The 60,948-nt window shown below is 42.5% G+C and overlaps 1 protein-coding gene across 1 annotated transcript; it reads right to left on the minus strand.

Annotated features, from left to right (window-relative positions):
* Positions 1-32,354: 32,354 nt before the first annotated feature.
* On the minus strand, positions 32,355-58,467 carry LOC115206656 (cytochrome P450 2K1). The gene is made up of 8 exons (XM_029773839.1): positions 58,193-58,467; positions 50,613-50,775; positions 50,292-50,441; positions 50,033-50,193; positions 49,697-49,876; positions 40,890-41,031; positions 32,834-33,160; positions 32,355-32,634 (listed from the first exon to the last, which is right to left on the minus strand). Exons 1-8 carry the CDS (start codon positions 58,394-58,396, stop codon positions 32,447-32,449), a joined length of 1,515 nt encoding a protein of 504 aa, XP_029629699.1. The 5' UTR covers positions 58,397-58,467; the 3' UTR covers positions 32,355-32,446.
* Between the last annotated feature and the right edge of the window lie 2,481 nt (positions 58,468-60,948).

Here is a 60,948-nt window from a genome sequence, read left to right on the forward strand (position 1 = left end):
CCAGTTCGCCAGCACAAACCTGTGCGACCTGTTACAACGCCCCATGCTTGCCAGGCTTCGGGGGTTATCCAGCCAGGACGGGTTGTGCCAGCCATAAGCTCCAGACCTCCAGTGCGCCTCCACGGCCCAGTATACCCTGTGCCTGCTCTGCGCACCCGGCCTCCAGCGACGTTCCCTAGTCCAGAACTCTCAGCGACGTTTCCCATTCCAGAGCCTCCAGCGACGTTCCCTAGTCCGGTGAGACCTATTCCAGCTCCAGGAAAGAAGCCTCCAGTGATGATCTATGGTCCGAAGCCTGTAGAGATGATCCATGGCACGAAGCCTCCAGTGATGATCCATGGCCCGGAGCCTGTAGGGATGATCCATGGCACGAAGCCTCCAGAGATAATCCATGGCCCGGAGCCTGTAGGGATAATCCATGGCAAGAAGCCTGTAGGGATGATCCATGGCCCGGAGCCTGTAGAGATGATCCATGGCATAAAGCCTCCAGTGATAATCCATGGCCCGGAGCCTCCAGTGATGATCCATGGCACAAAGCCTCCAGTGATGATCCATGGCACGGAGCCTGCAGCGACGGTCCCCGGTCCGGAACCTGCAGCAACGTTCCCCAGTCCGGAGCCTCCAGCAACGCTCCCCAGTCCAGAGCCTCCAGCGACGCTCCCCAGTCCGGAGCCTCCAGAGACGGCCTGCAGCCCGGAACCTCCTGAGACGGCCTGCAGCCCGGAACCTCCTGAGACGGCCTGCAGCCCGGAACCTCCTGAGACGGCCTGCAGCCCGGAACCTCCTGAGACGGCCTGCAGCCCGGAACCTCTTGAGACGGCCTGCAGCCCGGAACCTCCAGCGCTGATCTACAGTCCGGTTCCTTCGACGATGATACACGGTCCGGTGGTACTAAAGCAGAGGGAACAGCGGGTGGAGCGGGGGTTATGCCCCAAACCGGAGCCGCCTCCTCTGCTGGAGGATCCACTGGAGGATAAGGTTATGTGGACTGCACTAGAGCTGCCATAGACAGGAGTTACCCACCCTACCCTACCCTCCCTTTTTTGTTTTTGTTTTTGAGTGGCATTCGGAGTCTGCACCTTTGGGGGGGGGGGGGTACTGTCACGTCCTGACCATAGTAAGATGTTATTTTCTATGGTAGAGTAGGTCAGGGCGTGACAGGGGGTGATTGTGTTTTTCTATGTTTTGTATATCTATGTTTAGGTTCTAGTTTTTCTATTTCTATGTTGTTGTTTTTTGGGATGATCTCCAATTAGAGGCAGCTGGTCCTCGTTGTCTCTAATTGGAGATCATACTTAAGTAGGGTTTTTTTTCCACCTGTGTTTGTGGGTAGTTGTCTTCTGTTTAGTTTATGTTCCTGACAGAACTGTGCGCTTTCGTTTTCACTTTATTTTTTCTTTAGTGTTCTGAGTAAATAAATAAATATTCATCATGAGCAATCAGCACGCTGCGCTTTGGTCTACTCCTTACGACGAGCGTTACACTTTTAAGGGTTATTTACAGTCATCTGTGATATAATAGACAGAGCCAAGATGTATGTATGCGCCAGGCACCTTTTATTTTGTATAGTAGAAAATATAGTGTTCCATAGTAGGAAAATACAAAAAAGTGTTAGTGCAAAAGTGTAAACATAAACACGTATACTAGGTAATAACACATCATACGGTATAACACGCCAATATATCCTGCACTCGCTCTCTCTGATAGCTGTTCAGAAAGGTAGACCTCAAGCAACACTATACAATATATACACAGCGCTACTACCATTTAAACTAAACTGTAATACTCTGTGGTAGTGCAAAGACGTGTGAGACCAATATAATAATCCCCACTATTGTTGTAGTAGTTAAACTCATCAACAATGTTGATGTGATTCCCTCCTGCATTGTCATCAGAGGGGCAAGAGAACATAGTATTGGCATGCCTGAGGCTAAAAGTGTAATTGGTATCATCTTTTGCCTGCTGTTGGGACGGTTGTGGGGTTACGGTTTCCATCCCATTCCTAGAGGCCAACAGAGCTATGATATGGACCAAACTAGAACCCTCACTAGGTTTGCAATCCAATACCACTTTAAGCTGCCTGTCTGTTGGTGACACGTACTGAGCTGTAAACCACCTCGAGAGATAGAACACCATCCTTTTAAACTCTATGCTTGTGGTAAAGTGCTTCAGGGCGCTATCAACAAGTGTGAACACCCTAGGCTGAGACACGATTCAATTGTAATCTCTTTAGGCTGGGATATAAAATTGGAGATGGTGCCTGGAGTGGCTATGATACTGGGACCAGACTCGGTAGCAAGGGGGGTGTTTAGAAGAGTCGCCGTTCCAATTTGACTTCGTGAAATGTCGCTCAGAGACATAGAACGGAGACACATCGCAATCTCGGAAAGTGTTTGCATATTCTACATCGTTCAGCATATCTTCCGGAGCGCTGTAACAACAAAGAAAGAAGGAAAGAGGTCACAACGTTAAACAAATGAAACACAGTACAATTCGTTTGAGAGTAAGAAAGGGGTAATAGATACACATACGTGTCACATGTGATACTATCCACAGCTGCAGCAGACTCCTCTGAGGTATCAACCCTAGACCCAGTCAGGACCTCTGTGACAGATGTTGCAGAGGCAGCCTCTTCATCTGTACAGTGATACCCGGGTGCAGCAGATACAACCTCAGGTTCAGCTGTAGATTCAGGCACAGTGTTAGACATTCCACCCTCTGTTTCAACTGTAGGTATGGACTCTGGCTCAGGTGTAGACTGCGACTTGAGTACAGCAGACACGGCCTCCTGGGTCTCGGTCTCAGCAGAGGCAGCCTCTTCATCTGTACAGTGATACCCGGGTGCAGCAGATACAATCTCAGGTTCAGCTAGGGACTCGGACTCAGGTGTAGACTGCGACTTGAGTACAGCAGACACTGCCTACTGGGTCTTGGTCTCAGCAGAGGCAGCCTCTGTATCATCTGTACATTGATACTGTATCTACTGTGCCTAAGTCCCAATCTCAGAAGACGCAGCCTCCTCTCTACGCTGAGATTCAGGCTCAGCAGATAGACATGTTTCAGTGTCAGCGTCTTCTTTGGCTCCAGGCACTGTGGTACTCTTTGGCTTAGAGGTGACACTTTGTTTATTTGGAGAGGATAACGTTTCCCCCAACTTCGTGGTAACAGCACTGTGACAATCATTGTTGTCATCAATGCTATCTGAGTCACTGGAGCTGCTTGAACTGCTGGAGCTGTCGCCGTCATCGCCGCTATCATCTTCACCAGTTCCTTTAGGCACTTCCACCTCCTCATTGTTATCATTGACACATTGTAGACTCTGGGGTGTGCTCTCGTCTACATCTTCACGGTTGTTCGGTCTCCTGTCGCTCATCCAGGATCTCTTTCTGTAATTTCCTTTAAGGGTCAAGTGAGATCCACACTGCTTGCAGGACTTGTCGACTGACACGTTCTTGAAATGGTCCTCCGCCAGACTTTCCTTATGCGTACCAGTGGAAGACCTGTGCGATCTAGACTTAATGTGACTTTGTGAAGCACCCTTGTTGTCATATCTGCCAACCTTTGATGGTGGGACGCTGCTGTAAACACCACGCTTGCGGCTGCTGCTACCGGAGAAGTTGGGACTCACCTTGAGGACTTTAGGTGCTATTGTGGATTCATCTCTTCTCCTATGGTTTACGCAACTCTCGTTCTTGTCTCGGTGACCAAGACAAGTGGTCTGTGATCAGCTGCTGCAGCTGGTGGTCTGGGATCGGCTGCTGCCGCGGTTGGTCTGGGATCGGCTGCTACCGCTGTCATGATGTCTGTGGCTCTCACCAGTCCTGCGTTGCTTGTTGACAGGTTGACTGTTGGATGGTAGTAGTATCCATTCTTGAGGTATACGACGTTTCACTTTTGCTGCAGAAGAAGCAGCAGAAACGGTTGGCCTTCTGTAGTAACGCTTTGACGGTCTTGTGTAACCGTGTGTCTTGCGTGACAGCCGTATTGCATGCCTACTTTGTTGAGACCTGTCTCTGTCAGATATGGATCGAGATCTTACATCAAAGGCTTGGATGTGTCTCGGGTACCCAGGTGCATTGTATGCACCCAGAGAGTCTCGTCCAAACATGTTGTATTCATCTGCTTGGTACAGCCTGTCATTAGCGCCTCTTTCATGCCACTTTCTCTGTTGTATGTTGCGCAAGGGAGAGGGTGTGGACCTTCTCAACTCTGTATATTCCTGAACTCTTAGGTCCATATCGTGACGGTGGTAGTATACTTCGTCTTCCTTGTTGTATGTAGAATAATATCCGGGTGACATGGTATCGTGTTTATTCTTTCTCATTCTTGTTATTGTTAAAGTCATTGACACTGTCAGTGGACCATCTTCACGGTTCGGTTGCAATGTGTACACTGAGATATGCACAGTCTGTGTAACTAATCTTATATACGGCAGATGCTCCTCCTAGAAACCTCAAGGTCTTTTGAACTAATCCCCATATTTGTCATCAAACAGACTACATGTATCTTGAAGTCTTCAGCACGTAAGAGTTGACCTGACATAACCTACTTTAAATGGCTAAATGTGGCTCATCTATCCAACCAACATCCAACCACCCCTGAATAATCCAGCCGCCGATGGACCGTCCAACCACTGCTGTATCGTCCAACCAGTCTTACGCCTATGGGAACTCAAAACATCCGACCATGGATGAATCGTCCAGCTGCTGATGACTCGTTCGACCACTGCTGAATTGTCCGACCACTGCCGAATCGTCTGACCAGTGTTATGTCTATGGGAGCTCAAAACATGGGAGATGTTCAGCTTAGCTTGGTCAGTGACAGAATGAGAAACCTTTAGGTTTGGGAGTCTAGAGTGGGCAGAGCCATCTCCTCCCAGGGCTGGATCCTCCATCCACATCTGTACTGTCCAACCACTGTCATATGTCTACTGGAGCTAAACATCCAACCACTGCTAGATCCTCCAACCACGGTTGAATCGTCCTACCGGCGTTATGTCTATGGGAGTTCAAAACACGGGAGGTGTTCAGCTTAGCTTGGTCAGTGACAGAATGAGACAGTTTTAGGTTTGGGAGTCTAGAGTGGACGGAGCCATCAGCACCCAGGGCTGGATCCTCCATCCACGGCTGTAATATCCAACCACTGATGAATTGTCCAACCACTGTCATATGTCTATTGGAGCTAAACATCAAACCACTGCTAGATCCTCCAACCACGGCTGAATCGTCCTACTGGTGTTATGTCTATGGGAGCTCAAAACATGGGAGATGTTCAGCTTAGCTTGGTCAGTGACAGAATGAGAAGCTTTTAGGTTTGGGAGTCTAGAGTGGGCGGAACCTCCACCCACGGCTGTAATATCCAACCAACCACGGCTAAACAAAGGACAACTTAACCTTATAACAAGAGCTCATTGTTCAACCAGCAGCCCTTTCAGGACCATAGACACAATATAGGCAACCTGGAATGTGGACATTCGAAAGGTGGCATGTCATGTCTACCAGTTAGACTGTTTATGGATCTAATGTATATGACGGTGACAGATAATGAAGACCTAGCCGAAGAGATGGTTGCCGATATATTCAAAGAGATGCAAAAGAGAGAGTATGGTAAATAGACCACCTACATCACCATACTGATCAATAGACACTGGGATGAACTATGCCCGGTGCCCGGTGAATGTTAAAATAAGGGGCTAGTCACGTCACTCACACAACATGGATTGGTAAAGTAATTGTCCCATCGAAGTCTATGTGTGTATCCAGTGTCATGACGTTGGCCTGTGGGTAAGGTTTATGACCCCCCCCCATAAATACCTTTCTCCCTTCCCCTCTCTGACCCTACTGAAGGACTGCTGTCCTGAAGGACTGCTGTCCTGTTAAATATAGAGAGTCTGGGAACATCAAACAAATGGGGAAAGGAACCATATTTTGGTAATAAAACCAGTTGGAAATATGCTTTGGAACGTAATGAGTATGGATGTCAGTTCGGTTGTCATCTGAGACATTATGACTGATGGCAGGACGACATAAACTGTACCTGGGAAAGTATACACCCTCTAGTTATCAGAGTCACATGGAATTGTTATGCAATTGAAATGTTTGATATTGAAATTGTTTGTTAGGAGATTAAATGTAATTTTAGCTTCCAAATGAGAGAATTGGGTTTTCATAAGGAAAGTGCCCTGCTTGATCAGTGGCCCAACCCTGTAAAGAGACAGGGGTTATAAACGATGAAACATCTCCTTCCCCCTCTCCACTATATAAGCCTTTGATGAAAAGATAACCACATGTTCCAGTATGTGAGGTCTGCAGCCTCTACGTTAGAAGTACACACGTCAAGTACAGAACTAAGCCAACCTCGGCGTGAGCTTTGGTGGCGAATGGTATGAACTTTGAGCTTAATCACTACAGAAGTGATACTTCCTAGCCGTTGAGTTAGCAGCGGCCGCTGTAGACGTGGGCTAGGAAAGGACGGACGACGGATCCAGTCTAACAAACAGACGAAGATACCACCACGTATCCAATTTACCACCAGAGACATTCTTCCGAGGACAGGAAGATCTGTTGGCCAACCCGGCCAACATCTACGACCAATCTACCGAAGCGCAGCTCAGAGTAAATATTTATTGCATTTTCCTTTTCCAAATGGGCGGTAATTTAGAATGCATAAGATAATGTATTTACGATAGCATAACTGCTTCCCGCTCTTTCATTCAAGCCCAACCCCCTTTCCTTTGTGTAACCAGCCGTCATATCTGTTCCGTCCACCGGGACGTTTCTGTATGACATCATTTGTATTCTGTGTATTTGTAATTCTGTGTGATTAGTTTAGGTATTTAGTAAATAAATAATTAAACCCAATTTTGTATTGCTGATTCAACTTGTTAGCCAGGGTTCGTGAAGATAGCCAAGAATTTACAACTTTCATTATGAGACTGAAAATAGGATAAGGGTTAATATTGACTGCTATCGATGTAAAATATTACTAAGTATTTTAAGAGTTTATTCGGAAGATAACAGCTCTATAAACGTTCTTCCGTAGTGCCCCGACTTTCTAGTTAATTACATTTACATGTTTAGCTTTCTCTGTAATTAATATTAAGGTAATATTAATTACAGAGAAAGAATTTTATAGGTTAGCATGTCATATCACTTAATCCGGCATAGCCAAAGACACGACACCAGGTTGTGGTAACCTCTGAATAGGTGGACATTTAGGATGTTGTCATGTATGAGACTTGACAAAGTGTGACAGTGAAGGAATCGGTCAGAGTCTTTTTTATTGGCAAGTATATCAGCAAAACATACAATTGGTAGAAATCAGTATACATAGAAGGGGTAGACATCAGCAATCTAGAGCGTAATAGCAAATGTGTCAATGCCAAATTGGTACGAATCCTAATTTTCAGTGTAGGGAACAGACATTAACCTCGAAAGTAAGTCATGCACTGAGCCCAATTATGTACATGTTCAACTGGTTGGCCAAGTTGTTGTGTTAGATCGCACGTAGTGTCTTGTAGACTGTTTCCAGGTAAATGAGCGGGTCATGTTCCACATGCTCCATGAGTACTTTGACGAGGTCAGTGGCAGTCTTGATACTTTCACACATGCTGCTTGGTAAGTGCAATGTCCATATGAAGCTTTTCAACTGTTCTTTGGTGAGGTCCCAGAGTACATGCAACACCTTCTCCATCACAGCCGGTTTATGTGCATTGATAGCTTTGCGGTATCCAGCGAAGGTCACAGATTCTGACTGGCTTTAGGTGTGGTTACGGTGACTGCCGTCAATCTTCTTCACCAGATCAGTATGTTGGACTTTCTTTAGCAGGATGGTGAACACTGTTTGGGCTTCATCTCTGTGGCGCAACGCGATGGCTTCTGCTATCTGGGTGCTATCATTCATATAATCGAAGGCAGCCTTACTGATGGGTTGTTGATCCTTGACCTGTATCTCACTCATGAACAACTTGAGCGTCTCAATATCATCACGGGTCAGATTGTCCAAGATGTCAAGTATGTCCTCTGGTGACATACCATTATCATCGGGTGCTGTGGAGGATCCATGTCTGGCTCTTTGTCCAGCTTGGTACTTCTCCCAGGTTGTCATCAACAGATTACTGGTAGCATCTCCCTTCCTCCTAGGAGAATCAATCAACGCCTGGGCCTTGTCATGAGTGCCTTGTATACACTGGATACTATCCAACTCTTCAGCTTGTATCATCCCATGGCTAAAGAGAACATCTGCAACATGGTTCAATCGGTTCATGTTGCCAGAGGCCTCCTCTATGTAGTTGCGTCTTCTTCGGGATAGGATATTCATGTTATAGGGTATTCGGTGTGCGGCAAAGGTTCAGGTAGGTGAAATATGTGACTCAAGGGGACTCTTGTAGGTCTCTGTTTATATTGATAGAATATCAAGATGTCCTTTGTATAAGTGATTCCGGTTGGATGAATGCTTAACAGTTGAATATATGGTCTAAGGTTGGATGAAGGGGGTTACCGCCATAGACCAACCATCAGTCGGATAAATGCTCTACGGTTGGACAAGTGAGCCCTGGTTGGACAATTGGGTTATTGTTGCCAGAATGACTCATGGGCTGATGACTAAGCCCCGGTTGTGTATAACAGCACTGGTTGGATGAAACGACGGTGGTTGGAGTTTGAGCTCCCATGGACTTAACATTGTCTGGATATACGTGACCTGGTCGGGTAACTGCTCCACGGTTGGTCTTTCACAGTGTAATCGCCTCAACACACAGTATACTCTACTCTGATCAGAGGTCCGTAACATGTAACCTGTAGGATCACAGAGCAGTGGAGTTATCATTGTAAAGGTAAGAAGGTTATTGTCCCACTGTCGTCTCTGTGTAACACCTTAAGCATGTCTCTCCAATTGTAGTAGAACGTGGGCTTGTAGCTACCCACTGAGCCTTGAAATTTGACAAGGTAGCCTTGATACTCATCTATGCACACCTCCGACACCCCCACGTCAGGGGAAAGTTTAACATTGAAATAATAGACGGGCCCGCTCGGATGAGGCTCTAGGTGTAGACTGTTGATGCTGACCATCTGTGCGACGGCAGCGGAATGGTTGAACAGGAGACATGGGATACAGCTAGACGGGTTGATCTGCTGAACCTCTCCGCCTTTGGCTCTGCTCGAGACAAAGCGGTTGTAAGACTCTGGTGAGATTAGTGAGGGTAGCGGCTTGGGAGTGTTCTGAATGGTCACCAGCATACCCTTACACGAGTGTCCGTTGGTGCACAAGGGCAGGTCCTGATCGTTTAGCATGCTAAACAGCAGGGCTCTGTCATAGACGTTGCGAGCCAGAGCCCTGCCTGGTATAGCTCGCTCGGCGAGGGAGGCTACCAGAGGACGCGGGTTTTTGGCCAGCAGCTGCATCACGGTTAGCACGGGGGTGCAACTGGCGCACATGGGGTTTCGGTCGCCGTCGGACTTGCACGTGCACACTTGAGGGGCGAAACACTCATGGAACAGGGTTCTGATATCTAAAGCGGACAAGTGTCTAGTCTGCGAAACCTTGTCAAAAGCCCGCGATCTGATCAGATCCCTGTAATCCGCAATCTTCTCCTCGGCATACGTGATGATGGTGCTGTTGTCTGTTTCCTCGGACGAACCAGTGGACCTGCGTCAAAAGGTAGGGGTCTCACGCCGTGGGCACCTATCCATGCTCCCGGAACACTTTGAACACGAGGAGCCCTGAGTTTGGCGTTCAGAGGAGCACCTAGAGCACATCCAAACGCAGCACACTTTCTCCTTGAAGCCTTCGAAGCAGGCGCAGACTGCGCAGATAAAGCTTTGTACGGTTGGGCACTTTCTGAAGTGAGGCTTGGTCAAGTACCATTCCGGGTTGTTCTTGAAGCAGGTTGTGCATACCCTGACGTTACACTGACAGCGGAGTTTAATGCCTGCCCTTTGCCTGTCTTTGCTTCATGTAAATGTATGTAAGGGGTGCGTACTGGCGGCAGAGAAGTCAGGCGCAGGAGAGCAAAAACTGTGTTTACAACGGAGCAGTTTAATAATGAAAACCACTGGAATCGGAACAAATAATCAATGGGTACAAAACCCGTCGCACACCAGATAAACGTGCACATGCACTTATAATAAACAATTCCGGACAAGGACATGGGGGGAACAGAGGGTTAAATACACAACATGTAATGATGGAATTGAAACCAGGTGTGTGGGAAGACAAGACAAAACAAATGGAAAATTAAAAGTGGATCGATGATGGCTAGAAGACTGGCGACGCCGACCGCCGAACGCTGCCCGAACAAGGAGATGAACCAACTTCGGCGGAAGTCGTGACACTTAAAGACCCAAAGTCCCAAAAAGTCCTGATGTTACAATTAACCCCAAAAGCAGGTTTAGTTGTAACGGTATATGGGACAGTTGAAACAACAAAAAATAACTTAATTTTTTTTTTAAAATCGTTAATCTTTATATATTGTATGTATCCATATTGTCTATGAGTTTCTAGCGGATAGACCATATGTTTCAAGAGAAAATAGGCTGAATAATGAAAAAGAATCTAATCAACAATTACATAATACGCAATTAACTGACTATTTTCTTTCATTTGTAAATCATTATTAGGACACAAATAAAATATAAAGTTCAGTTTATATAGCAATGGGGTGAATGAAAAAAGTATATGTATTAGGTTGTTAAGATCCTAGATTACATGTAAAAAAAACAACTAAATTCTGAACTAAATCAAAATATGTACTTGTATTATAACCTCTGAAGAACATCTCTACAACTCACAAGTATTATTAAAAATGTGTAAGAAATTGAAATACATAATATATGTAACACATCTCAATATTCTCAAGAGACATATTCTAAACAAAATTGTAAACTCTTTACACATATGTCGTGTCTTTGGCTATGCCGGATTAAGTGATATGACATGCTAACTTATAAAATTATTTCTCTGTAATTAATATTACCTGATTAAGCTAATCATGTAAATGTAATTAACTAGAAAGTCGGGGCACCACAGAAGAACGTTTATAGAGCTGTTATCTTCCGAATAAACTCTTAAAATACTTATATTAACCCTTATCTTATTTTCAGTCTCATCATGAAAGTTGTAAATTCTTGGTTATCTTCACGAACCCTGGCTAACAAGTTGAATCAGCAATACAAAATTGGGTTTAATTATTTATTTACTAAATACCTAACTAATCACACAGAATTACAAATACACAGAATACAAATGATGTCATACAGAAACGTTCCTAGCCCACGTTAGCAGCGGCTAACTCAACGGCTAGGAAGTATCACTTCTGTAGCGAATAAGCTCAAAGTTCATACCATGCTCCATCAAAGCTCACGCCGAGGTTGGCTTAGTTCTGTCCTTGATATGTGTCTGTCCTTCTAACGTGGAGGCTGCAGACCTCACGTACTGGAACACGTGAATGTCTTTTCGTCAAAGACTTATATAGTGGAGAGGAGGGAAGGAGGTGTTTCATCGTTTATAACCCCATGTCTCTTCACAGGGTTGGCCACTGATCGGGCAGGGCCCTTTCCTTATGAAAACCCAATTCTCTCATTTAGAAGCTAAAATTACATTTAATCTCCTAACAAACAATTTCAATATCAAACATTTCAATTGCATAACAATTCCATGTGACTCTGATAACTAGAGGGTGTATACTTTCTCAGGTACAGTTTATGTCGTCCTGTCATCAATCATAATGTCTCAGATAACAATGAACTGACATACATACTCATTACGTTATCAAGCATATTTCCAACTGGTTTTATTATCAAAAGATGGTTCCTTTTCTCCATTTGTTTGATGTTCCCAGACTCTCTATATTTAACACAGGCTATTCAAGTCCTTCAGTAGGGTCAGAGAGAGAGGGGAAGGGAGAAGGGTATTTATGGGGGGGTCATAAACCTTACCCACAGGCCAACGTCATGACACATACTTATGCTACTTTCACATAACAAAATACAAATGTCAGTGTCAATATGCTGTGGGGAATGTGTTATATTGTGTATATGTTCCCCCTATAGATATTCCTTAACATCTTATATACTAGTACATTAGTAGTACATAACAGTGTAATAGTGTAGTACTATAGTACGTACCTGTCTTGACATCCGCGTTTGAAACTTTAAAGCTTCTTGTTTATTGTCAGAACGAGCCTTCTGGATATGTGTAGTACTGTATATAAAACATCAGTGACTCTTTGATTCCCCAAAGGTTCTTGTTCTCTACAGTTTAACATAAAGAATATTTAAATATAATTTTGGATTATAAACATGTAAATAAAAAATAAAAAAGGAATACTAAAATAGCCAATGTATCGTCATGTCATATACATCATAACCCGATGGGGGTCGAAATTGTTGTTCAAATGTAACAAATACATTTTTTTGTACCTAGATATTGTGTTACATGTCAGAATGTCTAATAAACAACTATACCTATTGTTTTGTCAGAACAATATAAATATACATTTTTACCTGCACCTGAATGCAGACGATACGGTCGTGTACTCTATTACCCACCCTGCTGATCATGCTCTATCTGAACTACAGTATATTTTCATTATTTTGCAGAAAACCTTTATTGCCCTTAAATAATTATTAAATACGTGTAAAACTAAGCCAGGGTACTCGTCGTACTCTGGCTTTCCTCCGTCAACGCTTCTGGTGGCACACCATGGTTCCTGATATATCGGCCTTCGTCGCCGCATGCATGGTGTGTGCTCAAAGCAAGACTCTACGTCAAGCTCCGTCTGGCCTCCTATAGCCACTCCCTGTCCCTCATTGTCACTGGTCCCGTATTTCCCTGGATTTTGTCACTGGGCTTCCTCCGTCAGATGGCAACACCACCATCCTGACGTGGTTGACATTCTCAGAGGCCGCCCATTTCATCCCTCTTCCTAAGTGACCTTGAGCCAAGGAGACGGCCCAGCTAATGGTGCAGCACGTCTTCCGAATCCATGGACTCCCGGTTGACATTGTCTCAGACCGGGGTCCTCAGTTTTCGTCCTGATTTTGGAAGGAGTTCTGCACCCTTATCGGGTCGTCAGCCAGTCTGTCCTCTGGGTTTCATCCCCAATCCAACGGCCAGTCGGAGCGAGCCAATGGAGACGGCACTCCGGTGTCTTGTTGCCAGTAACCCCACCACCTGGAGTCAGCAACTGGTCTGGGTGGAATATGCCAGGAACACTCTCCCCTGCTCGGCTACTGGACTATCCCTCTTCGAATGCTCCATGGGGTATCAGCCCCGCTCTTCCCAGAGCAAGAAGTTGAGGTCAACATACCTTCAGCCCAGATGTTTGTCTGTCGCTGTCGGCGTACCTGGAAAAGAGCCCAACGTACACAATGTTGGAGATTACATTGGAGACAGCATAATTCATTGGCTGGGATGTGTCAAATGCTTTACCTCTCACAAAGCCCAACAGAAACAGAATTAGCAAAACTAAGAAAATGTATATATTTGTTATCTTATTTGGGGTTTTCAAAAATCGGAACTTCAAATTTTTACCCTCATGTTTTTTCAAACAATTGAATAAGGTAGCGAATTTTCTCCTCACTTCCTTTCTTGCCTATGCTTAAGTCTAAGGTTCGCCACGGCAAAGCATCTCATCTCTTTACATGAGTCTCCATTGGCAAACAGAAAACCTGTAGAAAAGTCACATTGTGCAGGTGTCAGGAATTAATCATATGAGAGAATGCTATCTTTGTCAAATATTTGGCGCTGGAGTTACAGCACTAAGTATGCCTGCTCGACAGACCATTGTGTAGAATGCAACAGTTAACCGGATTACAAGTTTGACTTATCCAACATTACCATGTCCATCGGTGAAATCTTAGAACACAGGCGGCATTTCCCGGTCCCCAAACTCCTGCTTGACCGTCTTTTATCCTGCCAAAACAACCACTTTCTTGGGTCCAAAGTGAACCATAGATGGAGCCATATTTCTTGGATAGGTGGAGGGATAACGCATACAGATAAAGTCTACCTATAGATACTGGTGTACCGGACAGCCGCACAATAAAAATCACAGTAAATTGAACTCTTACTGAAGAAAATGTAACTCTGCCACAGATAACATTTGGTCCCAGTCTAAAAGAGAGTAAAACCTACTCTGGCAACAGAGTAATATTTTTCAGAGTTGTATATGCTCTATTTATTGTTGATATTTAACTCTGCATCATTGTATTTCACTCTGTACACTATTAAATGAAAATATCTCTGTTACTTTGTTGTTCAGTATTCTAAAGTTTATTATTTATAGTAATGTTGACTCAGTGTAAGACAGAGTAAAGTTCACTCTGTAAAATCACAACAGTTAATTAAACTTCTATTTAGTCAAACAACACTATTTTGGGGTTTATAGGCCCCATTTGAGTTGTAAAATCAAATTTACGTATTTCTTAATGTGTTGTATTATGGTGGCTTGATTGTGAAATCCAATCTCTATTGGTGTCCATTTAAGAGAAATCATTTCCAGCAGTTTTACATTACCCACAACTTACATTCTGAATGCAAGTCAGCCTTCTCCGTAAAGGTTGCAATAAATCCAACCACTTACAGATTAGATTAGTTTAGGAAAATGTTACATATCATTGTGTAGCATAAGATAAAAAACAATCAACGTACAGAACCAGTCAAAAGTTTGGACACACCTACTCATGCAAGGGTTTTTCCTTATTTTTACATTGTAGAATAACAGTGAAGACATCAATACTATAAAATAGCACATATGGAATCATGTAGTAACCAAAAAAGTGTTAACCAGCATGGCTACCACAGCATTCTGCAGCGATACACCATCCCATCTGGTTTGCGCTTAGTGGGACTATCATTTGTTTTTCAACAGGACAATGACCAAGCACACCTCCAGGCTGTGTACGAGCTATTTGACCAAGAAGGAGTGATGGAGTGCTGCATCAGATGACCTGGCCTCCACAGTTACCCAACCTCTACCCAATTGAGATGGTTTGGGATGAGTTGGACCGCAGAGTGAAGGAAAAGTAGCCAACAAGTGCTCAGCATATGTGGGTACTCCTTCAAGACTGTTGGAAAAGCATTCCAGTTGAAGCTGGTTGAGAGAATGCCAAGAGTGTGCTAAGTCATCATCAAGGCAAAGAGTGGCTACTTTGAAGAATCTAAAATCTAAAATATATTTTGATTTGTTAAGTGTGCCTTGAGCACCCCCACACCATCACACCTCCTCCTCGCTTCACGGTGGGAACTACACATGAGGCGATCATCCATTCGCCTACTCTGCATCTCACAAAGACACAGTGGTTGGAACCAAAAATCTCACATTTGGACTCATCAGACCAAAGGACAGATTTCCACCGGTCTAATGTCCATTGCTCGTGTTTCTTGGCCCAAGCAAGTCTCTTCTTCTTATTGGTGTCCTTTAGTAGTGGTTTCTTTGCAGCAATTCAATCATGAAGGCCTGATTCATGCAGTCTACTCTGAACAGTTGATCTTGAAATGTATCTATTATTTGAACTCTGAAGCATTTATTTTGGCTGCAATTTCTGAGGCTAGTAACTCCAATGAACTTATCCTCTGCAGCAGAGGTAACTCTGGGTCTTCCTTTCCTGTGGTGGTCCTCATGAGAGTCAGTTTCATCATAGCACTGGATGGTTTTTGCGACAGCACACAAAGACATTTTCTAAGTTCTTGAAATGTCCCAGATTGACTGGCCATGTCATAAAGTAATGATGGACTGTCCTTTCTCTTTGCTCATTTGAGCTGTTCTTCCCATAATATGGACTTGATCTTTTACCAAATAGGACTATCTTCTGTATACCACCCCTACCTTGTCACAACACAACTGATTGGCTGAAACACATTAACCTGTTTGGGAAAGGGGGCAGTATTGTCACCTCCGGATGAGAAGCATGTCCAAAGTAAACTGCCTGTTACTCAGGCCCAGAAGCTAGGATATGCATTTAAATGGTAGATTTGGATAGAAAACACTCTAAAGTTTCCAAAACTGTTAAAATAATGTATGTGAGTATAACAGAACTGATATGGCAGGCGAAAACCTGAGGAACATCCATCCAGGAAGTGCCATTATTTTGAAATGTGTGTTTTTCCATTGAAAGCCTATCCACCATATAAAGGGATTTGACCCAGATTGCGTCCCCTATGGCTTCCACTAGCTGTGAACAGTCTTTAGACATTGTTTCAGGCTTTTATTCTGAAAAATTAGGGAGAATGACCACTTTGAATGAGTGGACAGTGGAAAGTCCCAGAGCTGTTTGGTGCGCACGACAAAGAGCGTGCCTTTCGTTGTTTACTTTTATATTGACGACGCTATTGTCCGGTTGAAATATTATTGATTATTTAGACAAAAAAACAACCCGAGGATTGATTATAAACATCGTTTGACATGTTTCTATGAACTTTACAGGTACTATTTTGATTTTTCGTCTGCCTGTTGTGACCGCCTTTGAGCGAATGGATTACTGAACAAAACGCGGCAACAAAACTGAGGTTTTGGACATAAAGAGGGACTTTATCGAACAAAATGAACATGTATTGTGTAACATGAAGTCTTGTGAGTGCAACCATATGAAGATCATCAAAGGTAAGTGGTTAATTTTTGTGTGTCACGTCCTGACCATAGAAAGCTTTTATTTTCTATGGTAGAGTAGGTCAGGGCGTGACTGGGGGGTTAGTGTAGTTTATATTTTCTATGTGGAGTTCTAGGTTTGTTTTTCTATGTTGGTGATTGTGTATGATTCCCAATTAGAGGCAGCTGGTAATCGTTGTCTCTAATTGGGGATCATACTTAAGTAGCATGTTTTCCACCTGTGGGTTATGGGATATTGTTTATGTTTAGTTGCTTGTTTGCTTTACATTGTAGTCACGGTTCGTTTATTCTTTTTTTGTTTTGTATTTGCATAAAGTTTCACTTTATAATGAATTATGTGGAACGCTATTCACGCTGCGCCTTGGTCCGACCATCATTGTTATGACGAACGTGACATCGTGACTAATCTACTCGGCTGGAAAATGTTTGTATGGTTTTGTGTGCTGGGCGCTGTCCTCAGATAATCGCATGGTTTGCTTTCGCCGTAAAGTCTTTTTGAAATCTGACACAGCGGCTGGATTAACCTGTTTGGTATAGGGGGCAGTATTGAGAATTTTGGAAAAAATATGTTCCCATTTTTAACTGCCTCCTACACCAACTCAGAAGCTAGAATATGCATATTATTGTTCAGGTTTGGATAGAAAACACTCTGAATTTTCTAAAACTGTTTGAATGGTGTCTGTGAGTATAACAGAACTCCTATGGCAGGCAAAAACCTGACAAGGCTTCAAGCAGGAAGTACCCTGTCTGACAAGGAGTCGTGCGTCTTACCTCTTTTTATTGAAAAGTAAGGATCTTAGCTGTAACGTGACAATTCCCAGGGCTCCAATAGGCTCTCAGAGCCCGCGAAATAACTGAAGGTTTACGAGGGAACCTCAGGTTGAAACATATTATCGCCTTTTGTAAGTGGCTGCTCGGAGGACCTTTCAATGATGCGCGTGCATGAGTCGCTTCTGAGGAGAAATTTTATTCGGCTGTTTAGGCTCAATGCATACTCCCGGTCGGAATATTATCACTTCTCTACGACATAAATGGCATAAAAATTGGTTTTAAACAGCGGTTGACATGCTTCGAAGTACGGTAATGGAATATTTAGACATTTTTGACACGCCAATGCGCCATGCGCGGGACCGCGAAGAAGCATTCTAGAACTCACGAACAAAACGTCGCTGTTTGGATATAACGATGGATTATTTGGGACCAAACCAACATTTGTTATTGAAGTAGAAGTCCTGGCAGTGTATTCTGATGAAGAACAAGCAAGGTAAGAACATTTTTCTTATAGGAAATGTGATTTTGGTGGAGGCTGAACTGGGTGGGTATCTAAATAGCTAGCCCTGTAATGCCGGGCTATGTACTTAGATTATTGCAAAATGTGCTTCATCCGAAAAGCTATTTTAAAATCGGACATATCGAGTGCATAGAGGGGTAATGTATCTATAATTCTTAAAATAATTGTTATGCTTTTTGTGAACGTTTATCGTGAGTAATTTAGCAAACTGTTAGTAAATTCACCGGAAGTTTGCGGTGGTTATGCGTTTTCTGAACGTCACATGCTAATGCAAAAAGCTGTTTTTTGATATAAATATGAACTTGATTGAACAGACATGCATGTATTGTATAACACAATGTCCTAGGTGTGTCATCTGATGAAGATCATCAAAGGTTAGTGCTGCATTTAGCTGTGGTTTGGGTTTATGTGACATGATATGCTAGCTTGAAAAATGGCTGTCTGATTTTTTCTGGCTGGGCACTCTGCTGACATAATCTAATGTTTTGCTTTCGTTGTAAAGCCTTTTTGAAATCGGACAGTGGGGTTAGATTAACGAGATTCTTGTCTTTAAATAGCTGTGAAATAGTCATATGTTTGAGAAATTGAAGTTATAGCATTTCTAACGATTCAAAAATCGCGCCACTGGATTGAAGTGGCTGTTACGTAGGTGGGACGAAATCGTCCCACATACCCCAGAGAGGTTAAGTTAAGCTTTATATTGATGTATTACACTTGTGATTTTATGAAAGTTAAATATTTATAATTTAATTTGAATTTGGCGCTCTGCAATTTCACTGGATGTTGTTGAGGTGTCCCGCTAGCGGCACGCCTTTCCCTAACAGGTGTGCCTTAAAGTTAAGGAATTTCTTTCCTTCTTAATTGAAATGCATTCCAGGTGACTACCTCATGAAGCTGATTGAGAGAATGCCAAGCGTGTGCAAAGCTGTCATCAAGGCAAAGGGTGGCTACTTTGAAGAATCTCAAATATAAATATATTTTGATTTGTTTGACATGTTTTTGGTTAATACATGATTCCATGTGTTATTTCATAGTTTTGATGTCTTCACTATTATTCAACAATGTAGAACACAGAACAAGTAAAGAAAAACCCTTGAATGGGTAGGTGTGTCTAAACTTTTGACTGGTACAATACATGCAAAAACACAGACATTGAAACAAACAATTCAAAAACAATCTACCTGCAACAGAGCATGCTGGGATATATGACAATAAGGCCCCTCCCACATCTGTGGATACTCCATAGTTTTAACTCCCTGTCTCTAGTTACTCTTAAAGACAGGAAGCAAACCAAAAAGGTGGAGCAAAATTAAGAATCAGGGAAATCAGACAAAATAATGTTTTTCTAGAAATCAACTACGGAATGCCAACTAAAGGTGTTGACCCTCCACAGCTTTCAAGACATCTGGAGCACTGTAACAGCCAGTCTTAAATTGCACCTGGCCGCACAGGTGATATACCTTCCTACTAAGAGCATAGCAACCAACACAGGTGTTAACACATACTGACTAACGAGGTGTCACCAATTGGTGCGCCCTACATGCTGAAATCCAACCTCAAAACATAAATGGAAAAACCAAAAACTGTAACATGACCTATTTTGGGGTGGTGTGTAGGTGTGGAGTGAGTACAATATTACTGTAGTACTATATATTAAAAACAAACATGTTTTAAGTCCAATTTGTAAGTCGCTCTGGATAAGAGCGTCTGCTAAATGACTTAAATGTAAATGTAAGTGAGAAATAGGTATTGGTCTGAAGCCAAAAAAGAAAGGAAATTCACAAGCACCAACGTTTTCCAGCCCATAGTTTTGGTATATTGTACTGTAAACAATGTGTATGCAGGTTACTCAGGATTCAAACCTCCTAAAAAAATATATATTTTTACAGTCCAGAAAATACGTCTTGTCACCTTTCATTCAGAACCTAAAATGAACCCAACTTCAACATCTGGAATAGACGTATTTTGAACGCTTACTGCATACTGGGTTCAAATTTCTGGGAACACACTGAAAACTAACATGACACTGTTGATCAGTCAGCACAAATTGGGATTAAAATGGCATGAGGAAAATTGCACTAACTGAAGAGGGTGTTCTGAATTAATGCATCATAAAGATAGGGCTGGTATTTGTTCTGGATGCTCAAGCAGTAACATATCTGTCTCGTGTGTTTATCTAGATAATTAGGTAGCTAGCATGTGTACACTCTGCAATGCACAGCCAATGTGCTACTTGCATGCGTATTGGCCGGGTTTAGATTCAACATGGCCAACTGTTTCTTAGCAAGACAAGTTTTATTATCTACAGTTTGTGTTGTGAGGGGTTGATCTTGGTTGAGGAAATGTAGACAGCTATCAGTGTTTGTGCTGAAACTTACATCTGGCTGCACATTTAGCCATCGAGCCAGTTTGAGCTTAAACAATTTAAGCTGTTAAAACAAAATCAACTTTCAAATGTCCAACTGCCCCAACTCGGATTGCTTGAGAAAATATTTTTTTATAGCATTTATAGACATATCTCAATTTCAGAACCATGGACAGTGATATGCATTCTATACTTTGAGTGGCAAGTGGCATCCGAATACCCATACTAACGTACTACATACTTAAACGGCATAGTATTTACTCATCGTCGCATACTATTTATCATGTACTGTTTAGTAAAAAATATGCCACAGCCGCAACGCAGTAGTGGCTCCTAATTGGCTGAGTAGGTGGGGCGGGGCCGAATGCGGGAGGATTTTTCCATATTCAACAGACATGAATTGCATTAACCAGCCTGATAATAACTAATTTCCAAGTTGATGAATTACTTTAAACTCTGAATAGAATAGGAATACAGGCCTACTCAGGCTGGTTATAGACAGGCTATCACATTCAACCTATACCGTAGTTGTGTGTAGGATTACACCAAGGCGCAGCTTAAGTATCGTTCCACATCTTTATTAATATGTGAAACTATGCAAGACATACAACAAACCGTGACAACAGAGGTGTAACATGCACTAACTCAAAATAATCTCCCACAAACACAGGTGGGAAAAACAACTACTTAAATATGATCCCCAATCAGAGACAATGATCCCCAATTAGAGACAACGATTGGGAATCATACAAAAACCCCAACATAGAAAAAGAAACTAGAACACAACATAGAACTAGATAAACCCCCCAGTCACGCCCTGACCTACTCTACCAAAGAAAAATAAGAGCACACTATGGTCAGGACGTGACAGTAGTTGACAATATAGCCCATCTAGCCTATTTAAAAAGGACTGAAGACAGAAACAGATTTGGTTACATTTTAACATATTTATTAGTGAAACATACACTACATGACCAAAAGTATGTGGACAGCTGTCGTCGAACATCTCATTCCAAAATGGTAGGTATTAATATGGAGTTGGTACCCCCTTTGCTGCTATAACAGCCTCCACTCTTCTGTGAAGGCTTTCCACTAGATGTTGGAACATTGCTGCGGGGACTTGCTTCCATTCAGCCACAAGGGCATTAGTGAGGTCGGGCACTGATGTTGGGCAATTAGGCCTGGCTCACAGTCGGCATTCAAATTCATCCCAAAGGTGTTCAGTGGGGTTGATGTCAGAGCTCTTTGCAGGCCAGTCAAGTTCTTCCACACCGATCTCGACAAACAATTTCTGTATGGACCTCGCTTTGTGCATGGGGGCATTGTCATGCTGAAACAGGACAGAGCCTTCCCCAAACTTTTTCCACAAAGTTGGAAGCACAGAATTGTCTAGAATGCTGTAGCGTTAAGATTTTCCTTCACTGGAACTAAGGAGCGTAGCCTGAACCATCAAAAACAGCCCCAGACCATTATTCCTCCTCCACCAAACTTTACAGTTGGCACTATGCATTGGGACGGGTAGTGTTTTCCTGGCATCCGCCATACTCCGATTCATCCATCGGACTGCCAGAGGGTGAAACGTGATTCATCAATCCAGATAACGCATTTCCAATGCTCCGGTCCAATGGCGGTGAGCTTTACACCACTCTAGCATTTGCATTGTGCATGGTGATCTTAGGCTTGTGTGCGACTACTCGGCCATGGAAACCCATTTCGTGAAGCTCCTGACGAACAATTATTGTGCTGACGTTGCTTCCAGAGGCAGTTTGGAACTCGGTAGTGAGTGTTGCAACCGAGGACAGCGGATTTTTACACGCTCTGCGCTTCAGCACTCAGCGGTCCCGTTCTGTGAGCCACTTCGCGGCTGAGACGTTGTTGCTTCTAGACGTTTCCACTTCACAATAACAGCACTTACAGTTGACCGGGGCAGCTCTGGCAGGGCAGAAATTTGACAAACTGACTTGTTGGAAAGGTGGCATCCTATGACACGTGCCACGTGTACAGTTACTGAGCTCTTCAGTAAGAACCCATGTCTGTCTATGGAGATTGCATGGCGGTGTTCTCGATTTTATTTCCCTGTAAGCAACGGGTGTGGCTGAAATAGCCGAATCCACTAATTTGGAGTGCCACATATTTTAATATATATAGTGTATATACATTAAATCAAATAGCCTAGTACACACAAAAACTTTTCAAATCAAAAGGCTATTGCACAGAACAACGTGGACAGTCGGGTGCATCGCAAATTCAGTACCACTGGACAGAAAGATAATAAACTAAAGCACTGATCATCGGGAAAAAGATCAAAATGAGTGCTAAGATTACATGAATTAAATAGGTAGCCACGCCTACAAAGCTAAAACAATCAGTTCAAATTCAAAGGCCTGATTAACATGACATAATTAACGCAGCCCCATCCAGAGTCCCCGGTGCCAACACATTCAGGAATCAGAAGATGGTTTACTATTTAGTTTAAAAGCTCTACGCTGCAATACTTGTGATCATTTTAAGGAGAACAAAAACTACTTAGCCTACATTTGAACACCACCGCGGAAGCTTCAGGCATCTATGGGATTGTGTTGTGTAACAAAACTGTACATTTTACAGTGGTCTTTTGTTGTCCCCAGCAGAAGGTGCACCTGTGTAATGATCAGGCTGTTTAATCAGCTTCTTGATATGCCACACCTGTCAGGTGGATGGATTGTTCTGTGTATGGAACATTTCCGGCATCTTTTATTTCAGCTCATGAAACATGGGACCAACATTTTACATGTTGCGTTTATATTTTTGTTCAGTATATTTAGGATGTAAGTATGGGTATTGTCTGGCTGACACATTCTATTATTTTTATTTAAGGGAGGTGGGGGGCAAACTCCAACCTTGAGGGGGGGTCCACAGAAACTACGTGACACGATACTGATAAAGACAACCTGAAGTCGGTTTACTTTTGAGGAAGAAGAACACAAGTCATGTTTGTGGATAAAATGTGTCAAAGGTCTCTTCTGTTGACAAACATTTATTTTTAAAACTGTTGCAAACAGAATACTATGTATTTTGCCACTTCAACATTTATTAACAAATGCAACGCTTGAGTCATGAAGTCCTTCGGGAAGAAAACATTAACCAGCTAAAAGCAGGCATAGTGTGTTGAAGTCCATTCTATCATTTTACTTACTGAATGTTTGAAAACTGAAAACATTAGCCAGATAAAACAATCTTACAGATCACATCAACAACCTAGGGCTGGGTGATATGGCCAAAATATATATTATTATTTATTATTAGAATAAAAGTTATACATTTGCTGTATGAGTTGTGCATGGCCACATACAATGTAATTGATTTCAGTGGGGCTTTTCCATTTGGATTATTTTATACTCTTCAACTAAACTTCAACCAGAAGTTCATCTCATTTGAGATCATTTTCACACTGTCACATAGTGCTGCACAATATAGGCGAAAAATCAAGGCCTTATTTTTTACAAAATATTGCAATTGTGATTTGACTTGCGATTTAGATCAAACACTTGGTTGAACTGTTGGAATCATGGAAATATATTACCTGTTCTAATTTTATTGTTGGAATGTGATAGCGGGCAAAAAGACAGGAAGTGTTCAAAGAATTAGAATACTAACAGGATCTCTATGGAGGAAATACTGTAGATCCATTATTGTGTTACTGTTCTATTATTCTTATTAAACTCTGTTCATTGTGAAGGGCTCGTAAGCAAGCATTTCTATGTAAAGTCTACACCAGTTGTATTTGGCACATATGACAAATACAATTTGATTTAATCTTGAATGACAAACCAAGAAACTGATCCTGGGACAGTATTCTTGATTGACAAACCATGAATATGATCCTTTGAGTAGGGGGTGGCGGGATAACTTCATTGGATCTCTGTGGGGGTAAGGGCACATCCAATAAAGAATAGGATCCTAACATCCAAGTTTGGTCTCTCAAGTTTAGCTGGAATTTAGCCCGAAAGGATTTGAGAAATATTGGTTGATGATAGGCATATATACAGCAACCTATGTACATAAGTGGACATTATAAAAGGACATATGGTTTCTAATAAAACCATGGCCAGTTTGGGCCACAGATGTATGCAAGTTTGCTTTGTAAAAACAAATATAATAGGCTAAAGGGCCGCAAATTATTTGTGTTTTTTCAGTATGGCCCTTGCACTGATTGAGTTTGACACCACTGGCGTACAATATTGACACAGATGTGAAAAATTATCACTATATATAAATATATGTTTTCAAGTATAAATTGCCAAAGATTACTTGTTTATTACCAACATTACTGAAGATTCAGGTAACTTTGGTAATTTATCGGTTGCTTTGCAACGCTAGTCAGGAGAAAATTAAAATAAATCAGATATTCAGGGTGGTGTTTACATTAAACACCAATCATGCGTGTGTTAGTGGGCATTACTTGAAATCTAAACCCAACCTTCAAATTTGTCAAGGAAAGCAGAGGCATCACAAGTACATCTCAGACTTTCTCTTTTTAGACTGAATATTAAAATACTGACCTTATGTCTAAAGTTATTGTTTTGACACTTTCTAGTAAATTGTGACTTGAATTTATGTATATGTCTACTACCAATGTCTAGACCGTATTCCATCTTCTTATTTTTGTTGTTGTGACAGCTAATTTTTAATATACTTGCAGAGAAGGGCATGAATACATCCCTCTTGACAAATCATCCCTGCTCATCCAGAAAGTGGGCGGGCTCTCCCATTCGCTCTCGTCGCGCAGGACCGACATCAATAGAGGAATCACAGATGTCCCCTGCAGTTAGAGACAAACAGAGAGCATTGATGGCCTCTACAGGATTGGTGTCCCCTCGCAGGACGGTTGAGATAACATAGGCTAATGTGATTTGCATGAGGTTGTAAATAACAAGAACATTTCCCAGGACATAGACATGTTTGGTATGGGCAGAAAGCTTAAATTCTTGTTAATCTAACTGCACTGTCCAATTTACAGTAGCTATTACAGTGAAAGAATATCATGCTATTGTTTGAGGAGAGTGTACAATTATGAACTTGAACATGTATTAATAAACCAATTTGGCACATTTGGGCAGTCTTGAAACAACATTTTGAACATATATGCAATGGTACATTGAATCAGTCTAAAACTTTGCATACATTGCACCTAACCTGGAATATTACATTTTAGTATTTCTCTTGCATTTTCAATATGGAAAAAAAAGAAGCATGTTTTTTTCTTTGTATTATCTTTTACCAGATGTAATGTGTTATATGCTCCTACATTAATTTCACATTTCCACAAACTTCAAAGTGTTTCCTTTCAAATGGTATCAAGAATATGCATATCCTTGCTTCAGGTCCTGAGCTACAGGCAGTTAGATTTGGGTATGTCATTTTAGGAGAAAATTTTAAAAAGGTCCGATCCTTAAGACGTTTTTAAAGCAAAAGTGATGATTGACAGCTTATTGTTTCATTATGTCTGCACAACTCGAAGAAGCGGGCAGGATATTTGATAGCACCTCTACCAAGGGCTGACGACAATGCTCTTAGTTGTTGACCAACTATGCGGTTGACTTTCTGCAGCAACATATCGCTGAGTCTACCTCTTACTCTGTTCACTGGTTAATTTGCAACATCTAGAATATTCTGGTTAGCATTTTTTAACAATGTAGCAATGCTTATGGGAAAGGATTATATCCGTTAGCTGTGCATTTAAAAGCATGGGGAAAGAGCTCTGAGTTCTGCAAAAAAGTTGCAGTGATTAGGTTAGGAACCCCACCTGCTTTCCCCATGCTGTTGAATACACCACATACTGCTACGATACATTTTCACTACATTCTACACAAATGCTAGCCAGACTATTCTGGAGGTTTCTTAATGACCAGCTAACAGATAGGAGAAAAAAAGTGAACGATCTCTACAAAAAAAGAAGTTAATTATGCCTAAAAAGTGTGTGCATCTGTGTGCGTCATTTTCTTGAAGTTCCTACCTTGTATATGGTGGTACTTGGCCTTGAGAAACATACCCCAGCGCAGGGTTGTCACTATTGTGTCGGTACTAGAAGCAAACAAGTTTCCAACACTACATACCAGGTTATCATGGTGGTAGTGAGAATCCGTATTGCTGGATTCCTGATAGAAACCGTCATGCAAGCACCAAGTCAGTTTAGTTTGTTAGTTAGTATTGTACAGTATGTGAAAAATACAAGATAATGTTAATAAACATTTTTAAAAAGACCATTCATATGGGCAAATAAGAAAAAAAGAATAGAATTGATATTAATAATAATATTAAGAACAGTAATGATGGTAGGCCTATTAATCGGAGGTATTGTTTTTAACATATTTTGGAATGAATAGGATCCTATGAGCAAATAGCAGAACATGATATAAAGTGTCTTCGGAAAGTATTCAGACCCCTTGACTTTTTCCACATTTTGTCACGTTACATCGTGTGATACACACAAAATGCATTATGAAGAAAATCGTGTAATACACATTAAAACATAATTTGTGTCTATTTCACAATAAGCTGTGATAGTGTGTTAAAATTTGCTATTTATGTATCTAGATATAGACAGAAAAATTGTCTCGGGGTATCGACAACGATCGAGGTAAATGTGAAGGCAGATCCACATGGGGGAAATACTCCTGAGAAACCCTTTTGGCTCCATTTTACACGTGCAGCTCAGCCCGGACATTTAGCTTAACCCCTGTAACATAAGTTCGGGTGGGCGACAATTTGATGCAAGACTCAGATTCTGCATAAACGTAATATCCTACAGTACCCCCAGGCTCTGCCTCTGTATTAGGAATGAGTCCACAAAGCCTCTACACATCTGAGGGTCCAGGGTCCCCTTCAAGCCCCTCGCTAGCTCTGTAACATCCACCTTCATATCAGCATAATTGTTCTTCAGACGTGTCAGATCCTTAGTCCATGGACCCAGCCAGGGGAACATGTTGTACATCTATCAGGATATACACATATAGAGTATGCATAACACTTTATGCAAACATCTGCTTGTATACATTTCTTATACAGTGCCCTCTGTAATTATTGGGACAATGAACCATTTTTTATTCTTATGACTCAATACTCCAGGACTATCTGTTATCATGGTAGCAGTCACAATTAATGTATACGTGTTTAGGAACATATTCTATTCTTATTTACAATAAAAGTGACTCCAAAATGGATAAGGACTCCATGAAAGTGCTAGCTACTGCCCTCATTCAATGCCATTTTGACTATGATAGTACTTCCTGGTTTGGGGGCTTATCTAAACTTATGAAGGGGAAGCTCCACATAGCCCAGAAGTTGATCAGGGTAGTATTGAAGGTGAGTCCACGCACTCACATAGGCAGAAGCTGCTTTCAGGAACTAAACTGGCTGCCTGTTGAGGCTAGGGTGTCCCAGATTAGACTAGGTTTAGTTTACAGGAGTATTTATGGTCCTGCGCCCAGATATCTAAGTGATTACTTTCCTCGTGTTAGGGATGCACACAATCACAGCACCAGATCAGGTGTTGCTGATGTGTGCTTATACAGGTTCAGGAGTAATGCTGGGAAAGGTACTGGAGCCTCAGAATGGAATGAGTTGCCTCTGCCTATAAAAGCAACGTCCTCTCCGGACAGCTTTAGAAATAAAGTAAAAATATGTTTGATGTCCTCCATATGAATAACCCCTATGATGTAACTGGAATGAGATAGATGTTCTTCTTCTATGTTTTTGTTTTATTATTTCACTGCCATACTGTGTTCGATCTTGTATAGCCATCTTGTCTCAAGAGGACCAGAATGGAAATAAGTCCCAGACTTTGTGTGTTATCCTCAATGATTTTATTCATGTGCATGTATGGCTTTTAAGTTTTATGTGTGCTTGTTTTTTAAAATGGTCGAATAATATACTAAACTAAATGCTAGTCAGGCGGGCGGGTGCAGTTAGCGGTCGGTTGAAGAGCATGCATTCTGTTTTACTAGCATTTAAGAGCAGTTGGAGGCCACGGAAGGAGTGTTGTATGGCATTGAAGCTCGTTTGGAGGATTGTTAACAGTGTCCAAAGGGACAGATGTATACAGAACGGTGTCATCTGTGTAGAGGTGGATCAAAGAATCCCCTGCAGCAAATAAATAGTATAATTGATGTTATAAACTGGGTGGTTCGAGCCCTGAATGCAGATTGTCTGACAGCCGTGGTATATCAGACCGTATACCATGGGTATGACAAAACATTTATTTTTACTGCTCTAATTACGTTGGTAACCAGTTTATAATAGCAATAAGGCACCTTGGGGATTTGTGGTATATGGCCAATATACCACGGTTAAGGACTGTGTCCATGCACTCCGCGATGCGTCGTGCCTAAGAACAGCCCTTAGCCGTGGTATACCACACCCCCTCGTGCCTTATTGCTTAAATATATTACTTTTAAAGTATGGTTACATTCAATTGGCTCTGTTAATGCAGTGTCTATTCATTGTCCAAATGCATTGGCACTTTATATTGCTATAGAATTTTCACAAATGCCTTACTATACGTCATTCCCAAACATTTTATGAATTTATGATCACTTAGATATGGTCATTTTCAGGTTCTCAGAAGAAATACACGAAAAGGTGTCATTCTTCCTGGGGGTGTATATGAACAGATTTTAATACCATTTCATGATGCTAAAATACTGTCAGTTCCACTTTAAGTCTTTATTAAAAGTTTTGGTGAAATCTATTAGTTGAACATTTTACATTGCTGCACAGTGATTGGTTCACTCTGAGCACAGACAGTAATTCAAATTCTATTCTATTCCAAACCCCGACTCCAAGTTGACAAAATGCACCAATATTTGACGGACTGGTGCCGATGTCAAGCACACTCATCAACGGGTCTATTGATTAGCAATACATATGAAGCCGTCTGACACGCTACTAATGAAATAGTCAAAGGTTAATCAGAAGCCTACGTCTTAGCTTATTTATCTTTGGGGTGTATCCAAGCTTAGCATGAGTCAATCATCTAGCGGTTATAATAACTGACATGGTTAGTGTTATGTACCTTTGGTTAGCCCGTTTGAACAGAACAAGAAAGCTTAAAGGTGCAATAAGTTAGATTTTCCAATATATTATATGTAAATAGTCACTAGTATCTAATGTGGCTCAAGCTAACCACTAGCTAATGTCAATGGACAAGGAGTAGCTTAAACTAGCCACCAGCTAGCGAACAGTTTGTAAACAACTTCACTTTAAGTGAGACCTTTTGGCTGCTTTTACACAGGCAGCCCAATTCTGGTCTTTTGTCCAATTGTAGGCAAAAGAGCTGATCTGGTAGGTCAAAAGACTAAACAGTTGTTAGGGTTTAACCAACTATTTGTTTGCATAACCAATATAATACAACTATTTAAACCTATATAATAAAATTAGTTGTGGTGCATAACTTATGAATACTAATGCTAAACATAAGAGGTTTATATTGTATTAACATAGATTGAGCGACATATAATAGACATGACTAACTGGATGGTTGCTGGCTAGTAGTGTAGGTTGAGTAGACTCGTGACACACACACACACACACACAATGCCTGGTTGTGGGGCCGCTCAAGGACAGGTGTATGTGAGGAACTGATAGAGGGGAGAATGGCTGTAGCATAAGAACAGGCACTGTCCTTGAGTGTCTGACTCTCGGGTACACACATGAAGATAAGCTAGAAGACAACTATGCCTGGCAACAAAGATGCGTCTAGAGGCTGGGACCAGCCTGCACGCCAACGATAGGCTGGAGTAAGTCTAAACCACACCCAAGCCTCTACTATGACAGGCCCTCAGGGAGAGGGAACTAAGTCTGTCAAGAAGTATTTAAAGTAAAACTTGTGATGTTATTCTAGTTCTCTGTTTTGCCCTGCGAGGTGTTACAGGGAGCCCGTATATACGAACATCATATTTACCATTCAAGGGTTTGCATTAATTAAAGTACAAAGAAATCAGAAGTTACTATGTGCTGACTATTTTTTGTTCTGATACCAGATTCTAATTGACGCAACCTTACACAGTGGAAAAAGATCCGAATTGGGTTTCCTGTGTAAATGTGGTCTTTTTGTTTCAAGTCTCCTTCAACAACTGGAACTGCTAATGGAGGGAAAGAAGGCAGTCGAACTTCCACTCCTGCTGGAGCTAGCTAGTTAGTGGTAGTTATTTGTTCTAGCTAGCAAATATGGTTAAGTATGCTTGCTAGTCATATATACCCTTGTGGGCATGTTTTTATATTAGTGTCAACATTTACATTACATTTACGTCATTTAGCAGATGCTCACAACTGATAACATTAGCTAGAAAACTGATAGACTTCACTTAGCTTGGCAACAGCTGTCCAGTCCCAGACAAGGCAGGACAGCAAGCAAAAACAACAAGCATTCTGTACATACATAATAGCAGTGCTTTGAATCAATGAATTACATTGTCGGAATGTAGAGCAATCAAATTAAACCAAAACCATTGAGGGACTGGTTTCATCTCAGACCTGGCTTACAGCACAGCCGGTGAGGTAACCCATTTCAGCATGTTTGTCTAAAGTGGAGCATTTGTTCATGTATAATATATACTGCTCAAAAAAATAAAGGGAACACTTAAACAACACATCCTAGATCTGAATGAAAGATATAATCTTATTAAATACTTATTTCTTTACATAGTTGAATGTGCTGTAACAACAAAATCACACAAAAATAATCAATGGAAATCCAATTTATCAACCCATGGAGGTCTGGATTTGGAGTCACACTCAAAATTAAAGTGGAAAACCACACTACAGGCTGATCCAACTTTGATGTAATGTCCTTAAAACAAGTCAAAATGAGGCTCAGTAGTGTGTGTGGCCTCCACGTGCCTGTATGACCTCCCTACAACGCCTGGGCATGCTCCTGATGAGGTGGCGGATGGTCTCCCGAGGGATCTCCTCCCAGACCTGGACTAAAGCATCCGCCAACTCCTGGACAGTCTGTGGTGCAACGTGTCATTGGTGGATGGAGCGAGACATGATGTCCCAGATGTGCTCAATTGGATTCAGGTCTGGGGAACGGGCGGGCCAGTCCATAGCATCAATGCCTTCCCCTTGCAGGAACTGCTGACACACTCCAGCCACATGAGGTCTAGCATTGTCTTGCATTAGGAGGAACCCAGGGCCAACCGCACCAGCATATGGTCTCACAAGGGGTCTGAGGATCTCATCTCGGTACCTAATGGCAGTCAGGCTACCTCTGGCGAGCACATGGAGGGCTGTGCGGCCCCCCAAAGAAATGACACCCCACACCATGACTGACCCACCGCCAAACCGGTCATGCTGGAGGATGTTGCAGGCAGCAGAACGTTCTCCACGGCGTCTCCAGACTCTGTCACGTCCTCAGTGTGAACCTGCTTTCATCTGTGAAGAGCACAGGACGCCAGTGGCGAATTTGCCAATCTTGGTGTTCTCTGGCAAATGCCAAACGTCCTGCACGGTGTTGAGCTGTAAGCACAACCCCCACCTGTGGACGTCGGGCCCTCATACCACCCTCATGGAGTCTGTTTCTGACCGTTTGAGCAGACACATGCACATTTGTGGCCTGCTGGAGGTCATTTTGCAGGGCTCTGGCAGTGCTTCTCCTGCTCCTCCTTGCACAAAGGCGGAGGTAGTGGTTCTGCTGCTGGGTTGTTGCCCTCCTACGGCCTCCTCCATGTCTCCTGATGTACTGGCCTGTCTCCTGGTAGCGCCTCCATGCTCTGAACACTACGCTGACAGACACAGCAAACCTTCTTGCCACAGCTCGCATTGATGTGCCATCCTGGATGAGCTGCACTACCTGAGCCACTTGTGTGGGTTGTAGACTCCGTCTCATGCTACCACTAGAGTGAAAGCACCGCCAGCATTCAAAAGTGACCAAAACATCAGCCAGGAAGCATAGGAACTGAAAAGTGGTCTGTGGTCCCCACCTGCAGAACCACTCCTTTATTGGGGCTGTCTTGCTAATTGCCTATAATTTCCACCTGTTGTCTATTCCATTTGCACAACAGCATGTGAAATGTATTGTCAATCAGTGTTGCTTCCTAAGTGGACAGTTTGATTTGACAGAAGTGTGATTGACTTGGAGTTACATTGTGTTGTTTAAATGTTCCCTTTATTTTTTTGAGCAGTGTACATTAGGCCCAGACTCATCTCAGATCCGGCTCACAGCACACAGCTGGTGAGGTGAAGGATGAAGGGTGAACCCCACGGATGGTGTGAGGTCCAGATCATCCTCTGTTACTCCAGGAGGAGGAGAGAAACAAAAGCGCTGCAGGAGGGAGGTGAAGAAGAGGAAGAGCTCCATCTTGGCCATACCCTCCCCCAGACACACCCTACGACCTGGAACATGATAAAATGAGGGAGACAACATATGACAATTAGGTCTACATAGATTTCTATAGTTGACATAAATTGTACACACATTTCCATACCATAAACTCTCCCTGGGTCAAAGCAATTTCCCAAACTCTTAAGTTTAGAGTACCATAGAAGGATTCACTTACCCAGTCAGTATGGATACAGAAACAGTGGAACTCACCTGCAGAGAAGGGCATGAAGGCATCCCTCTTGGTGAATCGACCTTCCTCATCCAGAAAGTGGGCAGGGTTAAAGGTGTGTGGGCTCTCCCATTCGCTTCCGTCTTGTAGGACAGACGTCAGTAGAGGAAACACAAGCGTCCCCTTCTTGATGAAATATCCCTGGAAGTTGATGTCTCGGCTGGTGGTGTGAGGGATGGCCATGGGTAAAACGTTGGCCAGTCTCTGGGTCTCATGGATCACTGCATCAGTGTAGGGTAGGTTCTTCCTGTCCTCTACCAAGGGCTGACGACTTCCTATGATGCTGCTGATCTCCTCTTGGACCCGGGCTGAGACAGAAAGGAGGGATGACCAAAGTTACTACCCTCAGAAAATGTCATCTTAATCTTTTCTCTGGACATTTTATAATTTTTACAAGATGGCTTGATAACTTAAACAGGGCTCCATGTGAACGATACCTTAACCTACGTACCAAAACAGTCACCTTTTCTGCACAGTTCAATGTTCTCACTTAATGCATAACACCTTTTTGTAAAACAGTGGTCCCACTTGTACACAAGACACTTTCTGCAAAACAGTAGACAACAGCTACACAAGACAAAGTAAATAGTGTAAATCATGTCCAACAACTGTTAGTTTCTCAATTGCTTGAACACTTTCTTCAAAACAGGGATAACACAGCCCACACAAACAGTATCATTTGTCATAGAATGAATGGTGAGATGACCTTGTCATTCTATAATGGCTCAACAAATACTAACTATCTGTAACGTTGAGTCAGGAAGCAGGTGCAGATGGTGAGTTTAATAATAACGACCATAGCAAGTACAAAACAAGAGCCGCATCAGGACATGAAAACAGAACCAATTCTGCCTGATGACTGAGGTTGGTGAGGGCTATAAGAAGGGAGAGTAATCAGGGTGGTGATGAAGTCCAGGTGAGCTTAACGATGGGAGCAGCTGTGTGCAATGATGGTTGCCAGGTGTGCGCAATGTGGGTGGCCAAGACCGGTGGATAGTAGACCGGTGATGTCGAGTGCTGGAGGGAGAGAGCAGAAGTAGGTGTGATACTATGACCATCAATAACATATATTTTTCTATTAAATAGAGTAAATGGTACGAGATTGTAATCAACTATTTCATAGACAGCTGTATTCTTGTTCTCTGAATTAGCATCTAATTCTAAAGCAGGAAGAATTTCACTAAACCTAAATTGATCCTGTTTAGAATTGCAAAAGTGTCCGGTGCTGTATATTGTAACGATGTAAATGTTTACAATGCATTGAAGATAAATCAAAGAGAAGAGATGTTGAAAGTGCAATTGTGACTTTAGTACTGTAAAACCAGTCACAGTACAAAGAGAGTTTACATATTTATGGTAAAAGATATGGGAGTACTTGTTATTGACTGTGATATTAATTTAGTTTTGTTTGACATTCTGTACACAATAGGTTTGTGTCCTGTGTAGAGAATTGTCTAGTGTTTTGCCAAACAGTGCTTATCATTTGCATTTAATGTGAAAACAATGATAAATTACATACTGTTGTGCATAAAAGGGGATTGTTTTGGCCACGTGGATCCCAGTTTTTGCAGGTAGTCTTGTTATTTTGATGGATGTATTTGCATTTTTATGGTATCTTTAGTTTTGATGGTGCCAACAGAGATGGCAGCATCGCAACTAGCTCTTAGGAAACTGCAGTATTTTGTTTGTTTATGTACTATTTTTTTAACGGAATTAGCTCTAGAATTGTTTTGTGCCATTACATACAGCCAGGAAGAACTATTGGATATTATAGCGGCAGTAACTCACCAGAACTACCAGCATCACGACCAGGATTACGACCTGGAGCAGATCCTTTGTTTGCTCTCCCCAGAGCAGTTGAACTTATTCCAGAGGCTGACCCAAAACAACGCCGGTGGAGGAGAGGTACTCGGGGTGGTCTTCTGGTCCGACTTAGGAAGCGCGCACACCACCCACCGCTCCCGAGTATTTTACTCGTTAATGTCCAATCGCTGGATAATAAAGTTGACAAGCTCAAGGCGAGAGTTGCTTTTCAGAGAGACACCAGGGATTGTAACATACTCTGCTTCACGGAAAGATGGCTCTCAAGATATTCTGTCTGACTCCATAAAGCCAGTTGGATTCTCAAAGCATCAGGAATAAACATCTCTCCGGGAAGCAGAAGGGTGGAGGTATATATTTTATGACTAACGACTTATGGTGTAACTGTGATAACATACAGGAACTCAAGTCCTTCTGTTCACCTAACCTAGAACATCTCACAATCAAATGCCGACCGTACTATCAATAATAGCCACAGCCTTCTATATCCCCCACTCAAGCCAATACCATGACGGCCCTTAAAGAACTTCAATGGACTTCATGCAAACTGGAAACGACATATCCTGAGGCTACATTTTTTTGTAGCTGTGGATTTTAACAAAGCAAACTTGAAGAAAAGGCTCCCGAAAGTCTATCAACTCTATGTACTCACACGGCTAAAACTCTCGACCACTGTTACACTACCTTCCGGAATGCATATAAGGCCCTCCCCCGCCCTCCATTTGGCAAATCGGACCATGATTCCATCTTGCTCCTCTCTTCCTATAGGCAGAAACTCAAACAGGAAGGAATATTCAATCGGTATCCCCGCTTCCAGATTGTTTTGATCACGCGGACTGGGATATGTTCAGAGTAGCTTCAGAAAATAATAAACTCATTCACCGTATCGGTAAATGTGTCTATCTGGAAGTGCATAGGAGAGGTTGTACCCACTGACTATTAAAACCGACTCCAACCAGAAACCGTGGATAGATGGGAGCATTCGCTCAAAACTGAAAGCGCGAACCACCGCATTTAACCAGGGCAAGACTGGGAAAATGGAAGAATATAAACAGTGTAGTTATTCCCTCCGCAAAGCAATCAAGCAGGCTAAACGTCGGTATTGGGACAAAGTTGAGTCTCAGTTCAACAGCTCAGACACGAGACGTATGTGGCAGGGTCTACAGACAATCACGGATTATAAAAGGAAAACCAGCCACGTCGCGGACACCGACGTCTTGCTTCCGGACAGGCTGAACACCTTCGCTCGCTTTGATGATAATACAGTGCCACTGACACGGCCACTGACACGGCCCACTACCAAGGACTGTGGGCTCTCCTCCGTTGCTGATGTGAGTAAGAGATTTTAGCGTGTTAACCCTCGCAAAGCTGCCGGCCCGGATGGTATCCCTAGCCGCGTCCTCAGAGCGTGCACAGACCAGCTGGCTGGTGTGTACACAGATATATTCAATCAAACCCTATCCCAGTCTGTTGTCCCCACATGCTTCAAGATGACCACCATCTCTTTCTTAGGTACAGGGACAAAGGTAATTGAACTAAATTACTATTGCAGCGTAGCACTCACCTCTGTCATCATGAAGTGCTTTGAGACACTAGTCAAGGATCATATCACCTCCACCCTACCGGCCACCTTAGACCCACTTCAATTTGCTTCCCGCCCCAATAGATCCACAGACGATGCAATCGCCACCACACTGCACACTGCCCTAACTCATCTGGACAAGAGGCATACCTATGTAAAAATGCTGTTCATTGACTATAGCTCAGCATTCAACACCATAGTACCCTCCAAGCTTAATATCAAGCTCAAGGCCCTGGGTCTGAATCCCGCCCTGTGCAACTGGGTCCTGGACTTCCTGACGGGCCGCCCCCAGGTGGTAAAGGTAGGAAACAACACCTCTTCGCTGATCCTCAACACTGGAGCCCCACAAGGGTGTGTGCTCAGCCCTCTCCTGTACTCCTTGTTCACCCATGACTGCGTGGCCAAGCATGCCTCCAACTCAATCATCAAGTTTGCAGATAACACAACAGTGGAAGGCTTGATTATCAACAATGATGAGACAGCCTACAGGGAGGAGGTGAGGGCTCTGGGAGTGTGGTGCCAGGAAAATAACCTCTCACTCAACGTCAACAAAACTGAGATGATCATGGACTTCAGGAAACAGCAGAGGGAGCAACCCCCTATCCACATCGATGGGACCTCAGTGGAGAAGGTGGAAAGTTTTAAGTTCCTCGGCATACACATCACTGACAAACTGAAATGGTCCACCCACACAGACAGTGTGGTGAAGGCGGTGCAACAGCACCTCTTCAACCTCAGTGAGGCTAAAGAAATTTGACTTAACACCTAAAGCCTTTGACAGATGCACAATTGCGAGCATCCTGTCGGGCTGTATCACCGCCTGGACCGGCAACTGCACCGATCACAACCGCTCCAGAGAGGTGGTGCTGTCTGCCCAACGCATTACCGGGGGCAAACTTCCCGCCTTCCTGGACACCTACAGCACCCGATGTCACAAGAATGCCAAAAATATCATCAAGGACATCAACCACCCGAGCCACTGCCCGAGCCACCGCTATCATCCAAAAAGGCGAGGTTAGTACAGGTGCATCAAAGCTGGGACGGAGAGACTGGAAAAACAGCTTCTATCTCAAGGCCATCAGACTGCTAAACAGCCATCACTAGCACATCAGAGACGGCTGCCTATAGACATAGATTTGAAATCACTGGCAACTTTTAGGAATGGAACACTAGCCACTTTAATAATGTTTCCGTATCTTGCATTACTCATCTCATATGCATAAACTGCACTCTACACTATTCTACTGTATCTTAGCCACTTTGTGTTTACATATTGCATCACCCAGCTCATATGTGTGACGACCCTCCCACTCTGTCTGCCGTATTCTCTCTCTTTGCTCTTGTTTCCTTATTAGGATGCCGGTGGGCGGAGTTGGGAGGGTCGTCAGCTACATGGGAAACACCTGGGCCCGGGTGTGTCCCAGGATAAATAGACCTCTTCCACAGTCATTGGGGAGACTCTCTCCATGCAGACACTTTTGTTGATTTCTGTTATGGTAGTTTTGTGGCTTTTTGGTTGTTTGCTTTGGTACTTTTCAACACCCTGTATTATCACATGTATGCATGCAAAACACTCACTTACACTACTGATTACTGACTACACACACCATGGTTAATTGTACTTAGTTTACTTTATTTAATAAATATATATTTTGATATTCCTTGTCTCCACGTTGTCTCCCTTTTGTTGCGAACTCTGAGCCGGTTCATAACATATGTATATACTGTATTCTATACTATGCCACTGTATCTTAGTCAAATGCCACTCTGACATGTATGTATATATTCTTAATCCATTCCTTACTTAGGTTTGTGTGTATTTGGGTACACAGTTGAAGTTGGAAATTTACAAACTGAGTTCAAATGTATTTGGCTACGGTGTGTCACAATTCCTGACATTTAATCCTAGTAAAAATTCCCTGTTTTAGGTAAGTTAGGATCACCACATTATTTTAAGAATGTGAAATAGTAGAGAATTATTTATTTCACCTTTTATTTCTTTCATCACATTCCCAGTGGGTCATAAGTTCACATACACTGAATTAGTATTTGGTAGCATTGCCTTTAAATTGTTTAATTTGTGTCAAACGTTTCGGGTAGCCTTCCACAAGCTTCCCACAATAAGTTGGGTGAATTTTGGCCCATTCCACCTGACAGAGCTGGTGTAACTGAGTCAGGTTTGTAGGCCTCCTTGCTTGCACACACTTTTTCAGTTCTGCCCACAAATTTTCTATAGGATTGAGGTCAGGGCTTTGTGATGGCCACTCCAATACCTTGACTTTGTTGTCCTTAAGCCATTTTGCCACAACTTTGGAAGTATGCTTGGGGCCATTGTCCATTTGAAAGACCCATTTGCGACCAAGCTTTAACTTCCTGACTGATGTCTTGAGATGTTGCTTCAATGTATCCACATAATTTTCCTTCTCGTGATGCCATCTATTTTGTGAAGTGTACCAGTCCCTCCTGCAGCAAAGCACCCCCACAACATGATGCTGCCACCCCCGTGCTTCACGGTTGTGAAGCCTCCCCATTTTCCCTCTAAAACATAACGATGGTAATTATGGCCAAACAGTTCTATTTTTGTTTCATCAGACCAGAGGACATTTCTCCAAAAAGTACGATCTTTGTCCCCATGTGTAGTTGCAAACCGTAGTCTGTCTTTATTAATGGCGGTTTTGGAGCAGTGGCTTCTTTCTTGCTGAGCGGCCTGTCAGGTTATGTCAATATAGGACTTGCTTTACTGTGGATATAGATACTTTTGTACCTGTTTCCTCCAGCATCTTCACAAGGTCCTTTGCTGTTGTTCTGGGATTGATTTGCACGTTTCACACCAAAAGTACATTCACCTCTAGGAGACAGAACGCGTCTCCTTGCTGAGCGGTATGACGGCTGAGTGGTCCTATGGTGTTTAAACTTGCGTACTATTGTTTGTACTGATGAACATGGTACCTTCGGGCATTTGGAAATTGCTCTCAAGGATGAACCAGACTTGTGGAGGTCTACAATTCTTTTTCTGAGGTCTTGGCTGATTTCTTTTGATTTTCCCATGATGACAAGCAAGGAGGCACTGAGTTTGAAGGTAGGCCTTGAAATACATCCACAAATGCACCTCCAATTGACTCAAATGATGTCAGTTAGCCTATCAGAAGTTTCTAAAGCCATGACATTTTCTGGAATTTTCCAAGCTGTTTAAAGGCACAGTCAACTTAGTGTATGTAAACTTCTGACCCACTGGAATTGTGATACAGTGAATTCTAAGTGAAATAATTTCTGTAAAGTGTTGTTGGAAAAATTACTTGTGTCATGCACAAAGTAGATGTCCTAACCGACTTGCCAAACTATAGTTTGTTAACAAGACATTTGTGGAGTGGTTGAAAACGAGTTTTAATGACCCCAACCTAAGTGTATGTAAACTTCTGACTTCAAATGTATGTTGTGGAACTGTTAGATATCACTTGTTAGATATTTCTGCACTGTCAGAGCTAGAAGCATAAGCATGTCGCTACACCCGCAATAACATCTGCTAAACACGTGTATGTGACCAATAAAATTTCATTTGAATTAATGTATTGGCTGTTTTGAGAAGGCAACTACACTGAACAAAAATCCAAATGCTCACTTTCGAATGAGAAGTGTCGCACTGCATGAGGCAAATAGTGGTCTCACCAGATACTGACTGGTATTCTGATCCACACCGCTACCTTTTTCTAAAGGTCTCTCTGACCAACAGATGCATATCTGTATTCCCAGTCATGTGAAATCCATAGATTAGGCCCTAATGAATTTATTTCAATTGACTTATTTCCGTATATGAACTGTATTTCAGTAAACTCTTTGAAATTGTTGCGTTTATATTTTTGGTCAGTGTACATCTTAAAAATGCATTTAGTGTTCTGAAAAATGGCACTGAGTTCTGTGTCTTGAAAATCTAAAACGATGTTCCAAAAAATTATTATACGCAAATAAGGAAAAGCTGCACACAAAAAATATACACCTGTCCAAGCTGGAGGGTGGGGAAGTCAAGTTGGAGGGTGGGGAAAGTGCATGTAATTTTCTAAGAATCTTTCTGAAGATTTTTTGCAGACAATTTATGGGACTCGTTTTTTTATTTATCTTTCTGTTCTAATAATAAATATTATAATTGTGTATTCTACTCCAATCACTGTCTCCTTCCAGGTATTTGCTCCACTGCTCACCCTCCCAAGTTAAGAACCTGTTGTCCTCTATGGCTACGGTAAACTTTATTACCACATAAATACCACACCCTAGTACAACTCCAATCTATCTATCCATCTATCTATCTATCTATCTATCTATCTATCTATCTATCTATCTATCTATCTATCTATCTATCTATCTATCAATCAATCACTTGGCTGCCTTACACATGTAGGTTATCCCAATGAGAAAATCTGGTTGAAATGTCGTCACTTCAACACATTTAGTTACATTCATGTAGATTACAGCTTCATTCACAGTGTTCAAGCATTTGAAACAAACTATAAACTGGTCTGTGGTTCAAGTGGGCAATTTGGAAATGTTTACAGCAAGTAACACCTTGATTGTCTTGCATTACTACAATCACTTGCAATGTCTGTACAAAGGTGTGTGTCTGTGTGCTCATTGATGCTTACCCTGTATAAAGGGGAACTTGGCCATTAGCATCAAAATCCAGCATAGGGTTGTCCCTGTGGTGTCTGTACCAGCAGAAAACAGGTTGCCCACAGAGGATATCAGGTTTTTGTCATGGTAGTGAGAGTTCTTGTTGCCAGATTCCTTAAACATACAGAAAAAGCATTTTAAAGGGGAGAAATTATTTGTTTTCCCCTCAAAAGTCATGGTCTAGCAGTCTTTGCATTCTTTTTCGAAGGTCAAAAATTTGCTTTCAAAAATGTGTTTTTACAAGTAACTTCAACACACATTTTACATACATGGTGTAGCAGTCTTAGCTGCAGCCTCCAGAACACATACATTGAGTGTACAAAACATTAGGAACAAATGCCGTTTCCATGGATTAGACCAGGGATCATCAACTAGTTTCACCCGCGGGCCAATTTTTTTCTCTCAAACCTTTCTTATATTTGTAGACGATCACACGTGTCTCTCTATTATGCATGGGAATACCTGGGAACAGATTTACAAAATTAAAAATCAGTTGGAGCAGATTTCCTAGTGTTTTTACAGCCTTTTGTAAAAAAAATAAAAAATAAAAATTCTAACCAAATAAAACCACCCGCGGGCCAAATTCGGTCTGCGGGCTGCCAGTTGGGGAAGCTGTACATAGACTGACCAGATAAATCCAGTTGAAAGCTATGATCCCTTATTGATGTCACTTGTTAAATCCACTTCAAAATCAGTGTAGAAGGGGAGGAGACAGGTTAAATAAAACATTTTAAGCCTTGAGACATGGATTGTGTATGTGTACCATTCAGAGGGTGAATGGGCAAGACAAAAGATGTAAGTGTCTTTGAATGGGGTATGATAATAGGTGCCAGGCGCACCAGTTTGAGTGTCAAGAACTGCAACGCTGCTGGGTTTTTCCACACTCAACATTTTTTCCATGTGTATCAAGAATGGTCCACGACCCAAAGGACATCCAGGCAACTTGACACAACTGTGGGAAGCATTCTAGTCAACATGGGCCAGCATCCCTGTGGAATACTTGACACCTTGTAGAGTCCATACCCCCAACGAATTGAGGCTGTTCTGATGGCAAAAAGGGGTGCAACTCAATATTAGGAAGATGTTCCTAGTGTTTGTACAGTCAATGTATACCGCTGCAGCCTGGGCCCAATGCCATTTCAGAACAATCTCTCCTATATTTTCTCCATTCTCTATCACATGGGCCATTTACGCATTTCTCAATGTCCACTAAATCCCTAGATGTTATTCATTCAAAGAATTAACATGTTTTATTTCTGGGGGGGTAGATCAGCATTAATATTGCAGATGGAAGCTACAATCTATCAATGTAAATGTCAGCATCATTTCCAAACCCCCATATTGTTTTTGTAAAAATGTACAGTGCATTCGGAAAGTATTCAGATCCCTTGACTTTTTCCACATTTTGTTTTTTTAGAGCATAATTGTAAAATTGATTACATTCATTTTCTTCCTCAATCTACACACAATACCCCATAATGACAAAGCAAAAACAGGTTTAGACATTTTTACACATTTATAATAAAATAGAAAACGGAAATATCACATTTGCAGGGCTGAGATTCATTCGTACTACACCGGCTCCGCTGCGCGTCTTATTTGGCAGGGCTTGCAAACTATTACAGACTACAAAGGGAAGCACAGCCGCGAGCTGCCCAGTGACACGAGCCTACCAGACGAGCTAAATCACTTCTATGCTTGTTTCGAGGCAAGCAACACTGAGGCATGCATGATAGCATCAGCTGTTCCGGACGACTGTGTGATCACGCTCTCCGTAGCTGACGTGAGTAAGACCTTTAAACACGTCAACATTCACAAGGCTGCGGGGCCAGACGGATTACCAGGTCGTCGCCAAACAAGTGGCGACCACCAAACTTGTTTGCTTATTTTTTTCTTTAACCTCTCTGGGCCAGTGGGATGTTTGCGTCCCACCCTAGTCAACAGCCAGTGGAATCGCGTGGCGCAAAATACAAATACCTCAAAAATGCTATAACTTCAATTTCTCAAACATATGACTATTTTACACCATTTTAAAGATAAGACTCTCGTTAATCTAACCACATTGTCCGATTTTAAAAAGGCTTTACAGCGAAAGCAAAACATTAGATTATGTCAGGAGAGTACCCTGCCAAAAATAATCACACAGCCATTTTCAAAGCAAGCATATATGTCACAAAAACCAAAACCACAGCTAAATGCAGCACTAACCTTTGATGATCTTCATCAGATGACACTCCTAGGACATTATGTTATACAATACATGCATGTTTTGTTCAATCAAGTTCATATTTATATCAAAAAACAGCTTTTTACATTAGCATGTGATGTTCAGAACTAGCATACCCACCGAAAACTTCCGGTGAATTTACTAAATTACTCATGATAAACGTTGACAAAATACATAACAATTATTTTAAGAATTATAGATACAGAACTCCTTTATGCAAACGCTATGTCAGATTTTAAAAAAGCTTTTCGGCGAAAGCACATTTTGCAATATTCTGAGTACATAGCTTAGCCATCACAGGCTAGCTAATTTGACACCCACCAAGTTTGGGGCAACCTAAACTCAGAATTACTATTAGAAAAATTGGATTACCTTTGCTGTTCTTTGTCAGAATGCACTCCCAGGACTTCTACTTCAACAACAAATGTTGTTTTGGTTCCAAATAATCCATAGGTATATACAAATACCATTTTGTTCGTGCGTTCAGGTCACTATCCGAAGGGTAACGCGCGAGCGCATTTCGTGACAAAATTTTTTAAAATATTCCATTACCGTACTTTACCTCTTGGGGGCAGTATTTGCACGGCCGGATAAAAAAACGTACCCGATTTAAACTGGTTACTACTCTTGCTCAGAAACGAGAATATGCATATAATAAGTAGATTTGGATAGAAAACACTAAAGTTTCTAAAACTGTTTGAATGGTGTCTGTGAGTATAACAGAACTCATATGGCAGGCCAAAACCTGAGAAGATTCCATACAGGAAGTGCCCTGTCTGACAATTTGTTATCCTTCTGTTGCATCTCTATCGAAAATACAGCATCTCTGCTGTAACGTGCCATTTTCTAAGGCTTCCATTGGCTCTCAGAAGGCGCCAGAAAGTGGAATGACGTGTCTCCTGTCTCTGGGCGAAGAACAGCAGGAGTATTTGTTAGTGGTCAGGCTGGGAACAGTGACACTGGAGATGCGCGTTCATGAGAATTCTCAATTTTTTTCTTTCAGCCTTTGAATGAATACAACGTCGCCCGGTTGGAATATTATCGCTATTTTACGAGAAAATTAGATGATTTTAAACAGCGTTTGACATGCTTCGAAGTACGGTAATGGAATATTTTGAATTTTTTTGTCACGAAATGCACTCGCACGTCACCCTTCGGATAGTCACTTGAACACACGAACAAAACGGAGCTATTTGGATATAACTATGGATTATTTGGAACCAAAACAACATTTGGTGTAAAATAATCATATGTTTGAGAAATTGAAGTTATAGCATTTTTGAGGTACAGTGGGGCAAAAAAGTATTTAGTCAGCCACCAATTGTGCAAGTTCTCCCACTTAAAAAGATGAGAGAGGCCTGAAAAAAAATCCAGAAAATCACATTGTAGGATTTTTAATGAATTTATTTGCAAATTATGGTGAGGCTCCTCTGTCCTCCACTCGTTACCTGTATTTGAGGTTGTGGACAGGTGTCTTTTATACTGATAACAAGTTCAAACAGGTGCCATTAATACAGGTAACAAGTGGAGGACAGAGGAGCCTCACCATAATTTGCAAATAAATTCATTAAAAATCCTACAATGTGATTTTCTGGATTTTATTTTGTCATTTTGTCTGTCATAGTTGAAGTGTACCTATGATGAAAATTACAGGCCTCTCTCATCTTTTTAAGTGGGAGAACTTGCACAATTGGTGGCTGACTAAATACTTTTTTGCCCCACTGTATTTGTATTTCGCGCCACGCGATTCCACTGGCTGTTGACTAGGTGGGACGCAAGCTAGCCCAGGGAAGTTAAGGCAAGGGCTGATTTCAAGGTTTTACTGCTAACCTACAAAGCATTACATGGGCTTGTTCATACCTATCTTTCCGATTTGGTCCTGCCGTACATATCTACACGTACGCTACGGTCACAAGACGCAGGCCTCCTAATTGTCCCTAGACGAAGACAAACCAGTTCAACATGTCGCTGAGATCATCATTTACCAGTGCCTGGCCGTGTTGAAGGCGGTCTTCCACCCGTCCCCCTCTCGTACCCGCACCAGGTGGTAGGCATTCCGTAGATCCAGCTTGGAAAAAACAGTGGCCCTCTGGAGGGGCTCGAAGGCAGAGGAAATGAGTGGTAGCAGGTAACTGTTCTTGACAGTAATGTCATTAAGTCTCCGGTAGTCAATGCATGGGCGCAGGGTCTTTTCCTTTTTCTCCACGACGAAGAACCCTGTGCCGGTGTGAGATGAAGCGGGACGGATGAATACTGTAGCTAGGGAGTCCCCAATGTAAGTCTCCATAGCCTTGGTCTCTGGTCCCGACAGAGAGTACAGCCGTCCCCGGAGCGGCGTGGTGCTCGGGAGAAGGTCAATCCCACAGTCATAGGGTTGGTGCGGCGGAAGCGAAGTGGCCCGGGCCTTGCTGAACACCTCCCGGAGGTCCTGGTACTCCGCAGGAATAGTGGAGTGGTCCGGGGCACCTTCCGAGCCCCCAGGAAGACAACCCATGGCAGGTTGCGCTGACTTCAGGAAATGTGTGTGGCAGAACGGACTCCAGCCCATGATGGCACCAGTATACCAGTTGATGAGGGGATTGTGTTGCTGGAGCCAGGAGAATCCCAAAACTATGGGAATCTGAGGAGACTTGATGAGCAGAAATTGCATCTTGTCGCTGTGATTCCCTGTCACCTGTAGGTGGATGGGAATGGTATTGTGTGTGACCTGGCCTATAGAGCACCCGTCCAGCGCTCTAACATCCATGGGAATGAAGAGGGGCTGAGTGGGGATGTTCAGCTCGGAAGCCAGGATAGCATCCAAAAAGCTCTCATTGGCCCCAGAGTCAATTTTTATTTTATTTTTTTATTTCACCTTTATTTACCCAGCTAGGCAAGTTGAGAACAAGTTCTCATTTACAACTGCGACCTGGCCAAGATAAAGCAAAGCAGTGTGACACAGACAACAACACAGAGTTACACATGGAGTAAACAATAAACAGGCCAATAACACAATAAACAAGTCAATGATACAGTAGAAAAAAGAAAGTCTATATACAGTGTGTGCAAAAGGCATGAGGAGGTAGGCAATAAATAGGCCATAGGAGCAAATAATTACAATTTAGCAGATTAACACTGGGGTGATAAATGAGCATATGATGATGTGCATGTAGAGATACAGGTGTGCAAAAGAGCAGAAAAGTAAATAAAATAAAAACAGTAAGGGGATGAGGTAGGTAGATAGGGTGGGCAATGTACAGATGGACTATGTACAGCTGCAGCGATCGGTTAGCTGCTCAGATAGCTGATGTTTAAAGTTGGTGAGGGAAATAAGTCTCCAACTTCAGCGATTTTTGCAATTCATTCCAGTCACTGGCAGCAGAGAACTGGAATGAAAGGCGGCCAAATGAGGTGTTGGCTTTGGGGATGATCAGTGAGATATACCTGCTGGAACGTGTGCTACGGGTTAGTGTTGTTATCATGACCAGTGAACTGAGATAAGGCGGAGCTTTACCAAGCATAGACTTATAGATGACCTGGAGCCAGTGGGTCTGGCAACGAATATGTAGCGAGGGCCAGCGGACTAGAGCATACAGGTCGCAGTGGCGGGTGGTATAAGGTGATTTGGTAACAAAACGGATGGCACTGTGATAGACTGCATCCAGTTTGCTGAGTAGAGTATTGGGAGCTATTTTGTTGATGATATCGCCGAAGTAGAGGATCGGTAGGATAGTCAGTTTTACTAGTGTAAGTTTTGCGGCGTGAGTGAAGGAGGCTTTGTTGCGAAATAGAAAGCCGATTCTAGATTTGATTTTGGATTGGAGATGTTTAATATGAGTCTGGAAGGAGAGTTTACAGTCTAACCATACACCTAGGTATTTGTAGTGGTCCACATATTCTAGGTCGGAACCGTCCAGGGTGGTGATGCTAGTCGGGCGAGCGGGTGCGGGCAGCGAACGGTTGAAAAGCATGCATTTGGTTTTACTAGTGTTTAAGAGCAGTTGGAGGCCACGGAAGGAGTGTTGTATGGCATTGAAGCTCGTTTGGAGGTTAGTTAGCACAGTGTCCAAGGAAGGGCCAGAAGTATACAGAATGGTGTCGTCTGCGTAGAGGTGGATCAGGGAATCGCCCACAGCAATAGCGACATCATTGATATATACAGAGAAAACAGTCGGCCCGAGAATTGAACCCTGTGGTACCCCCATAGAGACTGCCAGAGGTCCGGACAACATGCCCTCCGATTTGACACACTGAACTCTGTCTGCAAAGTAGTTGGTGAACCAGGCGAGGCAGTTGTTAGAAAAACCAAGGCTATTGAGTCTGCCGATAAGAATACGGTGATTGACAGAGTCGAAAGCCTTGGCCAGGTCGATGAAGACGGCTGCACAGTACTGTCTTTTATCGATGCCGGTTATGATATCATTTAGTACCTTGAGCCTGGCTGAGGTGCACCCGTGACCGGCTCGGAAACCGGATTGCACAGCGGAGAAGGTACAGTGGGATTCGAAATGGTCAGTGATGATGAGGACCCGGAGAGATTTGGACTGGTCTCCCCACAGCAGAATGGCATGAAAAGGGGTGCGAGCAAGGCAAGCCCAGCTCTGCCTAATTGCCTATGCTCGGGATGCGGCGAATCAGCCGTCTTCGGCAACTCCCGGGGTAGGTCGGTAAGCCTCAGGTTCTTTTGGCAACGAGACCGTCGGGGGCTTCCAGGATGACTCGGAGGCTCAAATTCTCTCTCCCTCCGTCATTCCCGTAATCACCCATCAATTCGGGTGGTCAAAGCGATGAGGGAATCGAGATCCGTAGGTAACTCCCGAGCAGCAAGCTCGTCCTTGACCTCCTCCGAGACGCCGTGCAGGAACATATCGAACAGTGCTTCCTGGTTCCAAGCACTCTCCGCAGCCAACGTGCGGAAATTCACCGCATAATCTGCCACACTGCGGGAGTCATGCCGAAGCTGAATTAACTTCCGGGCAGCCTTTCTTTCAGAAAACGGGGAATCAAAAACCTTTTTCACTTCTCCCATGAACCCCTCCAGACTAGCGCATATGGCCGGCTGTTGTTCCCATACAGCAGTAGCCCAGGTGAGAGCCCTCCCGGACAACAGCTTGATGAGGTAGGCTATCTTGGAGCGGTCCGAGGGGAAGGAGGAGGGCTGAAGCTGGAAAATGAGGGCACACTGAGCTAGAGACCCCCGACAGGTGCGCGGCTCTCCATTAAAAGCGTTCTGGAGGAGGTAAGCGGGGCTCCCGAGAAGGTGGAGTGACCGATGAGACGGCGCTACTCCCAGCTGAGTTACTGAGGTGTTGTGGGGTTACCGCCGTAGTAGGCTGCCTCCCAGACAACACGTGGAATTTCCCCAGCAACATGTCCAACGCCCTGTCATGGCGTTCAGACAGCATTTGGACCCCCTCCATAAGGCCACCAAGCAATTCCTTGTGCCTATCGATGGTGGCTCTTTGGGAGGAGATGGCGTTGCGCAGCTGGCCCGGGGCTGCTGGGTCAGTCATGGCCAGTTCGTACTATCACGTTTGAAGGTAAGACCCAGGTGCAAACAATGTCGAAGTAACAAAAGTTTATTAATTCGAACACGAGCAGGAAAAGGTACAGGACAGCAGGCAGGATCAGAGTCAGGTCAGGCAGAGGTTGGTAATCCAGAGTAGCGGGGCAAAGGTACAGGATGGCAGACAGGGCCAGGGCAGGTAGAAAGGTGAAAACCGGGAAAACTAGATAACAGGCACTATAGACAGGATAGGAGCAAGGGGGAAAACTCTGGTAGGTATGAATGAATAAAACAAACTGGCAATAGACAAACAGAGAACACAGGTATAAATACACAGGGGATATTAGGGAAGATGGGTGACACCTGGAGGGGGGGTGGAGACAAGCACAAAGACAGGTGAAAGATCAGGGTGTGACAGAAGCTGGTTGAGAAAATGCCAAGAGTGTGCAAAGCTATCATCAAGGCAAAGGGTGGCTATTTGAAGAATCTCAAATATAAAATATATTTTGATTTGTTTAACACTTTTGGTTACTACATGATTCCATATGTGTTATTTCATAGTTTTGATCTCTTCACTATCATTTTTACAATGTAGAAAATAGTAAAAATGAAGAAAACCCTTGAATGAGTAGGACTAAAACTTTTGACAAGTAGTTTATATGAGAGAGAGCGCGAGAGAGCAAGTGAGCGAGAGAGCTTTTTGAAATACATTTTCCTTTATTATTTCCCCTAACCCTACCACCCCTCCCCTAATTGGAGTCAGCTAATGGACAACAACACTTAGGCTTCTACTTCCAGTTTATACAGTACATACTATATACATTTTATGGACACAATGTATTTTAAAATAGTAATATTTTGTTTGTTTTTAATCCCATCCTTCAGCTATCCTCAACCCAACCCATCTATCTCTGAAGACCATTGTTTGATTTCTATTTGCCATAAATTTATAACTGTGCTGTTTCACAAAAGTTCTGAACCTATATACATTTTACCAACACAGTATATTTTACATGAGTTATCTTGTTTTTAATTGAGATGTTTTTAATTGTAGTGAGATTTCATACCTCCAGGGTCTGCTGTTGGACAAGGAACGAGTCCACAAAGCCTCTACACATCTGAGGGTTGAGAGTCTCCTTCAGGCCCCTCACCAGCTCCTCCATCTCCTTCTTGCTTTTCTCAATATTCTTCAACAAAAGCTTCCTGCTTTTCAGCCAAGGGCCCAGCCAGGGGAACATGTTGTACAACTATCTCCCCGTAAACAAAAAGTAAAGCATGAATTACCCTCTGTTATTCCAGTAGCCTAGTACAAATTTGAATAATTATCTAATTTTCCTGGTTTAGTCAAGTGTGACCAGTTTTCCATTATTCTCTGAGTGAGAAACAAATGAAACATAATGTACCTGTATTGAAACGGAGCCGCTAATTTGGAGGTTGTCATCGACTCGTTTTATAGAGGCTTTGAACTTGGGGTCAGAGTATTCAAACCTGCTGCCGTACACAAGGTTGGAGATTACGTTGGAGACAGCATATTGCAATGGCTGGGTTGTGTCGAATGCTTTACCTGTTACAAAGGACATCAGATATTGAATTAGCAAACCTAAGGGGAAAAAGTTATGTAACCTGTTTTTTGGTTTTCAAATCAGAACCACAAATTCTTACCCTTGTGATTTTCAAACACTTCAATCAGGTAGTGAATTTCCTCTAAGATTTTCTCTTCAATCCTTTTCTTGCCCATCCCAAAGTCTCTAAGGTTTGTCAGGGCAAAGCGCCTCATCTCTTTCCATGAGTCTCCATTGCCAAACAGAATCCCTGTTGAAAAGTTATATTGTGCAGGTGTCAGGAATTAATCATGTCAGGAGAAAATAACACATTTGTCAAATATTTGGGGCTGTTGTTACAGCCCCAAATATGCTTGCTTGACAGAATATTGTCGAATGCAACAGTTAACTGGGATAACAAGTTTCATATATCCTACATTACCATGTCCATTGGTGAAATCATACAACACAGGAAGCATGCCCCTGTCCCCAAACTCCTCTGCATGGTTGACCAGCGCCTGCTTGACTGTCTTGTATCCTGCCAGGATGACCACTTTTGTGGGTCCAAAGTGAACCGTGAAAACAGACCCATATTTCTTGGACAGCTGTAGAACATAAAATAAGACTAAATGCATGGTTTATTAAAGGTCCCGGACAGTGAAAATCATGTTGTTCGTCAAATTGGATGATATTTGAATGTAACTAGTTCATAGTAGGTTGACCCAAGTATGAAAAAATTACTGTAGCTGGTACATTGACAAAGTTGATCATAAAGTTACTGGTCCCTTCCCTCATGTCAAACACTTGGATTAATGAGGCAGGCATTACTTCTGGCTTTATGCCATGTCACATAAAGCCGGAGATGTTATACACCAATGGTAGAGTCTTATAATCTTAAGTAATTTAAATATGTAACACCTTAAAACCATCATCACATGTATGCATCATACGGCTTTGTTTACAAACCATAACATAGCTTAAGTGGAACTTGGTAGAACTAAACTGGTAACTAACCCCTTTTCATCTGCGATGTGGCTTTTAGCTAGCAAGCTACTTACCAGAATTCCACATGTCAGTGTTCATTTTAGCTACACTGATTTCCAAATAATGAAGACATCCAACAGCATTGGCTGCACTGAAAGTTACGATCATGTCACGTGAGTGCAGTGCATATTTCGAGCGAGGTTGCTTTATCAATTGGGGAGAACATTCAATGGGTCTTGTCAGGATGCTACTCCTGAAGACAGATGCTGTACCATCATTGACAGTGGATCTTTCAAGTGCTGTCCATAATGTAGTCTGATGCGGTTGCTGTAACTGTTTTGACTTGTGGACGGTATATTTTCTGTAACACACCTGATAGGGATGGAAGAACAAAAACGATATAGACTAAGCCCCCTGCATTGAGACTGAGAACTGCCAACATACAACTGACATGAAGGAATGTTGTCCACAAAGGAGTATAGTCAGGAGTGCAACTTGGGTTTAAGTAGTGAGAGGGACACAACATTTAAAAAAAAATGTAATTGAAAAGGCACAATGTGCACATAGGTTAGGTTACTATGGTGACCATAGGTTAGGTTACTATGGTGACCATAGGTTAGGCTACTATGGTGAGCGAGCGTTGCGCCTTTTCATTTTCAATAAGTATCGATTACTCATTTGTCTCTGCCTGCAAATTGTTCTCCTAAAAAGGTAGACTGTAACCTATAAGACTATGCAAAACGTAGCAAGTGTAGCTGTCATTGTTGCTGCTTCCAGTTCAGTAGCCATACCAGTGAGATCAGGTGCGCACCTGGTATCAATTAAATAGAGTAGGCTATAGCCGGTGATTGTCACACAAGTAAATGTAGGTCTCATGGTAATGGTGGTTAATTAACATAAACACATTTAGCATCTCCTGGCTTCCACACAGCCTATAAGCCACTGATGCAGACCTTTGGAACATCTACATTTTAAAAAGTCTAATAAATCCATGTAATACAGCCTACACCATCACAATAAATCCATTATTTATTTTAGACAGGTCTAAAGAAGCATGATATGAAGAAAATGTAGTCTATTTCAGAAAAACAGAATAGCATACTTTGAGTTGTCCTTATGTTAGGCCCTGATATGGCTATGCCATATGGCTGTGGGCTGCACTAGTTCATTTAGCAGACAAGATTTGCTTAGAATTCCATGGCATTATTTTATAATATGTTATAGTATGACGAATACAACTGAACAAAGCTGAATATAAATATTTTCTCCAAACAATTTGAGGTAGTGCACACATGGATATTCTGTGTTGAGCGGTTAACAAAGAAATAGGTACTCCTATATGCTTCATTTAGATATTCTTTAGTTGTTCTACAAAACACGAGCTATATGTTTTGATTTTTAATACACTAAGGCTGCATGATGAGACTTATTTGAACAAAGGTGCTTGAAAGGCATGAGCTCTGCTTTGTACACACTTCATTAGGCTCTCATTCACAATTTGACAAGCACTTGATAATGTCTTGAATTTCACAGCAGCATCCCCTTTGTGGCCGTAATGCACCCTAAAAAAAATTCATGCGTTTGTTGTGCCCTTCTGAGTGCTGCATGCTCTCCATCACGTGATCGGGTCTTTCTCACAGGTTACAAGTGAAGACAGACATCGGGGACGCAACTGCTTGCGTCCTTATCCAATTCCGTGGTGCATATTGAAGATGTTGGAAGAACAGTCAACATTTACTTTTCATCAGCCAACAAGATGAGTAGGCCTAACGAACGACAAAAGCACTAGCCTATGTCAATCTACTTTCCCCATAGTACAAAAGTCAACCTATTCTATTCTAGAAATAAATATTCCGGACAGTTGTGGGATGCAATAGATCCCAAATTAATACAACAACTAACAAAATAATTTTTTTACGCAATGTGGCTGACGCAACAGATCAGAACGTTTAGCTTAAAATGTTAAACCATTAGGCTATTTCTTCACATTATAATCACAGCAATGCTGTGCCTCCTTCACTCACGCTGCCAAACATACCCTCGTAAAACTGACTATTCTACCGCTCCTCGCCTTCGGCGATGTCATTTACAAAATAACCTCCAACACTCTACCCAGCAAACTGGATGCAGTCTATCACAGTGCCAGCCGTTTTGTCACCAAAGCCCCATATACTACCCACCACTGCGACCTGTATGCTCTAGTCGGCTGGCCCTCGCCACATATTCGTCGCCAGACCCACTGGCTCCAGGTCATCTATAAGTCTTTGCTAGGTAAAGCTCCGCCTTATCTCAGCTCACTGGTCACCATAACAACACCCACCCGTAGCACAAGCTCCAGCAAGTATATCTCACTGGTCACCCCAAAGCCAACACCCACTTTGGCCGCCTTTCCTTCCAGTTCTCTGCTGCCAATGACTGGAACGAATTGCAAAAATCGCTGAAGTTGGGGACTTATATCTCCCTCACTAACTTTAAGCATCAGCTATCTGAGCAGCTAACCGATCGCTGCAGCTGTACATAGCCCATCTGTAAGTAGCCCACCCAACTACCTACCTCATCCCCACATTATTTTAATTTACTTTTTTGCACACCAGTATTTCTACTTGCACATCATCATCTGCACATCTATCGCTTCACTGTTAATTTGCTAAATTGTAATTGCTTCGCTACTATGGCCTACTTATTGCCTTATCTCCTTACTCCATTTGCACACACTGTATATAGATTTTTCTATTGTATCATTGACTGTACTTTTGTTTATCCGATGTGTAACTGTGTTGTTGTTTTTGTTGCACTGCTTTGCTTCATCTTGGCTGGGTCGCAGTTGTAAATGAGAACCTGTTCTCAACTGACCTACCTGGTTAAATAAAAGTTAAATAAAACAAAAATTCTAAAACAAAATGCGCTCATGGCAGCAGGCTATAAGCTGGAATGTTCCATTAGCAGGAAAACACCATTATCAAAAGTGACCGCAAATGGGATTATGCATGTAATGCTTTTATTATACATTTGCATTTCTTTGGAGAAAATGATCTTCCCCAAACTTCAAACTTACGCGCTGCTTATGTATGCCATTTAGGCTCTACACCCGTTGTAAAGTGGATTAATGGGCTCAAAATTTAAGAAGTTATTTGGCAACTTTAGTTGTGATACAATACTTATCAAAACATATAGGCCTATGGGCTCGGCTACATGAGGTGTGCAACTATGATTCCAAAAAGTCGCACAAAAAGGCTGTTTCTTATGCTGGGCATCATTCACAAGTGATAATACATAGCTCACAAGTGATAGGCTAATATTGTCACCTATCAGACTATTCTTGATTTAATATTGTCTTTAGATATACTAAATAATATGCATGTTAGAAATTTGTTTTGATTTAGAATGGACCATTATCATACACCTGTCTGGAAACAAGGGGCAGCGGAAAAAATAAATTTCATCTATGTACTTAGAGCGGATGGAGAGCGCTTTTCCCATGATTCATTTTCATGCCAGCCAGGTAGTCTATACTCCTGTTGTAAAGGTAAGCAGTGTGCTTAATATTAGGGGGTGGGGGTACACGGGCGAGCGGATGTGACTAAAGGGGGAATGTGTTGTGGCCATCTTTATATGCATTTATTTTTTATCTGTAACCCTCTGAAAAATAAATAAACTCAATAAAACGTTTATCACAACAACAACAACAAAATATCACAGGCTACATAGATTGGCTCCTGGATCTCCTCCTCAACGAGGTCACCCTTGATCCAACGCCGCATGTGGGGAAGTTGTGCGAGCTGTCCATCCCAGGACTCCTATATGCCCAGTGTGAGAGACCTGACAAGTAGGAGGCCATAGCTGGATTTGTCTCCCTGCTCTTATGCATGCGGAGTGCCTGGATACAGCCGTTCGTTAGCCGTGGTATATTGGCCATATACCACAAACCCCCGGGGTGCCTTATTGCTATTATAAACTGGTTACCAATGTAATTAGAACAGTAAAAAGTAATATTGTCATACCCGTGGTACATGGTCTGATATACCACAGATTTCAACCAATCAGCAGTCAAGGCTCGAACCAGGTTTAGAATTGGAAATAAATCCCCTTTGGGCATGTGCATAAACCTATGGATAAATCTGACAGGAGTTTGAGTAATGAAAGTTTGCCAGAGGATCTTGAAATCTCTAAGCAAGAAATACTTGGATTAACATTTAAAAAAGAATGCTAGGCTATTTTCTGGCAATTGTGCTGTTACTATGTGCCAAATGTTAAGACTACAAACCGTTAAATGCCCATTTGTGAGATTGACTTGTCATTTCAGTAGGCATAGGCTAGACTAAAATCTGGGTTTATGGTTGTAATTCAATTTTGCCATGGTTTGCTTAGATAAAGGCAGGAAACCTATGATGGGCCTACATCTCATTTCCGTCTACAGTAGCCTAGACAAGATGCAGTGTCAAGTGTGCTCCCTCTCTGGCCTCTAGGTCATCAGGCTGCTCATTATCCCTCACACCTGTCACCATCGTCACGCGCCTACGGGCAATTTTTCTATAAATTGGTTTTCCAGGACTAGCTAGGCTACACAAGGGGCACACATTGATTTGTAATGACTCCAGTGATATCGTCATTTCCACATATTTATTGTATCAAAATGGTAGCCTACAATGGCATATACATGAATAGGCTACTTGATGGCCAACAGAGGAAAATGTATCATTCTCCATATTTAATGTCAGTTTCATTGAGGATTTCCATTAAAAAGAACCACGCGAGGGAGTTCCAAAACTTCCATTTAATTTCCACTTGGGCAGCCCCTGAGACCCAAGAACTGAGCATGCATAAAGCACTTCACTTGATATCGTTTTCTCTAAGCAGTCAACACTAGAATGCAGTTTAAACCCCCACTGAGTCGTTTTCCAGTGCTTCGTCTCCATTATTTCTTGATGTATCCAGGCTGTATCACAACCAGCTGTGATTGGGAGTCCCATAGGGCGGCGCACAATTGGTCCAGCGTCGCCCGGGTTTGGCCAGTGTAGGCCGTCATTGTAAATAAGAATTTGTTCTTAAATACTGGTAGGTATTCAACTGACTTGCCTAGTTAAAAACGTATTAACACGTTTTATGGAAAAAGGGTTGGAAATAGATGTCTCCATAATGACTATTTAAATAGCCTACCTACAACTGGTAAAAACTTGTCACGAGGTGCACTGCTCTCTTATCTCTCTCTCAGACAATAACTGCAGTGTTCTCTCAAAACCCCTCTGGCCCTCCCTATGGGGGCGGGAGATACGTGACAGAATTAAGTGTGGCTGTGTGGTGACACAGACAAAATATTTTTTTTTACAAGCGGCAGATGGGATTTTCGAGAGTGCCTGCCCCAGATACTTTCATTAGAGACAATGTTTGTTTTTTCGCATTGTTGGTAATTTTGTACATAATGTTCCTGCTACCGACTCTTATGACCGAAAAGAGCTTCAGTATATCAGAACAGCGATTACTCACCTCGAACTGAACACAGATTTTAGTGAAGAGAGCATGACAACACCTTTTCCCTCTCAGGAGACTGAAAATATTTGGCATGGGTCCCCCGATCCACAAAAGGTTCTACAGCTGCACCATCGAGAGCATCCTGAACGGTTGCATCACCGCCTGATATAGCAACTGCTCGGCATCTGACCATAAGGTGCTACAGAGGGTAGTGCGTACGGCCCAGTACATCACTGGGGCCAAGCTTCCTGCCATCCAGGACCTATATACTAGGCAGTGTCAGAGGAAAGCCCAAACAATTGTCAAAGACTCCAGTCACCCAAGTCATAGACTGTTCTCTCTGCTACCGCACGGCAAGCGGTATCGGAGCGCCCAAGTCTTGGTCCAAAAGGCTCATTAACAGCTTCTATTTACATTGACCCCCCCCACCCCTCCTTGTTTTTACACTGCTGCTACTCATTGTTTATTATCTATGCAGTCACTTTACCCGATTCCTACATGTAGAAATTACCTCGATTAACCTGTACCCCTGCACATTGCCTCGGTACCAGTATCCCCTGTATATAGCCTCGTTTTTGTTATTTTGTGTTACTTTTTACTTTTGTTTATTTAATAAATATTGTCTTTACTCTATTTCTTGAACTGCATTGTTGGTTAAGGGATTGTAAGTAAGCATTTCACGGTAAGGTGAAGGAATGAAGAGGAGGGAGTAAAATGTAGGCAAGTAATAAACATTTCAGAACAACTACTAGTTGAATAGGACATGGGAGAGATGACAAATTTGGTATGAACTGCAGATTGTCCCTTTAACTAAGCTCTCAAAGCATCTAGAAGTTACTCAAAATAAATTAACCAAACAGACTGTGGAGATCAGTGTGTGACTTAATAAAATGCAGGTGCTACGAAAAGCCCTGTGAAGTAAACAATGCATGAAATGTGAATATAAAAACTTGAACTAAAGGTTGTTGGAAGCAGTTCTGTAACAAATAAAGTATAATTCTATGTTGATACATATCTTCTGGAGTGATATTGTTGCAATATAAGTTGGATTGAAGTGTGTGGGCTATTTTGGTGAGTTGTTTGGTCTGTGACAAGAAAACTATTAAGATAGGGGTAGAAACACACAGAAAAAACAATCCCTTTAAGCATTTATGACCGATACGATTCTCAAGCCAAATGCCTCTATTATGTGAGTGAATGCACGGTGGTCATCATTTACCTGTATTATTTGACAACACTTGGCATTTAAAAAAACTGAAATGGAACATTAACGGAGGAACATTCTCTGAAAACATTCATAAACTCAGAGCGAGTGTGGTAAGTAGGGCCACATCAAAATAAAAACATTTTAGAGGGCTCCTGTGTTGACAAAAACTATTGCTAACTGGTTGAAACACTACGTACTCAACATATATTAATATGTTGCTTTGACAATACATGCCTATTGAAACTAACTGGAAGTTTTAAACCTGCTAAAATAAACATTTTGAAAATATTTAGCCAGATAAAACAATGTCACATATCATATCAACAACCATAACATAGTTTAATCTCAGGACTTCCTCTCACCTCACAGAGAGTGCGGTAGGGCCTCTTGAGATCCAGCTGGAGCATGTTACCAAGCAGGGGCAGAGGCCTGGGTCCTGGAGGCTCCTTCCCCTGTTCCTCAGAGTTGGAACCAGAGGAGAGGCGGTAAAGGACCAGCAGAAACAGCAGAGCCCCCAGCAGTGTCACCGTGCTCGATGTCTGGAGAAGACCTTCTATAAGTGACATCTTCAAACAGCTCTTATGCCTACACAGGGCTAAAAAATAGTGACTACTTCCTGCTCATTGATCTGCCTGCCAATGGAGCCTCACCTTTTATAGAGCATGAAACAGCCTCAGGGGAGGGGCTAAACATTCTGGAAAAAAATGTCTCTTATCTATGCGAAGGTCATCGTCCTATGACACTAGATACAATTGAAAGCAAGAGCAAAAATAAACATTTACAGACCTTTGAGGTTTGACTGTGTTAAAGACTATCTTTTGAATGTCATTTAGCAACTATTAGATACATTTTTCCAATCTTTTTTCTCAAATGCACACATTTTGGGGGCTTTCACATTTGACACTTTAGTGGGGTGTAGAAATATGAATGACGTGGAAACAACGTTGATTCAACCAGTGTGTGTGCCCAGTGGATTGATAGATCACAGTGCTGTGCCGAGGTACTGTATGGCAAGAACTGTGTGTGTTTATATCAATCCTTACCCTATATATCGGGGTACCTGGCAATTAGCAGCAGACCCCAGCGCAGGGTTGTCCCAGTGGTGTCGGTACCAGCACCAAACAGATTAGCAACACTAAATACCAGGTTGTTGTCATGGTAGAGAGAATCCATATTGCCATATTGCCATATTCCTAAAAGAAACAGACCCTCAGATGACATATTAATTATTTACAACAGTTACTTAAGGAGCTGTTATAAGTTATTCACAGATAATCAACACATTCTATTAAAGCAGCTTGAGGAAGTGTTTTGGTGTTTGAGTCTGTGAGTTTACATGTGATTCTGCTGATAAGGAGAACTGTAATTCTATCCTCCCTCATCTGGCATTCAGTCATATGTATACTGGGCACACACTGGATGAATCTACGTTGTTTCTACTTAATTTCAATGAAATTACGTTGAACCAATGTTGAATACACGTTGAATTGACATCTGTGCACATTGGTATGCTAGTGGTGGACAAGTCAAGTTAGTTGTGTTCTGCTGTAGTATCCATGTGCACCACATGGTGGCATAATTAGAATTATAAACTGGGTTCAAATCAAATCCAATAAAATTGTATTTGTCACATGCACATGGTTAGCAGATGTTAATGCGAGTGTAGCAAAATGCTTGTGCTTCTAGTTCCGACCATGCAGTAATATCTAACAAGTAATCTAACAATTTCACAACAACTACTTTATACACACACAAGTGTAAAGGAATTAATAAGAATATGTACATAAAAATATATGGACGAGCGATTGCCGAACGGCATAGCCAAGATGCAGTAGATGGTATAGAGTACAGTATATACGTATGAGATGAGTAATGTAGGGTATGTAAACATTATATAAAGTGCAATTGTTTAAAGTGGCTAGTGATACATTTATTACATCCAATTTTTCCTTATTAAAGTGGCTAGAGATGAGTCAGTATGTTGGCAGCAGCCACTCAATGTTACTGATGGCTGTTTAAGATAGAAGCTGGCCTTGAGATAGAAGCTGTTTTTCAGTCTCTCGGTCCCAGCTTTGATGCTCCTGTACTGACCTCGCCTTCTGGATGATAGCGGGGTGAACAGGCAGTGGCTCGGGTGGTTGTTGTCCTTGATGATCTTTTTGGCCTTCCTGTGACATCGGGTGGTGTAGGTGTTCTGGAGTGCAGGTAGTTTGCCCCCGGTGATGCGTTATGCAGACCTCAATGTGCATCTCGATTGTGTATCTGTAAAGGTTTGAGTGTTTTTGGTGACAAGCCGAATTTCTTCAGTCTCCTGAGGTTGAAGTGGCGCTGCTGCGAGGGCCCTCACCTCCTCCCTGTAGGCCGTCTCGTCATTGTTGGTAATCAAGCCTACCACTGTCTGCAAACTTGATGATTGAGTTGGAGGCGTGCATGGTCACTCAGTCATGGGTGAACAGGGAGTAACAGGAGAGGACTGAGAACGCACCCTTGTGGGGCCCCAGTGTTGAGGATCAGCGGGGTGGAGATGTTGTTTCCTACCCTCACCACCTGGGGGCGGCCCGTCAGGAAGTCCAGGACCCAGTTGCACAGGGCGGGGTCGAGACCCAGGGTCTCGAGCTTAATGACGAGTTTGGAGGATACTATGGTGTTAAATGCTGAGCTGTAGTCGAAGAACAGCATTCTTACATAAGTATTCCTCTTGTCCAGATGGGTTAGGGCAGTGTGCAGTGTGATTGCGATTGCGTCGTCTGTGGACCTATTGGTGCGGTAAGCAAATTGGAGTGGGTCTAGGGCAGGGGTGTCAAACTCAAATACCCAGTGGGCCAAAATGTAAAACCTGAACAAATTCGCGGGCCAACATTGAACAAATGAACCTTTTAATATGGACCCAAACAAGTTTTGCTTTAACATTGAATATGGAACAAGCATCGCTTATTACCATACAATATATAATTTAATAGTGGAGACATGCAAAATCGAATTTCAAATGAAAAAACACATCAATGGCATTCATTTATTAAATAAATAAAATGTAAATAAAAATCGTATGCCTCTTTTCTATTTGCAGCCTTCTGATTTAAATACCAAAATAAACTTTTTCCACTGGCTAATAATTTTA

The sequence above is a fragment of the Salmo trutta genome, chromosome 1 (genome assembly GCF_901001165.1).
Source record: "Salmo trutta chromosome 1, fSalTru1.1, whole genome shotgun sequence".
In the NCBI taxonomy this organism is placed as follows: Eukaryota; Metazoa; Chordata; class Actinopteri; order Salmoniformes; family Salmonidae; genus Salmo; species Salmo trutta.

What these genes read in the sequence shown, in the direction of transcription:
- LOC115206656 (XM_029773839.1), bottom strand. Translation starts at nt 58,396, where the DNA reads ATGTCACTTATAGAAGGTCTTCTCCAGACATCGAGCACGGTGACACTG. An exon ending in CCTACCGCACTCTCTGTGAG is followed by an intron (nt 50,776 to 58,192) that starts GTGAGAGGAAGT and finishes TATGTTCTACAG; the next exon opens with CTGTCCAAGAAATATGGGTC. An exon ending in TGATTTCACCAATGGACATG is followed by an intron (nt 50,442 to 50,612) that starts GTAATGTAGGAT and finishes ACTTTTCAACAG; the next exon opens with GGATTCTGTTTGGCAATGGA.